Here is a 72089-nt window from a genome sequence, read left to right on the forward strand (position 1 = left end):
ACTAGAGACTGTATGACACAGGGGATGGGTGTGCTGGCGGAGCTCAGCACCTCTTGGCACATGTAGTTTGACCTGAAAAATACCAGCTCTTCTCTCTCTCTCCCTCTCAGTCAAAAGTGGGGGGAGGGAGCATTTGCTTTGGTTCTCTGGTTTCTTTTGTTGTGTTTAGTATTCAATTGCCCATTCAAATAACCAGCTAGCCAGCTGCAAACTGTTAAGATTTTATTTTTATTGTGCGAACAGTTTCATACAAAAACATTACAGTACTTCAAATAAAAACAAGCAAAGAGACAACAAAAATGGGCATTTCAAATAAGGCACATGTAAAAAAACCACACACCCAGTGAAATAGACAGCTTCTATATATATATTTGGAGGTAGAAATAATTACAAAAATATGGAACAATTTTAAGCATTAGCAGTTTGATTAAAACTAGGGTCCCCATTTTAAAACTGCCTTGATAATATAGCTTAAGTGGCATTTTATGCACTACGTTTTTTTTTGTGGCATCTCCATATTTTACTTCGAGTACCAGTGGTGAGGGGGGGGGGAGGGGGGATTCTATGCCATGAGCAATACAACAAGGAAATTACAAAAAGTTATAAATGTCCATACAAATGTATTGTCATAACATAAAAACTTCTTGAAGCACCACATTTGTATTTTTTCTCAAATTAAAAAAATATCTACAATGTTCAGCTTTACATTATTAGAGACCTAACGATGCTTTTAGTAATGTTGCTATATCTGCTGGGATGGCCCCTTCTTCTCCTGAAAATGAGGGGGAAAAAAGATTCCATCAGAGTTGAATGTGTGAAATTTTATGCAACATTTTGTAGTTTAAGCAATCATGAAAACATCACAGGCTGAAACTGCTCCCATAATTTTGAGTAGATACACATGCTGAATTAGAATAAGGGATTAAGGGTCACACAAATTGTTGCTATTATGGAAAAGTATTATGGAAGAGTGCTGTGCAGACCTGTATTTTACTTAGAGTTAAATGTGGATATTCTAAACTGTGGGCCACCTGGCTAAACCCTTCAAAGGCAAGACTGCATACATGGTAGGGACCTCAAATTCAAAACAGTAAGACACTATATTTTAGCTGCTTATACATTCAGATGCTCACCTGTAGAAAGAACAGCACACAAACTGAAACAAAGGGCTTCTACCATAACTGATATGACACATTTAAAGCCAACAAGTGTGGTGGTTTTGAGCAACTATGTATACTTCTAAGTATTAGTTGCAAGGAACAACTGTGTATATTTCTTCTCCACAAAATCCTTGTCTTTTATTATTCTTCCTTCAGAATTGAGTTTTGGACTCCCTGAGTACACTGAGTTGAGTACATGAAGATTTAGATCATTCCACAATGTGTTGACTAACACTAGGTGGATGAAGATCAACTTGAATTGTAGATTCTCATACATGATTTGACACCTTATAAAAACATCAGTAATTATCTGAACTGCTCTCCATCCCCAACATTAGCTTCCCGGCACAAAGTACACAGAGTTTTTCTTGCTCCATATACTTTTGAACCCATGCCTGCCTTCTACAATATAGTGTATTTAGAAGTATGCCTTATGAGAACTTACCTGTATCTGCTGCTGTCATATCTTGTTCTAGTTTTAACTTCTGCTGACTGATTCTGAGCATGGATTCCTCTATTGTCCCTTTGCTGATAAGTCTTATAACTTGCACTTCTCTTAAAAACAAAGAAATAAAAAAAATCCTTATTTGTATAATTCTGAAAGCCAACATGCATGGCTTAATCATAGGAACATATTATTTCTAATTAACCTCTCATTACAATCTAATAAGTAAAGAAGACTGTACATTAATTTCCATTGTGTGGCTAGTGCCTCAGCTAATACGCATTCTGAAAATGTCAGTGCTGAGTATCTTTTATTGTAGTTCTTGGTGCCGTGAACTATAAAACTTTGTATACCCTGGGAGACACCACTGGTAGAGATGCAAACAGAAACACTGAGTTTGTTCTGGAGTTTCTGAAGGCAACATCCATGCTGGTCACTGGAAGACTTGACATCAAGAAAAGATCTGCATGTGTGAATGAGTCATCACAAATCCAATGCTGTAAACAGAGCAACTATAAAACAAAGCAAGAGTCCAGTAGCACCTTTAAGACCAACCAAGTTTTATTCAGAATATAAACTTTTGTGTGCATGCAAACTTTTTCAGATGAGCTAATATCTACAGAGCTACTATAATTTATCCAAACAATACTTGTAAAACAGAGGTAGTTTGTCACTAACATAAAAAACTACTACTATTGGGAAATGGTTAATCTCTCCCAGCTTAAAGCGGTATGGTTACTACAATCATTGTAAGCAACGCAAGATCCGCATTATATGCAGCTGCTGACATCTGCCTACAACAAAAAAAACCTACCTGGTTTGCCCTACTCTGTGACATCTGTCTTCTGCCTGTTTGTCATTATAAGGGTTGCAGTCAATGTCATGAAGAATGACTACATTGGCTGAAGTCAGATTAATTCCTAGTCCTCCAGCTTTAGTTGAAAGCAAAAAGACAAAGATACCCATGTCTGAATTGAACTCATCAATCAGATGTATCCTATAAAAAAGGAAAACAATTTAGGTAATGACAATGTGATGATAGTAAATGCAAATTTTACTTTTGACTAATCTTTTCTTAACTAATTTTGACATACCGTATTTTTCGCACCATAAGACGCACTCCCCCCCCCCTCAAAAAAAAAGTGGGGGGAAAAGTTTGTGCGTCTTATGGAGCGAAGGTACTGGTACCTACCTTCCTGGGGGGGGAAGGGCAATCCACTGCCTCCGCCTCGGATCCCGGCGCTTCCCCCGCGCCTGCCTGCCTCCAGCTCTGATGCTTATAGCAAGCGCCAGGATCCCTCCCTCTGCCCTCCAATCCTGGCGCTTGCTGTAAGCATCAGAGCTGAAGCCAGGCAGGCAGGCACGGAGGAAGCACCCACCCCCTCCGCAAACCCAGTGCTTTGCGAGTGCCGGCTGTGGAGAGGGCAGCGTGCTTCCTCCGTGCCTTTCTGCCTGGCTTCAGCTCTGATACTTACAGCAAGCACCAGGATCGGAGGGCAGAGGGAGCGATCCTGGCGCTTTCTGTAAGCGTCAGAGCTGGAGCCAGGCAGGCAGGCACGGAGGAAGTGCCGGGATTGGAGGCAGTGGATCACCCCCCAGGAGGAAGGTGCGTCCTATCGTCCAGAGCGCCTTATGGTGCGAAAAATACGTACTTTAAATTAAACAAAGTTAAAAAGGAAAACCAGTGAGAACAAGTAATCGACACATAGGTTTCTTTTGTCCCTTTCACCATTTGGGCAGACTTTAAGGGCTTATGCATTCATAAGTGTCTACTAGCTGACTACAGCAGTGACTTGTGCATGAAAATGACGTATCAGAAAACAGACTTTACATAGATCAGGATAGTGGATCTAGGTCAGTATCCCATTTCACACGGTGGCCCACCAGCTGACCTGGAGTGTCAACACAAAGGACACAGAGACCAGGCCTCCTAGCACTGATATGCTGAGGTTTACTAGCAGACACAGAAGCTCCCTTTAGCCATCATGGCTACTAGCAATTTAGTCTTTCATCTCCTTATCTATACCAGTGATGATCACTATATCAACTGTAAGAAAATTCCTTTTATTACCTGTAATACATACATAATGAAGGTTTCTGTGTACTCTCCATTGTTTATAAATGCATTATATATGTAAACATTTCATTCTATGTATTACAGAAAAGTAAAAAACCCTGCATTTTGATATTGCTCAAGCTGCTTGAAAATACAGAGCTCCTTATAAACTGGAGAATTTTATTTAAATTCTTCCTCAGCTATACAGAGGTACCCTTTGAATTTAACTCATACATGGCAGCTAAAGGATGCAGAGTTTAAATCATTTAGACCAGTTCCACACTAGACCTTTAAGTCCTGATTCAGCCCTGTCCTCAAACTGACATTCTACACTAGTCTATAAGTCTATGATTCTAGTATAGAAAATCAGTTTAGGGACATGGCTGAACCAAGATTAAAGGTCTAGTGCAGAACTGGCTTCATGTTAAACCTAGACGGTTTAATATAAAAATGTAATGATTAAAATGAGCATTTCAGTTTGTTGAAACAGTGAATCTGAGCTTTTGTAAACTTCCTTCTCTTTAAAATCCAATAAATATCAACAGCCAGACTCAGAGACAGAAAGATCAATTGACTATACCTAGGCTTAATAAAGTTGTTTGAGTTCATTACACAGGTTTTACCTACCTGTCAGAAATCTGTGTCTTTCCATCCAGCCTAAGATATCGGAATTGCTGCTGTTTTAGAAAAACTTCTAGAATGTCAAGCATCATAGTAAACTGGCTAAACAGTACAACTCTATCACCCTAATGAAGGAAAGAACATAAAGAGTCACAAATGCATACATGATAGTGAAGATCTGGGTTTCTACACACGTGCCATCTGAATGCATGGTTCAGATATTTGGAAAAGAAAGTCAACCCAAACTTGATGTGTGTGTGGGAGGAGAGTGGGGAAGAATTCCCAAACCCATACTGAGCTCTGTACAAGTAAGCTACCCATCTGGCTCAAGTGCCAGGAAATACTATATTGCTTAGTTCAATGTAACATAGAAGAAAAATACTGCAGGATTAAACTCCACAAGGGCATTAACAGTACCATAGCAATGCAATATGAGAACAATTATCAGCACATAAGTTTGACAAATCTTTGGGGCTGGCTGTAAATCAAGATCTGACTAACGCTTATCTGTTTAAATATATTTAATAGTTCTGTACTCTTGTACTTAAACCTGAAATGATTATGGTGTTTTTAAAAGAAAATACCTTCAAGCTGTTACATTTCAGATTAAAGTATCTTACAGTAAACTATTAAGACATAGTTAATATTATGCCAATATTTCCTTTTTGTTAATACGCCGTTTATTCTATCCAGGGAACCTAGTATGGCAACCCTGAAGGATATAAAGTGAGCAATTCCCTGGAACAGACAATGGGAACTAACCTAGGTTAATGACAATGAGTAGAGGCAAGGGAATTTCCATGTGACAGAATGCAGGATCCTGCAGACCTATTTCCTTAAGTCTGAGTAGCATTACATCTATATTGGTCCATTACACTTCATCTTCACGGCTAAGCACAGCTTTCCATATCCAAGTTCAGCATACCAAGCTGGTTTTTCTATGGGTTTTTATAACAATGGACCACAATACAGAACAGCTGGTTTTACATGTAAGACGTGTTATTTGTGGGATGACAATGAATTTGTAGAACAAACCTTTTCTTTAAAGTCTGAAAGCATGCGTCCTAGTATTCTGAATTTTCCAGAATCCAAAATCAAATCAATGTCTAGTTTGAAGTCATTGATATTTGCATATTGTTTACAAAGCAAATGTAATTCATAATCTGTCATCACAGACATGTCTTCAAATATAAGGTCAGGATTTGCCTCACAGTGTGTAGGTTCCTAAAAAAACAACAAAACAAAAATATGCAAAAGCAAAACAATAAGGAACTACCAAGTACATTATATTGTGCAATATCTGGGCATATAGCTACAAGAAACACTGAGTGAAATTTGGTTTGTATTAGGACAATAAACTCTTTAATGTAGTGGTTAAGTGCGCGGACTTATCTAAGGAAACTGGGTTTGATTGCTCACTCCTCCACATGCACCTGCTGATGTGACCTTGAGTCAGTCACAAGTTCTTGCAGAGCTGTTCTTCTCAAGAGCAGTTTCTGTAAGAGCGCTCTCTAGCTTGCAGGGTGTCTGTTGTCAGGGGGAGGGAAAGGAGATTGTAAACTGCTCAGAGTTTCCTACAGTAAAAGGTGGGGTATAAATCCAATCTTCTCCTCCTCCACTTCTCCTGGAGTTGTTTGTAACTCTTGGTAGATTAAGACATTGCTGGACTTAAGACATTGCTAAAGACCAACACAAGTGTTTCAGAGTATAAGCTTCAGTGAATCAAATCTCATTTTTAACAAACTGAGCTTTGTGAAAACTTATACCCTGGAAAACTGTGTTGGTCTCTTTTTTAATTTTTTTGCATGTGTGTGCCCCCCCCCCCCCTCCATGCCTGGAAGTCATGGCAACCTCTGGTCACTCCTATTGAGGAATGGAGGACATTCTGAGAAGTGGCTTGATAGCCTCCTCCTCCTCCCAGCCTAGAATTCTCTGGAGGTCTCCCATCCAAATACTTGCCCAGGGTTGGCCTTGCTTAGCTTCTGAAATGGGGCTTGCCTGGACTATCCAGGTCAAGAAAACTATTTTGGTCTTTTAAGGTGCTACTGGACTTGAATTTTGTTTTGCTACTAATACAACACCTTTACATTAGCTTGGAGTGCTAACTTCAATAATCAACTGATCCAGGAAAAAAATCCTGTTTCTAACATACAGACCATTATTTTGCCTTTCCTGACTTGAAAATGCATTTAGAAGGAGAGAAAAGAGCCTGGGGAGGGACGGTGGCTCAGTGGTAGAGCATCTGCTTGGTAAGCAGAAGGTCCCAGGTTCAATTCCTGGCATCTCCAAAAAAGGGTCCAGGCAAAAAGGTGTGAAAAATCTCGGCTTGAGACCCTGGAGAGCCGCTGCCAGTCTGAGTTGACAATACTGATTTTGATGGACCAAGGGTCTGATTCAGTAGAAGGCAGCTTCATAAGAGCTTTCTAATAAAATTATCCACAGATTCAGTAAATCAGCAACAATGCACAAATATTCAGTAACTCCAATGAACAAACTCAATAATATTCTAAATCAGAAGACTGCTGTTGTGACTCCTTTACTCTTAAGAATCATTTTCTAAAGGCAGATTTTTATGTTCTACACCTAAAGCTTTTAGCGCACTTAATACGGGACTGATAGATGAACTCTATAACCACTGAGTAACAGAATTAAAATACATCAAGAATTACTACATTTAACTGAGCAGCTTACCTTGAGCATGAGTTTTGACATCACTTTAAGTTTCTCAGGTGTATAATATTGGCGGTGTAAAAGTGGATGATTGGCCATTTTTCTTAGCTGCATCATGACATTACCCATTTCTGAACTCTTTTCTATGACCAGAAGCAAAACAAGTGACACAAAACAACATGTAACTACTGAATGAATCAGTTCACTACGGCAGTTCAAGATTCTTAGAAGCGATATACTCATTAGAGCTTAGCTTTTCAGCTTGATACTGCATGAGATAAAAAGGGAAGACGGAAAAAAATAGTTCCATACCTTGACTGTCAATAGACTTTTTAAAGCAGTTGAAGAGGTCCTGATACAGCTGCTCCTGTTTCTCAGACATTTCACACAACTCAATAATATCCTTTTTGGGTGGTAGCTGTTTAAGGACCTGATGGGCCAAAGCAAAAATTTGAACTAAGTTTAAGCTTCCCCCTGGAGCCTAATGCAATCCTTCCTAAAGCAGGTTGAGGGCTCTAACAGGCTAAAAAATTGGGATACGAATGTATTCAGTAAATAAATCCTATTCAAAAGAACATGCGTCTGAACTGTTATGTGGTTAGCACTACAGTCTAGCACAGGTTAAAACACAGAGACATACCTCTTCTTTAACTCTTCGCAGGATGAATGGTTTCATTATCTGCTTGGCATGTGCAATTCTCTCCTTTTCATATACACTATGTTCCTCAGCTGCTTTCTAGGGAAAAGCATTTAAAAAGTATAAAGTGAACTTCCAGCAGAAGGTGTAAGCAAAGTCTGTTAACACCTGCTTCAGACTGAATGTTCAGAGCCATAATACTCTCAATATCATAATGATGAGTTATAATTAACAAAATGTTTAGATCTGCTAATCATAAATGGGTTAACTGGGTCTTATGTTTGAACACTGCATGGTGACTTCTCTGAAAAGTGTTTTTGTTTGAGGGTCTGGTATGGAACACTTTCCATCAAAAAGCCCATACATGAATTTAGATTTCTTAACAATAAAAATTAACTCAATATATACTTACTGGTTTAGAAGAGAACATCCTCCTAACTTCACTCGTGCTACTACTGAACATGTGTGGCATGACAAAATTCAGGAGTGACATAAGTTCTAGAAGATTGTTTTGGACTGGAGTTCCTGTCAGCAGCAAACGATATTGTGCCTATTTTTATAATAAAAAACAAAAAAATAAAAAACTGAACAAATGTTAATGTTTATATAATGAAATCACCCATTTAAACCCCTGCCAAACAACTCCTGAAATTGGCAGTGCAACACCAGTTTGGGTCCAGCCTCAATTTTCCACCGGCAGAACTCTTAAGTCTCTCCCTTCCCCTTGCAGCCCACTGATCTCCATGAAACTCTGCTCTAGGAGGAAAGGGGACCCTGAGGCATTGTGTGTGTGTGTGTGTGGGGTGGGGGGGTCCCACAGCAGAAAGAGGGTGGAAACTGCCAGTTTAGTTTGGATCCAATCCAAAAGCAGCATCTCACTATCCAGGAATTTAATCATCTTATCAGATAATATGGTGAGAAAATCATCAAGTTGTTTAGTAGAGACTGTTTGTCTACACTTGTGAATCAGGGAGATTATTTCATGGCTAGCCATGTGGATCTGCAGAAGAAGACCAAGATTTAAGTTCATGAGCACTTTAGAGACCAACAAGATTTTCCAGTTATAAGCTTTGGAGAAGAAATCTCCTGTCATCAGACCTAACAAAGGGAGTTCTGACTCTTGAACCCTTATACCTCAACAATCTTCTTGGTCTCTGAGGTGCTACTAGACTTGAGTCTAGGGAATGAAGAAGTCACTTCAGATAAGAAGATGATGGGATATCAGGAATACAGCACTCCTGAAATGGAACATAGATTTTTATCTGAAACAATTCTCTTTCAGATAAAATGGTGACAAGACCAGCATAAGAAAAGTATACTTGCTAAAATCCTCACATCACCACAAAGCCAGTCAAGTGTCAAAGATTCAAACCATCTGTGGTTAACTACTCAACTATTTAGACTACAGACTTGTACAGTATTCAGACCACAAGGTTAACTTTTCTTCCTCAGTTATTAATGTAACACCTACAACCAAACAGCTCTCCCAGTGACAAGCAACATTATAATACAATGTCATCGCTCATTCTTAGAAGAACTTTATTATTTTTTTTTAAAGCAAGAGTTTATAAACTCTAAAACCTATCATAACATTAGAGGCCAAAGTGCTGAGAATAAGAGGATCAAATTCTTACATTAATAGTCATCAGATGTTGATAGCGCACAGAACCCATGTTTTTTAACATATGACCTTCATCAAAGATTGCATAATGAAGTTTCATCCGTCGAAACAGACTACGATCTTCTGGACTGCTTATTGCACTGTTATACCTACCAAAAAAACAACTATAAGCATGTACCTTTTAAAACAGTATATTCTGACATTCACAAGGATAGCAAAAAAAAATGGACGTAACACAGGGACATGCTATCTATACAGGAGCCTTTCAGTTAATCCCTTTCTCGAGGCAACAGCTACTTAAATCGTGTTAGAGCCATAGAATGGTAAATAGAATGAAAATAGCTATGAACACAGGTCCCAGAGGTCCTCAAGGAATTCACACAGTGCTGGAATAGGAGGGAACTACAGCCATTCTTATGCTTCCATATCTGCAAGAGGTTGTGCAAGCACAGGAACCTCAAGATTTCATTTCACCTTCCTCAGACAGAACTCTAATGCAAGGAACAGATGGGCCCTCCTGCGAGCAGAAGATGCTTCCCAACCAATGGAAGACTACCTTTGAATTAACGCCCCCCCCCCCAGTAGAATATTTTATTTAGGTGGATTTCTATTCCGCCCTTTCCGATAAGGGCTCAGGGCAGATTACTGCATTCCTATAAACACTAGGGATTAGGTTTACCTTGTAGTTGTAAAACAACACTCTATACTTCAAGCAAATTTATTTACCAAATATGTTCACCCTGTCTTTCCTCTTGGTTCAAGGCAGCTTACAACAGCCAACTAAAACCAAAGATAAAATAACAAATCCCCCTCCCCTTAATAGATGTCTGCTATTCACACGCCCTCAAAAGCCCTAAACAGACATGCCTTGCAGTTCCTCCTGAAGATCTCCTTGGAGGGGGCCCCTCCCGCCTCTTCAGAAAGCCCATGCCACCAAGTCAGAGGCACAACAGAAAAGGCTTGAGCCATGGCCAATGCCAGATGGGCCACCCTAAGTGGTGAGACACCCAATAGATGGCTGCCAGATGACCATTCTGGGTGCAGAGAACCAAGATCATGGTTTTATTGCTTCGCCATTTTTTTTTTAAAAACAAAGTGGCTGAAATTGGAGCCTCGGCTTTACAGTTTGTGTTTTAATGGCATATGAATATGTGTTCAAATGAACACATTTAGTTCTAAGCAGGACTTCTTTGCGCCTTTATGTTACTCAGTGTGGCTTAAGGCGGCTAGTATAACTATGGAACTCCTTCCTTTTTTGTCCAATCCAGCAACAGTATTTTCTCCTCCTCCTAAATAACAGATCTTGTACAGGTAGGAGTGCTAGCAAAATACCCATTATTGTGATGGGTGGGTTGAGAGTGATGGTGAAAAGTGCTGACATGTCACAGCTGACTTATGGCGACCCTGTAGGGTTTTCAAAGCTAAAGAAGTTCAGAGGTGGTTTTGCCATTACCTGCTTCTGTGTCATGACCCTGGTATTCCTTTGTGACCTCTCATTCAAATGCTAGCAGGGCTGACCCAATTTAGCTTTCAAGATGCAATGAGGTTGAGAGTAGAGAAATGGTTTGTATACTGCAACCCTCTGGGCAAACAGTGCATGTACTCCAGTGGGGTCCCTCCCAAATGCTAAGGTGTAGAAAGCAGGCTTTCCTTTTACCACAACAATTTCACCCAGAACCGTACCAGTTCCCCAAACAAAGAATCATCACTATGCCCTCATATAGAAAAAAAAATTGGTGACCTTGGGATATTGCTACAGTGTGTTTGTGTGTGTGTGTGTGAGCACTAAACATGCTATTTGCCATTGATGATCTTAACTGTCGACAATCAAACTTATTTCTACCTGTTTTGTTTCTTGGTTACAACAGAATGAGATGAAGCGTTTGGAACAGGCTTTCATATAGAGAGAGATGTTCCTTTCCAGTGTTTCTACCTGTTAAAAAGAAAGTGGTCACACACCACAAAATACATGTACTTACGTTGTTACAATAACGTTAAAGTCAACAGCTTTGTTGTGGATATCCATTCGGAGGTGCTTTCTATCTTCTTGAGAACCTAGGAGAAAATGGAAAAGCCTTTAAAAAGACACAGGAAGGGAATGGAGACATAGGAAGAGATGCTGAAACTGCAACAGACCAACATGACTAGAGCAATGCCCTTTCCCCACCCATTTCCCATGGTGCAGAACCTAGTAGGGAATGAAGAAAGGTGGAAATGCAGCATCCACAAGGACCGCTAACAGCTGCACTCCTTTAATGTAACCTATTAATAGGTACTGGCAGCACCATAAACACACATTTTTAGGCATCACCACAAGGGTAATAGTAAAAGAGCAATGCCTTTTAGTGTGGTCCTTCAGCAGGGACTCACATGCAGGTGGTTGGTTTGTTCTCTCAATTTTCTTTTCTTTCTCTTTATCTCTTAACAGATAAGAGCCCATGTCCTGCTTGCTACCAACTACATTGTTAACTGACAGTATTAACTTTACAGCTTTTAACCTGAGCTTTCACTAATCTTGAATGTATTAACAAATTTGAGAAAAGGCAGATGGAACTTGGAGCATGTTTCAGTTCATGCTCTGAGGGACGCCATATGAATTTTACTACAGGTAAAATCTGAATTCTGGAAACATGCATATGGGCTTTCTCAGCTGCTACCCCTGCTGCATGGACTTCTCTCTCCTTCATTGCTTGTACTTCCTCTCCCCATATGTTCCCCAGAGAGCACTGAGATCCAGCTCTCAAAATCTTTTAACAATCCCTGGGCCAAGAGAGGCTAGATTGAAGACAACCAGGGAGCAAGCCTTCTCAGCAATGGCCCCTCTATGGTGGAATCAACTTCCAGAGATGGTGCGAGCCCTGCGGGACCTGAACCAATTCCGCAGGGCTCGCAAAACATTTCTTTTTCAGCTTGCTTTTAAGACAGAACCTGGCTAAACTGATTTGTAGCCATCTAGCCATCTTATGTATGATTATGACGTATAGTACTTTATAGCACCTATTTTATCTATTTTTAACTAATTTATTTATGTAATTGATTGTATTTAAAATTGTTGTTTATATTGTTTTATTTGAATCATGGAATTCCATGTCTGTGAGCCGCCCTGAGCCCGCCTTTGGCGGGGGAGGGCGGGATACAAAAATAAAGTTATCATCATTATTATTATTACTTCTGCTGTTACTTGACAAACTTCTTTTTCTTCCCCAATGCTTTTAAAATGTTTTTACATACTATTAATTTAATGTTAACAAATGCTATTGATCTAATATATACTAGTTTAACATTAGTTTCTTATTTATATTGTTGTTTCTAATTTTATATATACATACATCCTTAAATTTTATATACACATACATCCTTAAATATAGGTTTTGAAAATCAATTAGCAATCAATAAGAAAAAATAATTAACAAGTAATCGTAACAAACGATGCTGGCTTATAATATATATATATTTCTACTGAACTTTTGAACTGAATATTGTGTTAATCTAATCTTTAAAATGAGGGTAATCATTAGAATGCCAGAGACTGGGACCTGAGAGATCCAGGTTCAAACTCCCACTCTGCCATGGAAATTTGCAGGAATGACACTGAGCCTGTGACACACTCTTTGGACCTTACATCTGATCTTGTTAATGTTGCATCTTATTTCTTTTGTGGGGAAGCAAGGGAAGAAAAATATCATGAATGGCTGTGCAAGGATAACCTCTAAAAATGTGCAATTATATATTCAAGTTAAAATCTGTTTGATTACAATGCAGTTATAACAAGTATAAAATATTGTTTTCTTCAAGCCAGTACATATGGGATATGGGCAATAATAGATACAATTTTTTATTGCAATTACTGTTTGAGATGGGTCGGGTTTTTTTCTTTATACCAATACAGATCTGAGTTTGTGAAATAACAGAATAGGCTTGGATTATATGTTCTCTCTTGGTAATGTAAGATTTGGGTTGTTGCCATTTAAACTCTGCATAGAAGTGCAATTTCCCTGCCTCGCAAAGCAACCCAAAATGCTTCTTGAAACATTGCTCCGGTGTGTGTGTGTGTGTGGGGGGGGGGAACTGTTCCAAAAGCAATACAAAGAGGGAAATGGAGGAGGGGAATTGTGAATCTGTTCATTGGGATCCAGCCCCTCATGCTTCTTTCCTTTCCTTTCCTTTGTTTACTGCTTTGTCCAGTGCCCTGAGCAGTGTAACAATCTGAAATTTCATTTACACACTCTGTGTATTTCTCAAAAGACAAAAGGAGTAAAACCTTTTTGCAGCATCCAAAATTATATTAGGATTTTGTTCTGAGATTAAGAATGGGACAATCCTGCTTGGATTAGGGTCACAGAAATTCATCAACCATGGCAGAATAAATAATATGTCTTAAATTATAATATAGAATACATTCCAATAAAATATTAAAAATTGTATCTATTTTAGTAAGGGAGCAAGACCAAATTCTGTCAGAGTAGGGAAGATGCAAAAACTCTTATAACCCCCATTGAATGGGCATTCAATCTAGCAAGAATCAAAGCCTAACAAAACCAGGGGAGGTTAGATGGTAAGCATAGGTGGAAAGTGAATCAGGGGGAAGTATTCCAAAATACTGTGATGAACAAACTTGTTATAATCAATCTATCTGATCCATTTTTTAACTGTAAGTGCTGATTCAGTGAGCCCCAGTGTATGCTTTTTTGGAGATTAGATAAAGAGCTAATAGTGTGTTGTAACAAATGTCAAAAAGTCAAAGTGTACAGCTTATTTACACAGAAACACCAAATACTTTAAACAATATCTTCTGTATAATAAAACAGGTTGATTTGTTTTGGGAAAGGAAATATTTATTGGTAAGAAATGGACTCTCACTTCCATATACGTCCTTAATGCTGAGCAACTGAATTTTTATAACGAACACTCTTATATTTTAGTTTTGTTTGTAGGAGAGCCAGTTCTAGGCAGTGAATCGTGTAATTCACAGTGGTCTAGATTGTACAGGAAAAATGGGAAAGCCCACTTTGGGGACCCTTTTAATTGCAACCTGTTAATGGATTCAGTCTGCTGTAGTAAAACTGATCCTTTAGTTTATGCAGAACATGTTCCCATGATTTTTAAAGTTCAACCTGGAAAGAAAATAGCAACATTTTATCCAGAGTTAAAGCTCTGCCAGTTTTTTCAGATAATAACATAGAAAATGTTACAGAAATATCTGGGAAGCAAGGCCTAGGGGAAAGCTACTATTACACACATTTTTACTATTAAAAATAGAGAAATTTCGGAAGTCAATAATATTTTACTACAGCTAGAAAATCGTGATTAGCAACATAAAAATAACAGAAAACAGTCTAACCTGAGCATGGCTACAAAAAGAGGGGAGTTAATTATAAAACTGATGGCTTGTTTAACAGCCAGTTTGAAACTTATCCAATTAGTAGAAACTGGCCATCAGTATTACTTTATATTTCAAACTATTTTACAGTACTGGCACAAATGTTGATTGGCTATATCTGTCTAAAGGAAGGTTGGATTATATCACCTCAATGTTTCTTTTGTTGTTCATGCATATAATGCCTGTTTTTAAAAAATGTTTGTATTGCTATATTATGTACATTTTTAAAAATTCTCATGAGCTTTACTGCAATTTTGGTTTGTCATATCTGCAAGTGAACACATTGTTTGTATTTCTGGAAATATTTTATCCTGATTTTTTTTAACCCCCCCCCCCCCAAACTTACCATAATAAAACAAGATTTGGAGTTCAGGACACCACAGATTAATTTCTCGTACCCAGTTATCTATCAAAAACAGATATTTCAAATAGTTAAGAAAAGATCCTACATATGTACACACAGATAAGTATTAGACTAACTTGCTTTTTACTGAAATACAAATCTAGAATAACATTCTCTCACTCATATTGGGAATTCTCTTTGCAGGATATGCATGCAAAAATCATGATTTTGTTTTTTCAGAACTGATGATTATGCAATTCTTTACTCACCGATTGTTGATGCTGGCACTACAATCAAATGTGGGCCTACATCACCATCTTGGTAAAGGTATGCAAGGAATGCAATTGCTTGAATCGTTTTTCCTAAACCCTAGGTAAGAATAGGAATATTTTAAGAAAAACACACACAACTACTTTAACAGTAGTCATGCTGTGGATCAGTTCCTCATTCTTTAATGAGCTCCACATTCTGTTTTCTCTCAGTCCTTTCCTCCCCACCCCAAACACAAACTTTGTGGGATGTTCTGTTTCTATTTATTCCTGAGCTTGCTTTAAAAGATACCATTGCTAGTATCCCCACACCTATTCTGAAGGCCTTTCATAAATGCTCTCGTTTACAGGGTCTACAAAAAATGAGATCCTCTCCCCCCCACCTGGTAGGACTTAAACTGTCCAGCAATTGACAGAATTTGTAGTTGTCTCTGGGTTTTGTGATGTTAATTAATACTTTTTTCTGATGTGGTCATAATTGTAAGCCCCTTTAGGCTAATAGAAAGGTGGATTATGTATATTTTAAATAAATAAAATGTGAAGGCTAAATTTAGATTGAAAACCAGGGAGTATAAGGGAACCATATTAAAAATAGCATATTAAATTCTGCTCTATAATAGCAACTTGAAATTAAACATATTAAACTTGATTCTCTACCTCTCTGCCATTATAAGCCTCCTGAACACTAAATATTTCCTTATCTGCAACACCTTCCCAGCCAACTGACTTTTGGCTTGCCCTTGTCCCATCCTCTTTGGCTCTCATGGGTAGCTGTAGCTCACAGTCCTCTCTGTGCCCCATTGCTTCACTTGCAAACCTACTCTATAGTACTCTGGAAAGCAAACTAAAAAAGTAGCATCCAACCTGGATCTTAACCTTCTTCTCTAATTCATGAGATAGCTATGGGATATGAGCTATGTGACCTATGTATCCTCATCACCCACCCCCCTATTTTGCACATCCTCTTCTACAGTCTGACTCATCTCCCATACTCTATGGACAGCTGCTGCTCCCTTTACATACGCATACTTCCTTGTATACCAAAGGCCAAAAAACAATGAAAAAAATATCAAGTTCATTGCTGGGACAACCATCCCATAAGAAAGGTCAACATCTTTCTCCAATAAGAACGATTCAACTGTGTGTATGCACATCTGCTGATGCTGCCACTTCTCTACGAATTTTTGCTGCTTCAGCTGTCAAAACTATCAAAAAGCTAGACAGACCCCTTAGCCTCACTTAAGTGCTCCTCTTCCCAAGTTGTTAATGAGTAGCACTAAGACAAATCCTTATCTATACTTCCCCTTCTGTCTGTGACTGCCTTACATTGCTGTCTTTGGCAGCTAATGCCAACCTCAACAATAATGGTCAGGCAGTTATCTGTTACTCTGTCTAAAAGTAAACAAAGTCACAATATTAACCTTTAAAAAGATAGCATTTCAACTTACCATTTCATCAGCTAGAATACCGTTCAGTGAATGTTTATGTAACAGTGCAAGCCAATTCAAGCCAATCTTCTGATATGGCTTGAGCTCCATGCTGAAAAAATGGAAGAGCATATTAAACTGGCTGCTATAACCCTAAGAGCGCACCAACGTAAAACTAAAAGGCACCTCTACGCAACACAGCAGAGGCCACAATACGATTGTCTTAAATATTTAAATTACTTCTTTACTACAGTGAAAGCTGCGTTAACTGACATGACTGAGGAACCAGAGCTGTTGGAGGAAGGGTAAGCCACAATCCTGCTGGGCTTCTGGCTAAGGGTACTGCCCCTGAGCAGTGGAAGGGGTGGCACCCATGGCCAGAATGCTCAGCTGCCAATACCGCTGATGAGCTGTGTGACAGGCAGCAATTTAAACTGCAGGGACAGTATTCCAGTTATTTAAATCCTCACCCTCTGCAGAGGTGACCAGCAGGTGGTATCATAGCAGTGTGGGAGGTGCATTCTGACCATGGCCAGAACCTGTCTCCTGACCCCCGTACCCTGCTGACCAGCAGTTGTGGCAGGGTAATGATTTAAGGGACTGGAATACGAAACATCCCAGCCTTTTAAATCCATGTCGAGCAGCACGGGGGACAGGGAGTAAGGGATTCTGTCAGTGGGATCCTGGCCATGGTCACACCATACACAAACAGGCAGTACTCTGCCCACTCCACTGCTGTCTGCTTTCCCAGGGCAGCAGGCAGTGGAGGTTAGAATGCTCATTAACCCAACAACGCAGCCAGATAACAGGGTTTTTACTATTATTCAGAAAATGGTATACAATGCTATGTACCCAAACAGGTTTTCTCTGAGAATGAACAGTTATGATAGGTACTGACTTAGAAAGTGCTTCTTCTTTCCTGTGTTCTTTTCTGCTTTTGTATGCCACTTTTCTTTCATCTAACCTCCTTGCCCTCCTCCACGGTATCTCATAAAGTAAATCTCAACCAGAAAAAAGAGCTGGCAGTAGCTAGCAAAAAGACCAGGTAAAATGAAAGGTAAGTGCTAATTTTCTTTTATTGATATCATTAGAATACTGAATCCAATACAGATAAGTTTGTGAGCAAAAAACAGAAGCTACATGTACAGGTTACATGTAAGAGACATTTGTTGGACTTGTTTTGCTAAGGAGTTTAATCGTTTTTTGCTCCTTGCTTGGGATAGCCTGAAACCACCATAGTTTGAATCTGTTCTGCATCTAACACCCTATGCAGGTCTTCACAGAAAACAAGATGTCCTGAAAAATGTTCCTTTCCCAGAAACCTTTAAAACAATTTGACTGAAGAGGAGTTGTGCGAAACTCAAAAGTTTGCACTCTGTTGTGTGTCACTGGTATTATGGGGACTAGATCATGTTCTTGATTTTTTAGGACTTTACTTGTGAACCAACAAAACTATAAACAAATAGTAATTCTACCAACCTTTTATTCAAAATGGAAGGCTGATCTATGTTCCATCCACCTCCACTGTCTCCAGTGATCTTTGTCACTTGTTTGGTCAATTTGTTTGAGATCTCTTCACATTTGTTCATAAGTTTCATCACTACTACCCTCTCTCTGAGTAGTGTTTTGCAGTTCCATATAATATCTTCTGACAAGCCATTGGTCTTGCACATTTTTGTGAACTATAAAAAGAAGGAAAAGATAGGCAAAAGTTCCATCAGTACAAAATAAAACTGAGCCAGAAGAAATTCCAGTGTGTGGAATAGTATGGAAATCTACTTAATAATATGGAGACCTGCAGTGCGGAGTGATAAGCTGCAGTACTGCAGTCCAAGCTCGGCTCATGACCTGAGTTCAATCCTGGCAGAAGCTGGGTTCAGGTAGCCAGCTCAGCCTTCCATCCTTCTGAGGTTGGTAAAATGAGTACTCAGGTTGCTGCAGTAAAGTGTAGGTGACTGGGGAAGGCAATGGCAAACTGCCATGTAAAAAGTCTGCCAAGAAAATGTCACGATGTGATGTTACCCCATGGGTTGGTAACAACTCAGAGCTTGCACAGGTGACTACTTTTACCTTTTTTGCCTACTTAATAATTCCTCTAACTTGCTGCATAGTAGCCAAATAAGAACATAAGAGAAGCCATGCTGGATAAGGCCAATGGCCCATCCAGTCCAAAACTCTGTGTCACACAGTGGCCAATTTTATTTATATACACACACACACACACACACACACACACACACACAGAGTGGCTAATAGCCACCGATGAACCTCTGCTCCATATTTTTATCCAACCCCCTCTTGAAGCTGGCCATGCTTGTAGCCACCACCACCTCCTGTGGCAGTGAATTCCACATGTTAATCACCCTCCAAGCTAAAGAGCCTCAAGTGTTTTAATCTTTCTTCATAGAGAAAGTGTTCCAAACCTTTAATCATTCTAGTTGCCCTTTTCTGCACTTTTTCCAATGCTATAATATCCTTTTTGAGGTGCGGTGACCAGCATTGCACACAGTATTCCAAATGAGACCGCACCATCGATTTATACAGGGGCATTATGATACTGGCTGATTTGGTCAGAAGGAGAAGACAAAACCTGTGCAACCATAGGGGACTACACCCCATAGGATTCCCAACATCAGATCTTGGTCCAGCCAGCATAAAAGGAAGGACCTAGCATGGATTTATTTAATCCCCACTGGAAGGAATGGCAACAACTCATTTGTATCAGGAAACTGGTAATGGGGAATGCATGCCAACTGAGCTTTATTTTTATTCAAGTTAAATTATAACAGTATATAACCTCTGTTCTCCTGGCCAATTTATATAAACATGGATGGAGTTTCAGTCAAGGAAGCACATGTCTTCTTCTTCAAGGGAGCCCGGTCATACTACTCCAAGATTGTTAAATAGCAGCACAGCTTTCAGCTAACGCTAGAAAGCTTCCTGATTAATGAAAACTCATGTTTCGACAGCAGAGGGCACTCACTAGCCATACAAAGGCAAAAGCAGGTGCAGGTGCTTGTAGGTAAAGACAGAAAATGAGCTATTTGTACTGCATACTGACAACATGAGATAATTTTGATTTTTTTTTGTAATTGCACATAATTTTTTGCTTTATATTACCAGTGCATTAAAGCAAAACACATACCATTTAGTTTCCTACTACTAATACTCTCCTTGAATATCCCTGAACAGGTTAGCTATAGTGGTGAGAGTAGCAACAACTTTAAGGGAGGCTTATATTCGAATCTTCACTTTGAAATACTAATCCTGCATAGTAGCTAGGTAGCACAGACCATTCCCAATCCACTCAATGGAATTGCATTCCTTTCTTGATTTGAGTTCAACAACATCCAGAGAGCAATGAGATTTTATAAGCTTTAAAGTCCTGGCAATCTTGTTGCTCTCTTGGGTGCTACCAACCTAGAATCTAATTCTGCTACAGCAGACCAACAAGGCTATCCTGAAACTGTTCCCACCTTGCAACAGTGGGAAGTATGGCAGCCATCACTTCCAGTGACCTCCAGTGACTTTCATGTTACAATCTTCACATTCCTAAGCCTTCCACACTGAAAAGGAAGGAAATGCCCTTTCATAGGCAAGATGATCAACATGGACAATGGTTGTCAGCAACCTGGCTGCTGTTCTAAGAGCACTGCCTCCAGCATCTGAGAACCACCCTTCTCACTTGTTTAGACAGAGAAGTCGTACAATGAAATAAGAACCAGAATTCAAAACTTGCTAATGTTATTTTCTGATCCCAGGCTTTAAGACTCTTTTGTTGTCCCAACTATTGAGAAAGTCTATTACTTTTTATGCCCCACCTTTGTACAACTTAATTTCATACATAATGGATGAGATTAACAGGCTTTTTGTGTTTCACTTTGCTTTGCCAGGATCTAGCTTCACTAGGGGAAAACAGAAGGCAAAAGAAGAAGGGGACAGCAAAAGAGGAGATGGCTGGACAGCATTAACGATGTAACTAATACAAATTTGACCAGACTTCAGAGGATGGTGGAAGACAGGCGGGCCTGGTGTGACTTTGTTCATGGGGTCGCAAAGAGTCGGACTCGACTGTGTGACTGAACAACAACAGCTTCACTAGGCACTTGCTTGGCTTAATCCAGTAAATACATTTCCAAAATCTTTGCTAATCACAAGGAACACTTCTATTTTGTACCAAAATTGTACTAGCTAGTTACAGAACACAAAATTGACATGCTTCATAGAACAGTGAAGACAGGAGAGTGAAAAATTTACAGTCAAAAGAAAACGCATAAAAGATGAAGGAAAGGTGGAAAATGTCTGCAGAACTAGTGAGAGCTAACAATGAATCTGAAGTTAAGGAATATGGTAATTCTTCAATAAAAGGGGAAAAACAAACTAGACAGGGAGTAGAATGAGTATTTCAGTACTATTTAGGCTGTGTTTAAACATAGCAATACTTTTTGTGGCCCCTTCCCCCATTCATATACTTCTAATGTATGCTTTTTAATACAGTGGAATCCTTAATGTGCAAACTGTACATGGGAAGTGGACAGCACTGCTGATGAGTTTGGAGTGGGCCATGCAATGGCTCTCTGTGGGACCCTTCCCCAGCCTCCACTATGATGCCAGTAAAATTCTGAATGAACATTAAGCTATGATTCACTCATAATCAGGCCTGGAAGCAGGTTTTGAAAACAAACCCTGATAAGCATTAAACATAGTCAGCACACTGGTACCTAGAGCAATACTATGCACTGCCATTAACTTAACCAAGATTAAGGCTAGAGAACAATTTGTTAAAGAAAAGGACAGGGAACATCCCAGTTCCTAAGCCAAATGAACTCCTAAGCCATTTTCTGTATATAGTTTACAAAAACAGGACATTTTCTTAGACTGAGAGGACTTTTTACATTACTCAACCCCAATAGCTACCATAAACCACACACCATAAGTAGATTTATACAAAGTCTTCTTTCCAAATATTGACTAAATTTCCCTGTAATTGTAAAATCTATCCTTAAGCATGATAAATTATTTGAAAACAATCATTTCATACACTTATCTCAATATCTGGATATATTGCTTTGATCTGACAGTTCAGTGAATATAGTAGAAGCTAAGCTTCAACATTTACAAAACATTTGAGAATTTAAGCAACTATAAACCAAGATATGGAGTTTCTAAAAAAAGCTAAACCACAATGATTTTTAATAAGAGATTAGAAAATTTCAGTAATTATTCTAAATGCCTAAAGCTCAGGCTGGCATGAAGATAAATCTAGTAATCTTTAAACAATGCACCCCAAATGAGGCCATCTGTTACAAAAACCACCCCTTTTCATGTCAGATTGTTAACATCTGTTTCCAAGTTGCAACAAGAACACATTCAACTGTTTTCCAACACAAGTTATATGAATAATAGGCTATAGCTGGGTCATATACCAACAAGTTCAGGTTGATACAGTTCCATTTGAACAAAGTTTGAGTCTGAAGAACTGTGCAGGCACATGGACACTTATACCTTGAATAAAACTGTGTTGGTCTCAAAGGTGTCACTGGACTCAAACTTTGATCTGCTATTTCAGACCAACATGGCTACCCACCTGAACCTACAGTTCTATCTGTTCAGTATACTATAATCCAGCCAAAGTTAAATCTATGGGACTTAAAAAATACAACTATGGCTGACTTGTGGTCAAACTTTATTCCAATAAAACCACACAGACCAAAAAGTGCTTAGCAGTGGCTGGACTAAACCCTTTATTTTCAAAAGGTTGTGTGGGTGTCAGAAAACTAGGGATGAAATCCCCAACCTAACTAATTTCCATTTACTCCAAACAAGGTTATGCTACTGCAAATGTAATAGCTTTGAGCATCCTTTTTATTTTACCCAGTGTTTCACAGACTACCAGAAGCTGATTCCTGCAAGTAGCTTCCCCCTCCCCACAAAATTACTGCGTACTTCATCATATCTATGTGAAAACACCACCTATCATACAGTGAAAGTGTCATTTGACCTACTGTAGCATTTAATATTCAAGGTAAATTTGTTTCAGACCACACTTTTTCTAAACCTAAAAATCCCTAGGTCCCAGTATTAAAATTTATCATTCATGTGAGGTCCCACTGCCCATCCTTGGCAATCAATATTCTTTGAAAAAAGCTTCAAATTACAATTTCCTCTTCTCCCCAAGAACTGTAAAAGTGAATATACTTTTCAATGCTAATGATTTTTTCCATTCATTAAGAAAGTGCATATATTTTCTCTTAACTGTTTTAAAAACAATTGCTTTATGTAAAATTACAGACACAGGCACTTTAAATTGCTCCAAAGTGCAACTAATGAAAACTGAAGTTACTTCTGCTTGGGTGGGTCAGGGAGAATGCACAACTTCCTTCACACCACATTCTGTTCCCGTGGGTTCCCAACACTCAGAAGCAGCTGGGGTGTGGGTGTGTGTATTTACACAGTGGAAGCAGGGCAGATGGGGAACTGTGTTCTCCAAAGGGAATTATGCCTGGAATTCTTAGGATCCTACCCCTCAACTATGTGAATAGCTTACATAAAAATATTTAACGCTAAGCATACAACTTGAGATTTTACTTGAGTGTTTACTGTATAAGAGGCCTGATCTTACAGCTGAACTTTTGATCACAGAAGTACAACGCTGTATGGACAGAATTGTCAATCAGTTTTCATTCTGCTTTGTCAGATTCACTGCTATATATATTTCTACCGTATAAGGAACTATTTATAAAATTCTTTAAATACTGGTCACATTTTGCCAATTTCTTAGTAAATATGAGAAAGTCACAGTAAAATAAAAGGAAAATTTCCTGTAACACACCCCTATTAAAACCAGCCTAAACTCTCCTTTTCTCTTTGGAGATGTCACAAAATAAAACAGAACATTTTGCAAAATACCATCTTTAATTTTTATACTGAAAATCCCAATACTTGCGTTTCATTAATACAAGTTTAAACGTAAGTAAGAAGCTACTTAAAAAAAAAAAAGCCTGTTAAGGGCTGTAATTTGCTACATTATATTAAAACTGTGGGCATGTAGCTACAGTAACTATATACATCTTTGAATGCTGACAAAGGCACCTTTTATTAAAGAGATTTTGAATCCAAACAGGCTCACACAACTTAATTTTATAAAAACCATTTCAGAGGAAGGCAGCCCTGCAGCAAATACTTTAGCAAAGAATCAGTTTAGGCAAAGCTCAACATGTTTTAAAAAAGGAGCAGATGTTCAGTTCACAGTCAAAGGCTTCGGGCAAAACCGTCTCTACAGCACCATCCCTATAAAGCTATATTTCTGCGTTTTTCACGTACACACTTTAAAATACGCACAAACATTTATTTTTCTTTCAAAACTTGACCAAGCCACCTTATGTCTCATATGATGAAATGGCCAACAAGTAGTACAGCATAATGAGAATGCGTAAATATAAGCTTTTATCAATTAGAAACGGCTGCTTCCAAATCTTCTTCCCCTCACCCCAAGAAATCCTTTTTTAAAAGAGCAAAAGTAACAGATACCTGGATAAAAGGACATATTTTCTTCTACATCTCTAAAACTCCATGTCACAGCAAAAATAACAACACAAAAAAACTAGCATTCTGCAATATTTCCTTTGCATAATCATCCATTCCTTATAACAAAGTCACATTTGTTCAAGCAAGAGGCTGGTCTTTTTATTGTAGCACACACAGCTTAAAACACACAGTTGTGAAAAACATCTGAAAAATGCAATACAGAAATTTGGGATGGTGCACCAAATACTCACCAGTAGCTATATTTTCCCTTCTTATTCAACATTTTAAGGCTTCCCAATGCTTTACTTTTGAAAATTAAAAAATTGCAGCACAACTTAAAATGGCCACATTGCTTAGTTAACAAAACCAGGCTTAATAATAAATAATGAGGATAATGATCCAAAGAAGGAACAAAAGAAGAAGAAGCAGCTCTGCAAACGATAAAGCGTAAAATATCCATGCTGGCATCTTCAATCATGGAGCAGCCTGGAAGTTGGTTGCCGATTCTCTGAAGCAGAAGCAGCATGAAATTCTGCCACATTCTTGCCTTCTGAAAGGTTTCTCAGTTACAGCAGATTAGAACAGGCTAACAAGTAGCAGCTCCCCAAATGAAAGCTCTGAATTCTTCTTCTGCAGTGAAATGAACCAAGTTTCAGTGCTAAATAGTGAGTGACAGTATTGCCAGCCAATCAGCTTGGGTTTTGCAGGAAAATCACCCCTTAATTCATTCAAAATTAGGTCATCTGACACTATTTGAAATGCTATTGGCTTAGAATGAGCATAGTGTTTTAGCCTAATCAGGAAAAGGCCACCCATCTATTCCTCCTTGGATTTAAGATATCCTTGACTGCATTACATGCTGTGGATATTTAAGGGAGGAGAAGGAATACACACTTACCAGAGTTTCCCAACTGTTAAAGGGACGGAGCTCTATTATCCTTTGAGCCTTTTTTTGGGAACATTGTGGGATCAAAGTGAGTTCGCCCAGGGAAGCATCTTGCAAGAAGTTAAGTATTTTAGCTTTGTAACCATCTTCCATCACTTCTTCTGCACCACCATAGTCCTCATCGAGGGAGCTCCCAGCTTCTGAAGCTGATTCATATTCTGAATCTTGCGAGTCCTTTTTAGTAGTCCAAATTTTTTTCTTTTTATCTTTTTTTCTGAAACCATTTTGAGATTTTGGGGAAGGTTTCTGTTTGAGCTTTACATCAGCGTCATTTTCGTGATGGTTGGTGTTAACTGCTGAAACTTCCTTCCCATTTGAAACTTCACTTTTGGAAGGATACTGTGTATCTGTATACAATATTTAACAAAACAAAGATTCAGAGACATGACATGTAGATAACAAAAAAGGGGGGGGAACTACAAAGTATCCATCTTTATCTTCTGGAATACTTTTTGATTTATACACACTGCAACATTTTCCTATTCTTTGGCAGTTTTCCCAAAATCATACTGAATCACTTAATAAGCAAATCACAACAGAACATTGCACAATCCCATTTAAAAGTCTAAATATTCACTAATTTTGAACGGAATAGACATTTGCTCCTAAGATTGTTCTGTATCTCTTATCTGGGTAGATCAGTGTGTTATTAACTAATCATTGTTCAGGGAAAATAATTGTTACATGAATCTTTTCTCTTGTCTCTAAGACCATTTGTTGACAGACTAAATATAAAAAGTTACTTAGCATCTGAATGTCTTTTAACACAGGGGTCATAGAGCAGTATTCAATCAGATGGGGTACTCCTGAATTAGCAAATCAATCATCTGCTGAATTTTTATGTGAAGGCATCATAGTCTGCAATATTTTAGTAGCAACAACCTTTACATGCACACACCTCTTTAGCAGTTACTTAAAATACTTTTATATTCCATCGTTTCTCAATAGTAGTATTTTTCATAGGACATAATTATAGAATACAACTTTATAACAAGAATTTAATGCAAAGCTGTGAATGCCTCTTAGGGGCTCTGTCACTGCAAGTGGGCCTTGTATTTCAGGCAAGAGAAGGAAAATCAGATTAGCAATTTCACCAATTGCTGAATTGTATTCAAGGTACACTTTTACAAATGTAACTGAAATTCAGGCAGACAATTAGTAGACTTGTAACTGCACACTGCTCTAAGTGAAGCAGATTATTCTTACTACTGGTAACATGCATGGCATGCCCACCACAGGGTCAATCACACAATACACAAAATATGAGTTAAGGGAGTTCCTGTGTTTTTAGGAGAAACAATTACAGTAGTACATTTTATGGCAAACCACCAACACAGGATCTAAAAAAAACAAGCCCGAAAAAGCTTGTGAGTTGTATTTTGCAAACAGCAACTCCCCTGCTTTTACAACCTGCTTTGGGAATGGGAATTGGAGGGGAGAAAGAATGAGAAATCAGCTATTAATGAAAAATAATCAAAAACATACCTGTGTTTTGGAAGTTTTTTGTGACTCTGATCACTGCTTTGACCTCAAATTGACTTTGAATGCACAGTAATTCACAAAGCAATTTGCTGAGAGAACTCTACAGTTCGTCCCTTCTCTATAGCTGTTTTCTAGCTATGTATATTAAACATATTCAAACCTATTTCCCTTCCTCCAACACTTTTCAGTGTACCCATTTACTATTTCAGTCATGCTGCTATAAAATCACATGTTCACTTTGGCACGTACGCACTTAAGGGATGTATAAAAATATATTGTGGAAATGAATAAATGGCTTCGAGGAGAAAAATCATTCTGTTACCTACCGCAAGCCATTTCAGGTTCTTCTATATTGGTATGTGAAACAAATCACTGTGGAATCAAAGCACTTCACATTGAGTTCTGCAATCACAGAGGTCCTCAAAACCTGGGAGGGGTGGGGACTTCAGGAGTGTTCTCTAATATAGCACAGGAAGGGAAGGCACTGATATGCAGCACATGTGTAAATGCCTGCATATGGGCTAAAGATGCTCTTCAATGAACTAAGGCTATCATTGCAAAGACAGTCACCTGGAAGCACCACATTGTATTGCTGATAAAGGTAAAGGTAAGCCTCTGTGCAAGCACCAGTGGTTTCTGATTATGGGGTGATGCTGCTTTCACAACGTTTTTATGGCAGACCTTTTTACAGGGTGGTTTGCCATTGCCTTCATACATTTCGTATAAAGATATGCTAGTATTTTTCAATACTCTTAAAAAGCAGAACTTTTAATCATAACTGCCTAACTTTGAATACACGGTAATACTAAATTGACTGCTAACTAGTAAGCACAAGATTTTTGGAAAAGTTGAATTAAGTCTCCCCATGTTTTCCAACAACTGTTCTTACACTTCATTCAATTAAAAAAACCAAAACAAGAAATATTATGTGGAATGAAAGAGCTGTAAAGAAGCTGTTGGTGGTATCTACTAGCTCTAGTAGGGACAATATACGAAAGATTACATGAATTGAAGTAGACATGACACTCAACAATGAATTGAAAGTTAAAAGTGCATTTCAAACTTCAACAATATCACCCAAACAGTTCAGAAGGCATAAAAATTCCTGCATTATCTCGGCTGCATAGTATTTAGTACCTGAAGTGCTCTGTAAGGAAAGAGGTGGCACACTGTTCTGGCCTACACGTAGAAAAAAAAGGACTAAAGGTGGAGTCCATAAAGAATCTCAAGGGGGTGGATTTAATTGTTGTTTTATTCTGTTGGTCATGCTAATCTGATTGTGTGACCCGTAACCTGTGAGCCACCCTGAGCCTGCCTTTGATGGGGAGGGCAGGATATAAATTAAAATAAATAAAAATACTACCAGCTCACTGTCAGTCTTACAGTGCTGACTGAGATGAGTAGCCATGTTAGTCTACCTGCAGCAGTAGAAAAGGCGTCCAGTAGCACCTTAAAGACTAATAAAATGTGCGGTAGAGTATAAGCATTTGTGAACCACTGCTCACTTCTTCAGATCTGAAATGAACAGTGACTCACGAAAGCTCATACCCTACCACAAATGTTGCTAGTCTTTAAGGTGCTACTGGACTCCTACTCTTTTCTAGTCCTGACCGCTGAGATTGAAGACTAAACTAGAACATGAGTGATACCATACAAGGAGCATTTACAGCTCCCCACTCCAGACTGTAAGGGGATAGTTGGGGCTGTTTTATTCTTTTTGTCATGAACTGGCAGTCAATTGCCATCAACATGCTACAGCCTGTAGTCAGCCATTAGTACTAAACATGCCATTTTGAACATTTTAGCTTAAAATATATATCTTATGTTCACCTGTGATGTGAAAGTTTAGAAGAACCCAGTAAAATGGTAAGGGACCTTTACATTGTGGACCTTTACATTTTTCCAATTAGAAATTTGATGGACACCCCCCCCCCCAAATGTATTCTCTTTTGGAATGAGTGATTTTTTTAAAAAAGACCAGCTGGTACAAAGTATATAATTTGAAGATTCTTATGTAAGACAACTGACATTAGAAAATGGCAAGCCTGGGTTTAATGAAACCTCACTGGGGAGGGCATGTTAGAACCTCTCCATCCCCCACTGGTCCTCAAGATTCCTGCTATGAAGAGCAGTGACTGGGAACAGAAAGAATATTTGCTGTGCTTTTAAGTTCTCCTCCATGTTAATGGGTGATAGTGGGCTTTGAGAAGGTGGCATCAGAACCCCACTGGGTAGTCCACAGACTCACAACCATCAGAAACAAAGCCTGGGGAACCGGAAACATTGGCCAAGGAATGCCAGAGGAATCATGGAGACCTCTGCCCTATACTAGGCCTCAAAGACCCTGGCCACCAGCTCCAAGAGCTGGCCTTGAAAAGCCTGCTGTTGAGGCTCCACCAGCAGACCCTCCAGCTGCCCTCCCAGATCCTGGAACAGTTACTCATCACCATGAAAAACCACAGCCTGGACCACTGCCCACTCCCTGGATTCTCCTCCACCTGGCAGGAACAGTGAAGGCAGCAGGCTTGCATCAAGGCAAATGAGAGAAAATGCAGTACCAGGCTGGTAGCTCAACCTGTGAGCCAGACTGTTGTGCTTTAGGTGACAACCCTCCTGCAGGATTCTGGCCCAATTAGGATCTAGCCAGGTGAGTTCCAGAAGCTGCCCTCAGAAAAGCTGGGGCTGCTTCCCCCACCAACCTATTTAAGCTGAGAGCAGGTGTTTTGCTGGATCAACTGCTCTGGAGGGTCACTAACCTTGTGCTCCAGACCTTGCCTGTAATAGTGCTCCAGCCCATACCAAACCATAGTCAGGCAGATAGCACTCAAGGAGACCAGTGGGCTAGGAAGCCCAAACAGAAAATGTATTAATTATGTTTTATGCTGCAAAGCATAACCTGGTATCTAAATATGCTACTAGACCTACTAGGACTGTTTGATACAAATAATATATTTTTGTTTATTACAAAATCTGTCTCTTCCATTTCCCCCCTACCTTTCAGTTGGTAAAAACTAAGGTTTGCATGATATTGTAGGTATAGGTCGGAATGGTTTTCAGCACTCTCTCCAGTATCAAGAATATTCAGTTGTGCTCATAGAAAAGACGTCCAAACTTTTAAATTTCATGAATAGGACAAACAGTACATTTTATATTGTTAAAGCACTAAAATAAGTTTAGTTTTTATAGTGAAATATGCAATAGTTTCTCACAAATATTTCTGGATATTTTTTTTTACATGGCTACATGGAGAATCCTGAAAGTATGTAGGAAAGTCTATTTTCATTACCCTACTCATAGTCCCTAGGCCATCAAGTTTACCACAAAGAGAACCTATTACAGCAGTGATAGTAGCGATGAATGGAGAGAATACGTGATGTGCAGACAAAAATGGAGGTAACTGGTTCAGGCACACAGAAAATTTGCTCCAGTCTTGTGCAATGGGTGGGTGAAGAACTGAAAGATCGGGGGGTGGGGGTGGGGGGACGACAAACAAAAATGAATGGAATACAAACCATAATTGCAAACTTGATTCTGCTTTATGCAGTAATCATTGTTGGGCTCCCCAATCTCCTTCTCTCACTTTGGAAAGATATATGTGACAGTCAAGGAGAAAAGTTAACACTTTACCAAGTTTCCCAATCCATTCCTCCAACATTTGCAGATACCACAGATAATTTTTCTCCAAGCCAGTTTGGCAAGTATCCTACAGGTTTTTGCCATCTTCGGGGCATAGAGCAAGGGTCACTGGGGATGTGTGTGTGTGTGTGGGAAGGTACTGTGAAGTCCCTGCATTGTGCAGGGGATTGGACTAGATGACCCTGGAGGTCCCTTTCAACTCTATGATTCTATAGGAAGGGTGAGGTGTTGGTTTTTTTTACATACAATCCAATGGGTGTGCGTTTCTTCAATTCTGAAAATTAGAGATCCTAGGAAAAGTGCATCTATGACCTAGAGCACAGATATAATATGCGAGCAAATCAAGAATGACAGGAAACACTTAAAAAAACTAGTCCTTTGTGTGACAAAATTCCTTAAAAATTATGCGTCATGGCAATAAAAGGGCTAACTGTGAAGGGATTTCCAAATTTTGGTTTTTTAATGTGTATATTTTTTCACACAGGTAACGTGCACATTTTTGCACACTGCTAGGTTCAGTCCCCCACTTTTAACTTCTCGCTCCCCCATGAATGCATCCAAATTTCCCACAGAGTGCTGATCAGATCTTCCAGTTACATTCTGTTCTAAAGAGGAGGAAGAGCCAAGATTTGGTCATAAAATCCTCACTTACAGGTTTTAATGATCATCACCAGTTTGTTCCTTAACTTTTATTCCTCCTCCATAAAATCCTCAATGGTTACATATTCAGATCTAACATAATCTTTCCCCCTATCTAAAAATCTATCCATGAATTACTTAAAACTAAGTGTGAGAATCTCAGTGGACTGGGACAGATAAAGCATATTAGAGTAGTGAAAAAGGAAGATTTGTATTTAGGATAAAATGCAAATACAATAATATTGAGCCCATTTTACCCTCTTGATCTTCCATAAACACTTTTAAAGATTCCAGAGCTTCCCGAAATATCCAGTTGTGTTCCCGAAGCACATCTCTCAGCTCCTAGTTAAAGAAAACAACCACACAAGAAACTCTGCATAACTGTCACTGCATTTTTGAATACTCTATAATTGCACATAGATGCAGGTGGGTAGTCATGTTGGTTTGAAGTAGGAGAACACAGTTTGAGTCCAGTGGCACCTTTAAGAACCGTGATACATTTAAGTGTGCAAGCCCACTTCTTCAGATACAATGAAACAGAATTTCCTCAACCATTACACATAGGGGGGCAGGGTTGGTTTTGTTGCCAGGAAGGCCCAATTGTCCTTCTTGGCAACAAAATCAACCCACCCCTCACTTTCTCTATGTAATGGCTGAGAAAATTCTGTTTCACTGTATCTGAAGAAGTGGGGTTGCATTCAAAAGCTTATAAATAAAACTTTGTTGCTCTTATAGGTGCTACTGGACTCCAACTTTGTTCTGCTACAATTGCACAGTCATTTATGCATATTCAAAAACAGGGAAAGGTATTTAATGACTATAGTGTCATTACAACTACCTGGAACAAAGCCCCTCCTTCCCAAATGCTGTCTAATAATGACAGAACACACTAGCTCCAAATCCAGAATTCAGGAAGTGACCACATTCCACTGTGATAATAATTTTCTGTTCTAGTTCATAATGGGACCTAGGAGCTCACTGCTTTGTTAATAACTGAATTACATAAAAAATCAGGATGCCTTCTTACTCCTCCCACATCAGTTTGCCAAGTAACATACTATATTAGGCATTTTTTTTATTAACAGAGTTAACAGAAAAAGACTGAGGGAGGATGGAGTCTGTTCCCCTGGGCAAGATCATGTGTTACTCCATGGCACTGGTTTAAGGTTCATAAAGAAGAATACACACTATGACAGAAACACCTTATGTGCTTGGCGGTGGGGGGGGGGGGGAGAACTGACCCACTTTGGCTGCTTCTATACCATCAAAATTCTTTTCAAAGGGAAGAATTATAGTACAGAACACTAACTATGGTAATAGCTACAATTTGTACTTTGCACATCATGTATTAATAGCTTTTGCATAAAAGTCATACAAAGCATACATTTTGTGCCAAGCATGACACACATGAAGCTGCCTTATGCTGAATCAGACCATCAGTCCATCCAGGTCAGTACTGTCTACTTAGACTGGCAATGGTCTCAGGCAGAGGTCTTTGATATCACCTACTGCCTGGTCCTTCTTAACTGGAAATGCTGGGGACTGAACATGGGACCTGCATGCAAAGTAGAGACTCTTCCACTGAGTGACATCCCTTCCCCTCTTCACATACCTCTTTATCCAAGCTGGGAAATTCTTTGTGTAGTTTGCTAACCAAGTTTTCACGCCTTTCCCACTGGTTTTCAGGACTTTCCAACTATGGTTCAAAAGACAGGTTTTAGGTTTCAACTAACTTCTTGTCAGAACCAGAAGATGGTCCAATGAACCTCACAATGAACATTCATCCTTTGACAAAGTAATGTGAAGTTAATCATGTAACAAAAATGGCTTAACTGCTGTAGTCTGAATGTGTCAATCACATGGAATAGAATAACAAGTCTGTTAATAACTGGAAAGCAGCAGATCATTTGAATTGGGAAGAAATTTTACTGCTGTAGACAAACGCCACAGATTAAAAGGCATTAAGAAAATATAAGCATGAATCCATTTTAACATATTTAATAAAATAAGCAGCTGGTATCTGTTAGAGTCTTAATGACTTCCTCAGACATGGAAAACAGATATTCTGAAAATGAGATGCAATGGTCTTTATTAATAAAACATACAAAACAATTATTATTATCACTTCTTTATTCAAAGCTGTATGAAATGTAAGGATCAGCTTGCGAAAATTCAACTGGAACCCATAAATGGCTACCAATTCTAGATACTGAGTACTGCCTCATTTTATCATGGTGTATCCACAGCCTCCTTCCCATCTCATTTACACATATCTGGACTTCTTTACAAGCCTTGTACCATCTATTTGGACCATATCTTTATTTACTCAGGGATTCAGAGGAGAGTGCTATTTCAACTCTAAAAAAATACTGACAAAAAGGATATTGACAAAAGCCTTTAAAACTATCCTGTAAGATTTCCATTGAGGCAATTTTGGCTGTAGGCCAAATCTGTAACACATTTTGGCAATCACGTTCCTCATTTATATTTTAAACGTGAGCTCCATTAATTTGTCCCATTAGAGAAAAACAAAACCTGAAGATCTGCTGAATGGTTCATTAAAATCATAAGTTCTAGATATAATAGGCATTTCTTTAAAACAATGTAACACTTAAGCACTACTGATGTAAAATGAGCTCGATACAGCTGGTCATAGATATTGGTCTGCTATCTAGTAACTTTTATTCAGCCCTTCCATCTCAAGGAGTTAGGATAGCATGCATGGGTCTTTCCTATTTTATTAGGTAGGTTATGAGGTAGAATGACCAGCCAGAGGCCACCCACCAAGTTTTGAGGCAGTCTAGGAATTTGAACCTAGGCATCCAGATTCTAGCCTAACACTGCAACTACTACATCACACTGGCCCCACTGTGGAATGGCAAATAGGACCATGAACTAGAAGTGAGGGGAACAAAAGGGAGAGTATGGGCTCAAAGCACTTTTATGACAGCAAATATAGGGGTTAATCTTACAAAGCTATTTTTCCAAAAGGTCCAGTAATAACACAGATTTCAACAGTCAGCCAATATAAAAATGTTGTGACATACACACATACGTAGTTAACATATAAGTGTTTCCTTCTTAAATAGAGAGGATTATATCAACCGCCAACCAAGTCAAAAAGTTGATTAAATAGCTATAGCTACAATTTGTCTGTAGATACACAAGGTTTGCAGAAGGCTAGAAACAGCCCTGTTTTAGAACCCTTAGTTCTTCAGTGAAAGCGTATGTCTATATTTTACGTTCTCAGCACCCCTTCGTTTAGAAAGGTGCTCTTTTTCAACATCAAAAATATTCTAGTAAGTACATTCTGGCCAAACAAAAGTGTTTGGGGATTTTTACTGTGTTATTATTTAATGCTTCCCCACCCTGCCCCCATGATTGGCCACAGTAGAGTGACCAATAATACATGCCATAATACATGACGATGTGCATTTGGACATACCCAAGTCAAAATTAAACTGAAATCAGTTACTTTGGGTTGGACTCTGGGATTCATGAAACGCTCCCAAAACACTACAAAAATTCCAGGAATAATGATAAATTATCTCCTGGAATTTTGGGAGTGTTTCAGAAAGGGGCAGGAGGGAAAGGAAGCACCGCCACCAAATAACTGCTTTGCGGTGCTACAATGTAAAGGACCATTATTTTCTATGAGTATTTTCTACAGTGTAAAGGGCCATTATTTTCTCCTTTCTGAACTCTACTACTGCAAAGGGAAAACTCAGCAATCCATACATCTATATTTATTTAGACAATGTCTATGCTTCCTATTCATAGAACTGGCTTGAGACAGCAAGAACATCTCCATGTTACTTTGCATCATAACACACAACTCTCTTTGATAAGCTGGTCCTTCTGGCTTTGCTCAGTAATATCTCCATATCCACTCATGTGTATGTACATATATTTCTACCAGATTAACAATATTTAATGGAACAGATAAAGTCAGTTCTGAACTATCAATGCTTATGGTATAATACATCTGTAGGTTTGGAAAGCAAGATTAGTCATCACGTAACAAATGCATAATTATATTACAGGAGAGACTTGTCTTGGCAGTAGTATGTGCAAAAAAGGATCTAGGGGTCTTGGTGGACCATATACTGAGTGACATGAGTCAGCAGTGTGATGCAGTAGCTAAAAAGACCAATGCAATTTTGGACTGTATCAACAGAAATATAGTATCCAGATCATGCAAAGTGATGGTATCGATATACTCTACTCTGATTAGACCTCACCTAGAGTATTGTGTTCAGTTTTGGGTACCACAAGTTAAGAAGAATATAGACAAGCTGGAATGTGTCCAAAGGAGGGCAATGAAGATGGTAAGAGGACTCAAGACAAAGTCCTATGAGGAAAGGTTGAAGGAGCTGGGCAAGTTTAGCCTGGTGAGGATATGACTGAGAGGTGATACGATACTTCAAGTATTAGAAGGACTGTCATATAGAGGATGGTGTGGAGTTGTTTTCTGTTGGCCAGAAGTTCAGACCATAACCAATGGGTTGAAATTAAATCAAAAGAGTTTTTGACTAAACATTAGGAAAAACTTCCTGACAGAGCGGTTCCTCAGTGGAACAGGCTTCCTTGGGAGGTGGTGGGCTCTCCTTCTTTGGAGGTTTTCAAACGGAGGCTAGATGGCCATCTGACAGCAATGTTGATTCTGAGAGCATAGGCAGATCTTGAGAAGGAGGGCAGAAAGCACTGCATTAGTGCTTAGTTCTCAGGGACACGTCCATGGAAATGCTGTTCACCACTCTGGGGTCAGGCAGTAATTTTTCTCCAAGCCAGTTTGGCCAGGGACCCTTAGAGGGTTTGGGTGTTTGTTTGTTTTTTGCCATCTTCTGGGCGTGAAGCAGGTGTCAATGGGAGTGTGTGTGTGTGTGGGGGGAGATATCTCCCTGTCAAGGCAGGAAAAGAACTGGAGAGTTGGATGACTCCCACCAAGATGACAGGAAATGGAACACTTTGTTCCTGCTTCCATGTTTGGAGGGTGGGAATCACCCACCAAGATGTCCTCCATCTCAGAAGGAGAACTGTTTTATATTCATTGTTTATACAAAATTATATCACAAACACTTCATAACCAATTCAGAATGCTAAAAAAAAACCTGGAAACCACTGGCAAAGCATGAATTCAACAAAAGCAAGAAAATTGTTTTGGGATTCTACATGACTAGTTACTTACAGGATCCAATTTTTTCTTTTTTATACTTTGGTCAACAATTTCTGCAGCATCATCCCTGGCACTTTCTTCAAGTTTCCTCTTTCTAGACCCACCTTTTAAAATAAAGAGATTAAATTTGTAAGACTTATGTTGCCTTCATTTTCAAACCACTCCAAGATGATTTTAAACAGGGATTACACTTAAAACATGCTTAGGTGTAGTTATTCTAAGTCTCATCTTTCATCTGATATATTTAAACTTCCATGGCCAGATCATCTCCATATGTCTTTAAAACTCTAATGCTTTTTTATACAAAAATTGAAAGGTCAACTCATTTCCATATGTCTTTATAACTGAAACCCTTCTTTTTAATACATCCCACTTCTATATCTACAGGGGGAGGGGGTATGAGGACTTGCAAGTGGGGTGAAAAACTCATTTTCTGCACTTCCTCTCTCCTTTTGTCTTGGCTTCTCCCTGACAGTATCTGCAGCACCTCCACCTTCCTACCCTTCCACCTACTCATACATACATCTACCTTTTTCTAGTTTCCCCCTTGGCAGCCACTATCTTTTTTCTGTTCCCCCAGGGAGAGTTGTCTGTCTCCCTCTATCAGTGTCTTTTGCCAGCAAGCGAATACTTTTTTGTTTTGTTTTGTTTCATCCAGTGTACTTCTTATACAGCTATTGGGCCTCTTTCTACTGTTATGTGTTTTTAACTGAATTTTATATTTTTAGCTGTATTTTAATTGTTTAAATATTTTTATGTTTGCTGCCTTGTGGACCTTGATTGGATGGAAAGGCAGCGTAAAAATAATTTAAATAAATAAACTAATCAAATGTTATCATGAACAAAACTGTCTTCAGGTGCCTCCAAAAGATAGAGAGTGAGAGATCCACACTCACCTCCCTGGGAGGTTGTTCTATAATTATGGGGCTGCCACTGAAAAGGCACTCTCTAACATGCCCACCAGACAAACTTCTTTGGTTGATGGGACAAGCAACAGGGTCTCTCCCTCTGATCTTAGTTCTCTGAAATGTGTGGGAGAAGACACTCCTTCAGATATCAGAGTTCCAAGCCATGCGGGGCTTTAAAAGTTAAAACAAACACTTTGAATTGGCCTTGGGAGCGGGTTGTATGCTGGTGTTAATTGCTGTAAAATTGGGATGACATTATGTTTGTAACTGGTCCTGATTAGCAAGCCAACTGCAGTATTCTACACTAGCTACAGCCTCCAAACACTCTTTAAGGATAGCCCCAAGCAACATTCCCTCTCTAAGCTGTATAGTTTTGTGAGCAAAAATTCTATTTTGTGTGCTACGGCATTAAATTTGTGAACGACGGCATAAATTAGCTTGCTCTGGGGCCATTTTTCCTGAGCTAAGACAAAAATGTGTGAGCTGGAGGCTAAAAAACTATGAGCTAGTTCACACTAACTCAGCTTAGAGGGAACACTGGCCCCAAGATGACTGCATTGCAATGGATGTAATCCACCCTGAGCCCATCTGGGAAAGGGTGGAATATAAATTAACCAAATAAATAAATAAATGTGTAACTAAAGCTGAGCAAAAGCACTCTGAATCACAGCAGCCACTTGATTTTCTAAGGTGACTGCCGTATCAAACAGCACTCCCAGGCTGCAAACCTTTTCTAGAGGATTGTTACTCCATTCAAAACAAGGGAGATCTCAAGTCCCTGGGTCTGCTTTTCTACTAACCTAGAGCTCCTCTGTTAGACAGGGCTTTAAAAGTAAGAATTAGCACTATGAATGGTATCTCAGCACAAACTGACAAACAATTATGTTTTTCATACCAGCAAGATATGTTGCTAATTACTTGTTCCTGTCACCAGGTATTGCAGCTACAATCTAGATCAATTTAAATTTTCAGTCTCTTCAAAAAGCAGCCCCAAATAATCTACATTAGAATAATCTAACCTTGGTGTGATAAGAGAATAGATAACTAATGTTGGCTATCCAGCATGAAACTGAATAGGTGAACTATCTGAAACTGATTAAAAGTATCATGTTCACTGATCCACTAAAAAGTGCAGAACTATTAACCACAATACAGAAAAATAATCACTAGTCAATGTACAAGATTTCAAAAAACCTTGTGCACAAGTGATTTATGAGTTTTATTCATTTAGAGGGTAAATTAATGCAAAAGCCCATTTTGAAACAATTAACAGGAAATCACTGCATACCTTCTTCAAACAACTTGAGGCCAGCAGCTATTGCTCCATCCATGGTATCATTTGATGCTATAAGCTAAACAGAAAAAAGGAGACAGCCAACAAGCAATATTTAGAACATCTTAAGCTGACAAAATAAGAACCAACAAAAGCAACAATTAACAGTACTTCCATTGTGGAAGAGTTTCTGAGCATGCGCTGCCCTGATTGACTAAAAGCAAGCTTCTCAACAGTTGCCTGGCCTCCTCAGGCAGTGAGCCAAGGCCTCTGCTCAGTTCATCTGTGTGCACTATTGTTATTGTCCATCAAGGCTTTTTTTGAGCAGGAATGCACAGGAACACAGTTCTGGCTGGCTTGGTGTCAGGAGGTGTGGCCTAATATGCAAATGAGTTCCTGCTGGGCTTTTTCTACAAAAAAGGTCCTGTTGTCCATGCATTAATGTATGTGGGGTTTCTAATCCTGGTGGCTCACACCAAGACACTTTTGGGTTCTGCCATCTAAATCTGAAGAACAAGAGACTTGTGAAAAAAGATCTAGTACTGATACCACTGACCAAGTCATGATCCGGGATTAGTGCAATGCAAGAAAATCCTGCAGATTCTCCATGTACACATGAAAGTGCCTTATACTGAATCAGACCATCAAGGTCAGTATTATCTATTCCGATTGGCAGCAGCTCTCCAGGGTCTCAGGGTCAGGACTTTCACATTGTTTCAACTAATCCTTTTATAACTGGAGATATTGAACCTGGGACTACCACTGAGCCACAGCTCCTCCCAGTCTCAGCCATGGGATCACATTAAAACAGGAGATTATTAAACCTGTTAGATGCATTCAGCCTTTAGGTTTGAGTGGAACAGTGTTCTGTGAATTTGTGGGAAGACAGCAGAAATGACTGGAGTCTCTCTAGTGATCAGCTCACTATAAGTTTGTGGGTTTTGAAGATCACCCCCAGATGAACAAGCTGCTGGCTCCCCAGAAAAGAGCTTATTTTCTTTGTCTACAATTTCACAGGTCACAATTAATCTACCATCAACTGGACACACTTCAGGCTTCAGTCCAAATAGGGATCTTATTAGGAGTTCAAACTACCCTTTGTCTTAATACGAATAAATAGAACAATCAAGATCTTGAGGAAAATCTGAAGTTCCAAGACAAATCTCTGAGAAGCTTTGCCACTGTTGTGGAAAAGAAGATACCAGCATCATACAAAGAATGTAAATGTGCAACCTCTCCCCCCACCTTGCACTTCCCTGGGGGGGGGGGGGAAGCAAGCTTGTGTGTGTGTCTGGGAGGGTGCAGCTTAGCTTCCCCTCATCCTTAAGGAGACTACTGTGTCAGGAAGAAGATATCTGGCTTCAGGAATAGCATGCCCACTCCATCCCTCCCTATGCCCTATGTCAACCACTGGAGAAAGGGATTTGCTCTTCCTTGTGTTTGTTCCTGAAAGCATGTTCAACTAAAACAGTTAATCCCATACTCAAGTTAGTATTACCATCTGCATGCTGAGCTCAGATATGATGGCTGTATCTGGGCTGTAGAGTAAGGTTCATATATACCACCTACAGCTGGAATATTTTTGGGGAGGGAAAACCAATGCTTCCCTACAAGGCTAGGGAAAAAGTCTCTTGGCTTCCTGTAATTTCCATATTCAATGCTGCTGCACTACAAGATCCTCTTTTGCTATTGCCCTTCAAAACCAGTTAACAACCCAAAGTTATATTACTGTACTTTTAACAGCTCTTGGTCACTTGTCTGTGGGAAAAGTTCCTTTAGTGTCTGAAGTTTACAGTAATTCAGATCTTCCTCTTCATTTTCCTCCTCCAGTGCCTCTGAAGACTGAGATGGACCATTTATTTTTATACATTTTGATGACTCGTCTTCAGATTGTTCATTATCAGAAGGCTCAGAGCTGTTATGGGTGAAGATACAGAAATATTGTATCAATCAAAAGTGGTGAAACATTTTCAAAAAAACACAGAAGAAACAGTAACACATTGCAGTATTTAGAAAAGCACTCATTCTTTCAACAGTCAGGTTCTTAGGAAAGAAGGCATACAGTTCAAATAATATACAGTTTGTGATATTCTTGATAAGTGAGCTAGACGGACAAATGCTCCAATTTATATCTTATAAGACATAGGGCCTATTTATGTGCTATATTTCTGCCTGGAGAATTTCTTTGTATTACTCTTTAGAATCTTTTGCTAGACTTACATTCATGAACATAGCCTTTTTGGTGATTAAAGGAGACCCATACCCCTTCCTCCCTTTTTCATCAGTGAAAAAGCTGGCTGGATATAATCCAGAATCTTTGTATTCTGGGGAAAGTCAGGCTAACAAAGGGAAACATCAACGAATTTTTTCAGGTTCTAAACATTCTGCAACATTTTATCAATTGCCCCTCCCATTCTCCAACCCCGATGCAGCAGGAGTGGTGGTGGTGGGGAATGGAAGGAGAAGAAGCTGATTTCAGCATCTCTCCCTTTAAATTTAAAAGAGCCATTATTTTCTATGGGAAGACCTAGCTTCCCAAACTGGGGTGAGGTGTACTCCATAAAAAAAAAAAAAACCTCCCAGAACTTTAAAATTTAAAGGGACTGGAGATTCTGATTAACTTCTGGTCAGCTGAGACCTGGCCTCTGAGACAAGGTTTACTGCCCCTAGGAAATAATCTGCCCATTATTTCCTAAAGCCAGTAGAAAGCCAAGGTCTTCCCACATAAAATAAAGGCCCTTTAAAATTTAAAGGGAGGGAGATTTCCTTCTTCTCCTTCCACCTCAGCTCCTAAAACACCCCAGACATCCAAGGAGATAAAGCTTCATTACTTGCAGAATTTTGGAATGTTTTGGGTCATTTTGGATGTCCCTGAGCCTACTAACTACAATAACTCTTAGATAATAAACTAATATGGCACATTCTTTCAGTACAGATGGATCCTGAAAAATGGCCTTGAGTCATCTGGCTGAACTGGACAAATAACAACACAAGAAGCCCTGCTGGATCAGACCATTGGTCCATCTAGTCAAGCATCCTGTCTCACACAGTGGCCAGTCAGTTCCTCTGGAGAGCCAACAACAAGGCACAGAGGCTGAGGCCTCTCCCTAATGTTGCCTTCCAGCTCTGTGATTCAACTTAGTGCCTCGGAATGTGGAGGTTCCCCTCTGTCACCATGGCTAGTAGCCACTGATAAACTTATCCTCCATGAATCTATCCAATCCCCTTTTAAAGCGGTTTATTTCTGTGGTCATCACTACATCTTCTGGCAGCAAATTCCACATTTTAATTACTCTTAATGTAAATGCAAAGCTTTTAGCCAGCCCAGTGAACTTTATTTAAACAAAACTGAAATAGTGCTACATTTTAATAAATTCAGTTTTGAAAATTAAATTCACAAATGCTGCTAGCTTAACTGCCCATGACTATGAATCTAAGTAATTTGTAGGCATATTAACAGCTGGAGGGCAAAAATCTCCCATTGCCAAAAATCTACATGCCTCCAGTCACCATCCTAAACATACCAAACAATCCACTGTCTACAGCCAAGCTCTATGCTGCAGCCACATCTGTTCCAATCTTGCAGAGGGTCTCATCTGCAGGATCTACAACAAATCTTTTTGGAATTACAATATCCACCTGTCATAGTAAGGAAACAGATCAGCAAAGCCAGAGTGATACCAAGGGATAACCTCCTGTAAGATAGGCTCAAACAAAACAGCAGAATACTAGTGGTCACATAACAGCGCAAACCAGTTCAACACATCATTAATAACCTACAACTTATGCTGGATAATGATACCTCAAATGCCTCTCTAGCAGACATTGGGAAGCAAATCTTTACTTGCCCACAGACAGCCTCCTAACCATAACTTCTTACCCACAGCAATACCCTTCCAAACATGAACACGGACTCTGGGACCAAGGCCTGCAACAAACCAAGATGCCATCTCTGTCCCCATATCCACTCTAACACAATAAGCAAGTCTAGAAACGTCTGTCAGACCGTCTCAGATTCATTCACTTGTTCATTTTCCAACATTATATATGACATCAAATGTCAGCAATGCCCTTCCGCTCTCTACATTGGACAGTCAGGTCAATCCCTATGCAAAAGATTAAAACCGCAGTATGCAAAAAAACCCAGTGGGAGAACATTTTAACTTTCCAAGTCATTCCACTGCTGGCCTAAGCGTGCCAGTCCTCAAACAAAGACATTTCAAGGGGAAATTACAACCTGAGACATAGCATCCTTATGTCACTACGATGCTCATTTTCTGTCTCCTAGCATATGCATTTACCTTTGCATCCTTGATAAACATTCTTTATTACATCCCTTCCACCTTCTAATTAGGATAAAAGGATTCAAGAGATCTTCATTCCTATTCACGTCTGACAAAGGGAGCTCTGACTCTGAAAGCTTATATCTTGAAACCCTTGATGCTTTTTAAGGTGCCACTGGATATGAACCTAATTGCACAGCAAAATGGCTACCCTCTGAAATGATCCACAAAAAATTAAAACTCTTTGTTATCCAATTTACCCAAATATATCTAAAATAATGCCTGCTTAAAAATCTGGGATAATTATTCTTTTAAAAAGAAAAAAAATACTTCTGAATATAAGATAAATACAGACTCAATTCTCACATACTGATCACAAATCCTTAAAAGCAGAAGGCATCTGAATTCACTTAATATGTGCACATCTGTACATCCAGTTGCAACCAACTTATGGCAACCCAGTAAGGAACTTTCAGGACAACTAAGAAGCAGAGGTGGTTTGCCATCTGTAGAGTCTTACTTGGGGGTCTCCCATCCAAGTGATGATTCTGCTTAGCTTCTGAGATTGACAAAATCATCCTATACCATGTTGCCTTCCCTCCCTCACATAATACAGATATAAGAATATAGGAAATTTTTTTCAACAGCGGTTAGATTACATGCTTCAACAAGTGATGATTAAGCCTTGCAACACCTAAACAGTGAAATGTAGCAACATTTTTTTTCAAAGAGTGGATTAAATAGTTCTCAATTTGCCTTAGGAAAAAAGATGAAAAACTTGTATTAATTGCTAAGATAAAAATAATTTCAATATCCAATTCAATTCTCTAAAAAAAAACCTTATAAGATATTATCAGCTTAATTTTTATAAAACTGTATACTTGAGGGTATTTTAAAATGCACATCTAATTGTCAAATGGTTGGCATTTATAGACTGTTAAAATGCTGTGTAATTAAAAATACAGAAACATTAACATACATTAAATTATACACTAACGGTTAAATATGTTTAATATATAATATTTGGTTCCAAAATTAATATTTTAATAGATTTCTAATCAACAGAGCTTTTAAATTTTATGGCTAATGTTTGTTTTAATATTTTATACTCCACACATTTTGCTTTCAATGTTACAAGATTTATGAAGGATGTAGTACTTAGAAGTATTGCTGTAATTAAGAAAATTGTGGCATGATCTACTACTAGCTATAGTAGTCCTATTACAATATTGTGGCATGTGGAAAAATTGTGGCACACACTACTAGCTATTGTAGTCCTATTAATGTGTTGGCATGTGGATATATAGTACATATATGTATGTGAAAGTTCTTTGTAATTAAGTGTTAAATGATATACATACGTGCAATATCATTTACCAATTTGCAGAGATCCTTTCAGCTTATTCATAGTGATTTACTGATTTTATTTACATGTTTGTAATGCCAGTATGAATTTGGTCACATTCACCCTGTACCAAGATAGTTGAGGAAAGCTCAGACCCTAATTCCCACGCTCTACTTGTCACCTGGACCTGGATGGCCCAGGCTAGTCTGATCTTCTCAGACCTTGGACCCCAAGCAGGGTTGGCCTTGGTTAGCATTTGAATGTAAGGCCACCAAGGAAGTCCAGGGTTACTACTCAGAGGCAGGAAATGGCAAACCACCTCTGAACATCTCTTGCCTCGAAACCCCTAAGGATTTGCCATAAGTCAGTTGTGACTCGATGGCACTTTCCACCACCATTTGGGGGCTGCGGTAAAGCTACTCTACAACATTCAATTGGTTTTCAATATTAAAAGCCCACTGAGTCTGGAAAGAAAGGATTCAGAAAGATTAATCTAATATCACTTTATGAGCATCAGATACAACTCAAGAATCCAGTCTGAAGGTCAAACTTAAAAGCGTGCACATGCCGCAGAAGGAGTTAAATACTTACATTACAATCACATCCTTCTTGGGAGCAGGGAATTGCATTGCAAGGGATTGTTGGGGTGACACCTCCTCTTCACTATCTGATGACAATTCAATGACATCTTTACGATACTTAAAATCAGACAGCTGTTTTGGCCTCTTTGCTTCAGGGGTTTCAGGAACGCTGGAGTCATCTTCAAAAGCATCATGAAGGAAAAAAGGGTACATATTAATTACATATCCACGGCACACACTGAGTACAACCTAGAACAAAGTTTGTGTCCAGTGGTACCTTTAGGACCAATGAAGTTTAATTCTGGGTATCAGCTTTCGTGTGCATGCACACTTCTTGAGTACACAGCTTTTACAGCAGCTGAAGCCTTACCAGAAATGACCATGTTGAAAGATTCTTTCAAAATGTAGAACTGCACAATTCTAGATTGAATCCAACATTCTGTTTTCTGGATGCCTGGCAAGAATTATGGTATTCTAAAAACACAGCTGCTTTCTAAAATGCTGGATTCTCTCTAGGAGTTCTGCTATCAAAGGAAGTGGGCTTCAATGCTCCACTCAGTAATGACCTACTTTAAATGGCTAGCAGTGTTAGAGGTGTATTGTTTGCATTTCTATTATGTACAAACAAAACACAAACAAAGCAAACTAGGGATCCTTTCAGAGCTAGAAATTTTGTGATCCTGGAGGCATGCCTGCCCAAAAGCAAAAAGGCAGCAGCACACACAAGAGAACAGCAGCTGCAAAATGGGACTGATGCCTGACAGAAGTTTATGGGAAATAAATTTAAAATAATCCAAAAATGCTTAAGAGGAATTTGATGGAAAGTTCAATAAATCTTGAGCTTTTATAACCTCAGGCAACTTACTGATGTTGGAAACTACTACATAGCATGAAACTTCAATGTTGGGAGCTGTGACATGCCCCCTGAGTTGTAGCTAAAGTATACTGCCAAATGGTAAAAGCGGCACCAACTACAGATGTTTACTGGAGGATGGAGATGGAAGTCATGAAAGAACTTGCAAGTTGGATTGCAGCAGATCAGAAAAAAATGCTAACAGGTTCCTTTTCCTTTAAAAGCTTTTTTTTAAAAAAAAAAAACCCAAAACAAGTGATGTGGTAATATAACACTAAAGAGCATTGGTTCTCAAACTATGGGCCATTACTCAAAAGCGGAGTGCTTTACTCTCACAGGTGGGTTGTTAGGATCCGGCTCCTAAACTGGGAAAAGAAGCTGTGAGGCCCCTTCCTTCCAGTTACAAGGAAGAGAATAGAGGGCAGAACTACCGTATTTCCTTCTCTCCCCCCGCTTCCCTTACCCTGCATTGCCATCCATTTTCAGGGGCTCAGCTGGATCCCAGCCATCAGCAATGTAAGAAATAATGGGAACAGCTTACTTTGATCATCTTGACCCCACACACTGCTGGTGGCTGGGTGTGATCTACACCTATTGCCTCTGAGCTGGAACCAGCAGCACCATGTCCACACCAAGTCTTGGCCTGTAGTGCTGCAGTGGTGGGTCTCAAAAGATACAGTGAATTTTGAAGCTGCCCATACTGTGCAAAGTCAGAGAGTAGAGTAAAATCTAGAGTAAAATGAGGGAAAGGGCGGGGGGGGGGGGGGGACCAGAAATGAAAAAAAAAGTCTATGTGGCCAAATGTGCCCACTCTGACTTGCAAGCTCTGTTCTGTCCTGCCATCCTAGGGGGTTCTCAACTCCCTGGAGGGGCTTTTCCTTCACTACTGCCTGTGTAGTTCTGTGCACTCCTGGAGGGGCAGCCAGTTGCCAATGGCTTGCCTCCCCCTCCCCAAAGCTCCTTTTAAAAACAACATGTCTGAAACAGTGGAGCGTCTATGTGGTACAGAGAACCACTTCCAGAATCAAAAGTTTAAAGTATTTATTAAAAGAAAATGTTTACAAGCATTACTTTTAGTACAATGCCAGAATGAAGCGAGGAAGAGCAAAAGAAATCAGTAAAACCCAAATCCTCTATCCCTCTCAGCTATACATAGAAGAGATTGGATTTATACCCCGCTCTTCACTACCCAAAGGAGTCTCAGAGCAGCTTACAATCTCCTTTCCCTTCCCATAACAGACAGCCTGTGAGGTAGGTGGGGCTGAGAGAGCTCTCCCAGAACTGCTCTTGAGCAGAACAGCCTTGAGAGAATTCGTGGCTGACCCAAGGTCACATCAGCGGGTGCATGTGGAGGAGTGGAGAATCAAACCCGGTTCTCCCAGATAAGAGTCCACACACTTAACCACTACACCAAACATGCCCTAATAGATGTTAAACTAGGACAGGCTCTTTAGCTTTAGTAAGTTACAGCTCCCTATTGAGTCCTCATTACCTTGAGGGTTGGTCCAGCTCTCTAGGCAACTGCATAGTCCAAAATGGAGACCTGCTCCCAACCTCAGACAAGGGGTCTGTTCAGCTCAGCATTCCAAGGGAAAGAGAAACCGTCTTCCCCTTGCAAGGCAGTTTTAACGAACCTGTGTCTCTTCCCCCTTGACCCCAAACATCCCAAGTCAAGGCTTCTTTTTCTGTTGTCTCCAGGAAGCCCCTCCCTGTAACCCGTCGAGCAAAAAGTCCTCCAAGTCTCTATGTTCCCTGCTTGCCGAAAGGGGAAGATGGCCATTCCTTTGTCTAAACCCATTAGTATCTGCAAGTGAGCTAAACAGACTTCCTTTCTCTGACTAGAGAAAGAAAAAACTGGTAAACCACACAGAGAAGAAAACACATTTCTCCAGAGTCTCTATGCCTCTACCCCTTCGCCTTGGGAGTAGAAAAAAGTAAATAAATATTTGGCAGGTTTGGGGCTTCCCCACCCAAGACTTTGCTTTTCTCAATTTCTTGGTTTCACTGGAGGTCCTTGGACCAGTCTCTAGAAAGGTAGCTATGAACTTGCTTTGGAATGTAGATGGCTTAGCTTTTAATTAGTAGTGATTAGGGAGCCAAAATGCTCATAGGGACAGAGCTAAACTTTATTGCTATGTAACCCATTTGCTATTTGTCTATGATTGGGCCGAGCCATGTCGGGCCGGGCCATGTGTGTACCTATTTAAGATTAGGTAGCAGAGATATAAATTTAATCAAGAACGCAAACATATTTTTAAAAAGACTTAAAACATGCTTAAAATGTTAGCACTCATTGGTCTTAAAGATGCTTTCTTTGTATTTCTCCCATGGGATTCATGGAACTGAACAAAGCAGCTCTGGCTCTTTCCTTCCCCAGGGACTGGGTGGGGGGGAGCCTCAGTCAATAGAAGGAAGAGAGGCTTGGCTCAGTAAGTCTGCTGTGCAACTGAGAGCCTGGCAAAGCAAGCTCTGCCTCTCCAAGGGAGGAGCCTCAGCCAGTGGAGAAAATAGAGGTTTTGTTCTGCAGCTCCTGTGCAATTGAGCAAGCCTAGCAAAGCAAGCTGTTATGTTGAAGGAAGTAAGATATAGGGAGAAGGAAGCAGATTACAGCTAGTTGCTCAGGGGCCTGATAGCAGCCCTTTGAAGGCCTGATTCGGCCCCTGGGCCACATGTTTGACACCCCCGTCCTAAGAAATTCCACCAATTCCAGTTTGGTGTAGTGGTTAAGTGTGCAGACTCTTATCTGGGAGAACCGGGTTTGATTCCCCACTCCTCCACTTGCACCTGCTAGCATGGCCTTGGGTCAGCCACAGCTCTGGCAGAGGTTGTCCTTGAAAGGGCAGCTGCTGCGAGAGCCCTCTCCAGCCCCATCCACCTCACAGGGTGTCTGTTGTGGGGGAGGAAGGTAAAGGAGATTGTGAGCTGCTCTGAGACTCTTCGGAGTGGAGGGCGGGATATAAATCCAATATCATCATCTTCAAAACTGAGCCATTTCCTGGTTGCACTGTAGTATAAAATGAAAATTTATGAAATGTGATTCAAATGGAAGATCTGACAAGAAACACCCGTTACCTACCATGCCACAGTATTTCCCATTTCTATGTAGGGATGTGAAAGTTGGACAATGAAGGAAGCTGACAGGAATAAAGTTGATCCGTTTGCAATGTGGTGTTAAATAAGCATTTTATGGATACTGTGGACCACCAAAAAGACAAATCAGTGGGTTTTAGATCAAATCAAGCCTGAACTCTCACTGGAATCTAAAATAACTAAATTCTGCCCTTGTGGCAGAGCAGTAACTGAAACTTTAGCTCATTTTCTATTTGGGTGCCATCTGTACTCTTCTATAAGAGCCAATTTCATAGTGCCTTTATTGAGGAGGTTTCCTGCTTGCATAATTTCCATTTGCCATAACTTTTGGCTGACAATGATAGAAGTGTAGCTCTGGCCATGGTAAAGTTCATATTTCATGCCCTTAGAATCAGGCAGAAACACTAACTCTGTGCTTAAGTACTACTGGGACTATAGGCTCTCTTTGTTTTGCCAATGTGCCTTGGGGTATATAGGCATTCTAATTTTGGTACAGGAACAGGACTAAACTAAGGCTATCCTCCTTTGGTCACATTATGAGAAGAGAAGAGCCAGTGGACAATAATGCTAGGAAAAGTTAAAGGTAGCAGGAAAACCCAACATGAGATGGATTCTTTCAATCAAGAAAGCCCCTGCCCTCAGTTTGCAAAACCTAAGCAAGACTGCTAACTACAGGATGATATGGAAGTAATTAATCCATGGAGTTGTAATACATGGGAAGTAACTTGATGGCACTTAACATAAACAGGAAGTTCAGTGATCTAGCAAAGATAAAATTGTATTTTTGGTTTAATTTCTGAGGATCCAATGTAACAACTGTTGAGTTTTAAACTGGATCCCTACCAACTCAGTATGGCAAAAAACAGATATATAAAGCACAGAATAAAAAAAAACCATATTTTTGTCTTAGCTCAAGAAAAATGGCCCCAGAGCAAACTAATTTATGCAGTAGCTCACAACTTTAATGCCAGTAGCTCACAAAGTAGAATTTTTGCTCACATGACTTCACAGCTTAGAGGGAGCATTGACTGCAAGACACTTATTCTTCCCTTCCTACTGTATGTATTAAGTGAAAGCATATTACTGTTCACATGGCACCCAGGCCTAGACAGACCAGGCTCTTTAAACCACTATAAAAACAGATTAGCTTTCTGGCAAACGTACACACACAGACCCTCACTATCTTTTACACTCTACAGTTACTATGGAGATGCTTTAAAGCTGTTTCTAAGCTGCCTGTCAGAAAAGCCTACTGTATTTTTTTAAATCACCAGTCTATCCTTTTGTTTATAAAAAGGAAATCTGAACACCTAGATAATAGGAAATTGCTTGTCATCTCATGTTAACAGATTACCCTGTGGCTGAAGTAACCCTCACATTTTGAAGAGAGGTATTTATAAAATTAGTTTTCTTACATTGTGGCAGTACTGTATGGCATCTATACAACCAACATTGTTTTTATTTTGGAGGACTAAGTGAGGTCAGAGTAGGAGAAAGACAGGAGGAAGAAGCAACGCATTACCCATTGGCCTATGGTTCCTGAAGCTACACATTTGGTACAATTAAGTATAAGGACACAGTAGCAATTTGATAATTGGTATGTTACTATGCTTACAGGGAAGTAGCAACAAGTTGTCTGGCTTGTTTTTCTGTCAATGTTGCTTCAACAAATCATTTGTAGCCATGGTCGTTAAAATAACTGCAGTTTGCAGATAACTTAGCAAGTCAACTAATCTTCATTTTTCTTGCCAGTTCTTAGGCTTCCTAGCCAGCTTCAGCAAAACGAGCATTGAGAACAAACGGTTCACCAGACCTAACCGCAGGAACACTCTGCATTGAAATGGGAGAATTCAAACAATGCCTTCCAAAAGCTGTCAGATATGAGTCTGTGTTACATACAACTGTAGAAGACACTGTGGTGGGGAACAACCACACTGCTAACAATACTGCATCCAGTTATACAAGCATTTCCTTTGTTCCACCCCTCAATTCCTTCCAAGTTGTTCAAACAGAGGAAAATATACATAGAGGAATGAGCAGGATTGTGTACAGATAACCTCAACCAATATCAAATCTACACAAAAAACTGATTGAGGATGCAGTTTATCTACTTTTTCCTATTTATAGAGCTGAAGGGTCTATTCTACTATGTATTTGTTTTAAATTATTTAAATCATACTTTTCTGTAATGCCCAAGACAATTTAAAATAAAAACAATACACAGTTAAAATACAGTCAAAACATATACAATAATTCACAAGTTAAATAGAACTCTTGCAAAATATACCACCACCAGCTCCCAATCAGAGACATTCATTGATTACTTCCACACCAAAAGCATGTTGAAGAATTCTGCTTTGGACAGTGCTTTCTCTACCACATCTGTTCATTTATTCCAAAGCATAGGTACAACCAGTGAAAGCCTGGGATGTGGAGAAGTGGACCTCACAAAGAGATGAGACCATCAAAAATGAGTCATCTGTTGTGAAAGCACCTTCAATTGTAAAGGCAAAGTCCCCTATGCAAGCACCAGTCATTTCTGACTCTGGGGTGATATTGTATCACAACGTTAAACAGCAGACTTTTTACAGGGGTGGTTTGCCACTGCCTTCCCCAGTCATCTACACTTTACCCCCAGCAAACTGGGTACTCATTTTACCGACCTCAGAAAGATGGAAGGCTAAGTCAACCTTGAGTTAGCTACCTGAACCCAGCTTCTGCCAGGATCAAACTCAGGTCATGAGCAGAGCTTGGACTGCAGTACTGCAGCTTACCACTCTGTGCCATGGGGCTCCTAGACCTTCAATTGTGCCAGAAAACAAATAGTAACCAGTGAAGTTGCTGAAACACAGGTACAATATGATCACACCCACCATAAACCAGTCAATAATCTAGTGGCCAGTTCAGTACCAATTTTACAGTAGAAAACCCACAATTTTAATGCATTTTAATTGAGCTTACTCCCCACCCACCCCTCTATTAAGCAGTTTTTCATTTAACAACAGGCCTCTGGACTTAAATGATATACAAACATCTTAAACACTAAAACTAAATTACACCTTCATTGGCATTTGGCATCTAAAATCACTCCACGTTCCAATATATAGGACAGATGGTCTCACATTTTAGCTGTATCTGAAGAAGCGAGAAGTGACTCACAAAAGCTCATATCCTACCACAAATTTCGCTAGTCTTTAAGACTACTGGACTCTTACCCATTTCTACTATAACTAAAGATCTTGTGTTTTTAAAAAGCCAAAGGCCTAAATAAAGGCCACTGCAGATAACAAGTTAATAGCCACCGAGGACTAAAAGTTAAGAGCAGATGCATTCAGACTTTCTACTAATTTACAAAATAGGTAAAATAAAAACAGAGCTCACCAGTTTTCTCTGACGCATCAGATGCTGGAGTTGCTGGCCTGCTACTGTGATCAGTAACATCATCATCTTCCCTACCAACAGTAACATCATTGTTTTCTAAAGTAGAAGGAAGTGGAGTATCTTCATTAACATCTTCTAAAGAAGCAGAAGTAGCATCCACCTCCTCACTTGTAGGAAGGCTGGGAGGAGAATCTTCTTCCTCAGTTCTAGTCTTCTTTTCAAAACGAAAACGGTCAAGATTAAACAAACTCATGATCTTGGCCTTTCAGGTCTACCAGTTTAAGGAGTTCAACTTTAACAGTCCCTGTGGATGGTAACAGCAGCATACAAGCCAAGAAGATCTGTAGAAATAGCAAAGGGCAATAGAGGGAGAAGACATTTGACAAAGCCACAGAATATAAGGCTTTTAGGTCTGGATGCTCTAACAGCATACCGTTCTGTAGACTACCTAGCTCAGATCTATGTTTACCATTTATAACCTAATCAACTGCAGTATATTTGCAGCTTTTCTTGACAATTACTGCTTTCTCTAGCTTGATACTAGAGAGAACTAGAAGATGGATGCTGATGATGCCAATAGTTCTCCTTGAAAACCATGAGAGAATGGCACAAGTAAGTTTTCCCAGACAATATTGATGGCTACCAGTCACATCAGGTTCTTCCTTATCACATTTTCCACTTCACCCTTCTATATGAAACATATATAAAAAACTGGGCAAGACTATACAACAATGTTCATGCGCGATCAGGAGGCAGATGACTTAAGTGTCTATGTTTTTCACTATCCAAGTTCTGCTAACTCAGTGTCTGGCTATGAGGAAGCAAAGGAAGGCAAATCAACTGAAGAGGTATCCAAACAAATCTAAGCAGGCTACTGCTGTATAGGGAATAGAGATGCCATTACACCTTCTCAAACTTGCTATATCACGCAAGATCACAGTGGTTCTAGTAGCTGAACCTGGAAACCTAAGATACTGAAATGGTATCTTTTGGTTTGGAGTCAGATCTAGCAACATATTAATGTAATCAAAATGATGCACTCCATCCTACAAAAAGCTATTTAGATAACTATTTGTTGGCTTCAATTACTGCAGAATACACTGAGATGTTGTGTAAAGTGGGGGATGGGAGTCACTAGCAGCACAATTCAACAGTACTCAGACATCTTCATTAGCTAATACTAGTGCATAATCGGAAGTTGTTAGCTTAAATTGTAAACACCTTAGTTCCTTTTTTCACCAGCATATTACATACAAAAACAATAATATCTTCTTGACTGAACTATACTATACCACCTCTATGCTAATTATGTATTATAAGAAAATACAGAAACTCATCCTTGGTGGCAGCTCTACAACTACAGTATTTCACTCGATTTCAAACCTAAACATTCTCAAAGGGCAAAAAACCAGAGACTTTTAGTTTTGGCATCTGCTGTATTTCAAAAGCAGTAGTTTTATTGTATCTACATGCTCATAGGTGTTTTCCCATGTTCTACTGTGGGAGGGGGGGCAAGAAAAGTACAAGACACAAATAAACCAAAGAAAAGCCAGATGTGTCTGCACAGATCCATTATTTCCATAGCATTGTGTGGACAACCAAAACACAAGTCGCTTTTAAGCAGAGCCAGGGCAGAAAGCATGCAAAAGACAAACCGCAAAGAGAGCACAAGTCCCTTAATTTTTAAAAAATTCTTTTTCTGCATTGCCTTATTTTTCTCCCATAACTGAGCCTGCCATCATCATCAAAATATCCCCCACACCATGTACCACATCCACAAACTTCAGAATTGCATGTATTCACTTTATGTATAGGCCAGCTTTCTTACTGAGGCTTACAGATCACACAAACATAATGCAATAAGTGCAGCATAATCACACAAAAGTCCCCCCCCCCCCGCCACTTACTGAACCTTCATCAACTATCCCTTTTCAGGAAGAGACTGAGCCACTTGTGTAACCTCTTCCTGCTGTGAACATATCATCTTTCCTCCTCTTCCAACGACCCAGGCCCTACTCTCGGCTCCTCACTAGTTCTACACAAAAAGGCAGCTTCAAAAAAGGGGGAAAAAACCACAAAGAGATTTATTTATCGTTCAAACGTTGGCGGACCAGAGCCCCACTCGAATGATGAGAAGAACACTTGGAGGGACGCGTGGGACAGAAAACTGAGCTCTGTGTATGGGTTTCTGCCGCAATCATTCTGCGGCGGGGGGGGGGGGGGGGTTAGGCGATGACGGGCTGGATCCTTGTCTCTGCCGCCACAATTAGCAGGGCTCTTCTCCTCCCCCCCCCTCCCGCCCCGATTGCATCTGCTGCACCCTCCATAGGCTGCCATTCCCCATGGCTGCAGCAAGCCGTCTTGAGGAGAAAATGCAGACAAAGGAGAGCGGGGGATGGGACAGCGGCGCAAAGCGGAGCCTCTCCCTCGCCGCCTCGCCCCCCTACTTCCCCCAGCTCCTGAGTCTTTCTTACCCCGCCCCCACTCCTATGAAGCTCGAGACCCTCAAAAGCGCCGACACCGGCCAGCGGTGACTGGGGAGGCCAAACGAGGCGTGTTCCGCGGAGGGGGAGGGGAGGCCGGCAATGACGTCACCCAGCTGCGACGACGGCGACGGCTGTGGTGAGGACGGAGGCGAGTTTCTCGCCGGTTCCCTGCGGGCTGAAAGATGCAGCGATGGCGAACTCGAGACAATCGAATACAGCAGGAAAGGGAGGGAGAAAAAATCGTCCTGGCGCGATGTGTATCGAAAAGGGGACGCTGAATTATGACCTCATTGTTTCCCAGTATCCCTTTCTTCCCGGCGTAAAGTCGAGGGCGGAAAAAAAAAAAAGCGTTCTGTTGCTATGAGGGAACAAGGAGCTGGCCAAGAGCGAATGAAGAAGGGAGCTTGTGCGCATGCCCGCGCGAGCGAGGAGTCGTGCCCGCGCGAACGAGGAGTCGATTGGACTAGAGTAGAGAACGCCGATGGGTTTCGCGCGCCTGCGGTCCCTCAACGGACATGCGTGGACAGAGCTCGCTCTGTTGATTGCAATGGCTTTGAATCAATGCTGAATGAAATGTGCCCATTCAACGGGGTGGGGGGGGGCGGGGAGCATGGTTAGTTATTTATGTTAACGAGTAGGAAGCAAAAAGAGTTTCTCTGTCTTAGTGTGTATAAGTCTCTGTGTATGTACTCAGTCTGTTTTTTTTGTAAGCAAACACACAAAAGGGGGCTAATGCTTCTGGCCGGTAGTAACTGATATAGTTCATTCAGTATTGCGTCTCAATTTAGCAGAGTGCACCTTGGCTATATGCAAAACAGAAACACTTTGTTTTAAGTGTGCTAGCAGAGTTACACAGTTACATAGAGCTGCTTGTCAGTTTCAAGACTAATAATTGTCCCTTTATTTAAGATTGGCTTTACACCCCACCCTTCACTCGGATTTTCAGAGCAGTTTACAATTTCCTTTCTCTTCCCCACCACAAGAGATACTCTGTGAGGTAGGTTGGGCTGAGAGTGCTTTCGAGAACTACTCTGGAGCAGAACAGCTCTTTCAAGAACGGTTAACTGACCCACGTTCACTCAGCAGGTGCATATGGAGGAGTGGGGGATCAAACCCAGTTGTCCCAGATTAAAGTCCATGAACTTAACCACTACACCAAACTGGCTAACTGCCTTGGATGGGTCCAGATGCTGATGGAAATCCTGCTTCCGTCGTGGCAAAGAAGAGAGCAATGTGCTCCTTCTTTGTGTGTGTGTGTTAGGGTTGCCAGCCTCCAAATGGGGCATGGAGATCTGCTTTTGCAACTGATCTCCAGTTTGCAGAGATCAGCTACCCTGGAGAAAATGGTTGCTTTGAAAGGTGGCATTGTTCCATGCTGAGGCCCCTCCCCAAACCCCATCCTCACCCGGATCCACCCCCAAAGTCTCCAGGTATTTTCCAACACACTTAGTAACCCATGTGTGTGTGAGAGTGGGGGGCAATTTTCCTGTGTTATCAGTCTACACATCAAAACGAATAGACAGAAGGGTGAACAGGAAAGGAAACCCCACAATTTGCCTGTCTATCTAACTAACTCTTGTAAAAAAACCCCAAAATACCCCACCTCTGGAGTCTGAGGGTAAGAGACAGTGCCAAGTCCTTCTCTTCCAACAGTACTACTGTGGGATTACCAGATGCCCTCTTTTTAGAGCGCCTGTGCTTTTTTGTGTGCCCATTTTCCCTTTGGGCTCTTTTCAAAACACTGATGAAAATGTTCTCTTTTTGGGCTGGTGTGGAGGTTGAGTCTGTTTTGCCCTGTAAATGTAGTGCAAATTTATTGTAGAGTTGCTGAAAAGGTATTCCTGCATTAGAAGCAGTAGAGAAGATTTCGAACCTGAATGTGTAAACCGGGTACTTTTGCCTCTGTGGCAAATATAGGGGGGGCTAGACTTGCAAGCATGCACGAATTCTGAAAAACACAAGATAGCAGTATGAGAAGCTTCTTCAAGATAAATTACTTCTTCATAAAACCAGGTAGCAAACTAGATGATTGCAGCTGAAGTTCTATGCTGTTAAGCACCACAACAGTTACAGAGTGATGGGCTGCATGTCTGGCCTACTAAGGAGGACATTCCCAATTTCTGATGTTGCAAGAAAATTATAAAGCGCAAGAACTAAGACAGAGGCAGTTATAAATTCTGTCTTGGCACCCCATTCTGTTGAAAAAGTTTTGAAAAGTATTGAAGAAATAAGTTACTGTGGAGTTTCTACTGGTGGGAGCAATCATGGTTCAGTAAAGCTGTTTCCAATAATTGTTCAGTATTTTGATTGGAAAAGTGGTGGTTTGCTGTCCAATTAGCCCAACAGCAAAGCCAATCCAATGAGACTCAATTTCATCGTATCTGAAGGAGACCTTTGAAAGTAAAGGGCTGCTTCAGAAATGGATAGCATTCAGATGTGACCATTGCCACACAATGTCTGGATTATTGTGATGGGATTCTGAGGGGAAAAAATTTGTTCACAAATTTGAAGAAGCTGTTAGTTAACGAAACTTTAATTGGTGCGGGATGGTCAGAATACATTTTGAATAACTGTTAATCAAGCAGCAGACCCACTGGAGTTCTATGCTAAGAGCATCATTTTCAAGATATATCAGCATTTTCAAATATGTAAGTTCAAACAGAGCAGTTAAAGGAATATTGTGAATCTGTAGACATTGGCCTAATGGCTATTTCCCCTCACTTTCACTGTACATGTCTATTGGTCCCCCCCATCATCACCATTTTGCATTGATTTTCCTCCAGTTCTCAGTTTGCTTTCTGATCACTGTTTTCCTGGGTTTCCTGAGACTGCTTTTGTGCTAATTTCCCCTTGTTTTGCTTCCAAGCCAAAGGTAATTCAAAAGTATACAGATCCCCCCCACACCCTTTTGCCACCCCTAAAAGGTAACCCCCCCGCCCACATTGAGGCCATTCTGCCCACTCTGCACCTTCCGCCATCCTCCCCCTTCATTGGTGTACAAACTCCATTGATTACTTCCCCCCACATTTTATATTTTAATTTTTTTACAAGTGGCATGAGGCTAGCCATATGAGAGTACCGTTAGTCTCGTATTGCTGAATAAAAACAAAATTAAAATGATAGGAGGGAAAGTTTAAAAGGAGCTGTGTGAAATTTAGTTCCCTGCTGGTATTCACTTGAAAGACAGATTGAGAGAAGGCAAATGACAGCACCCCCAGTGCAGAAAAAAAAAAAGATTTCAGTGCTGCATGCAAACAAAATAAACGGGGTGATCAGCACGGAATGAAATTGACATGAGATGTAAAGAGAGAGAGAGAGACACTGGGATGGAAGCCTAAAGCTTTGAAAACATTCCCCCCCCCCTTTGTTTAGTGCAGGGGTGGGGAGCAGTGGCTCTCCAGATGTTTTTTGCCTACAACTCCCATTAGTCCCAGCCATTGGCTATGCTGGCTGGAGCTGATGGGAGTTGTAGGCAAAAAACATCTGGAGAGCCACTGTTCCCCACCCCTGATTTAGTGAAAAAGTTTTGGGAGGGGAACTATTTTGGCGGTCTCCAAAAACCTAACATTAAAATGGCAGCTAAGCCACCTGGACCTGCAAACTGCTGAACTTAAGAATTGCTTGGGATTGATCCATTTGAAAGAAAGAGTGCAGTCGGCACAGGGAGTCTTTAAAACACTGCTTTATTCATAAGAACAACATTGTACTGAAATTTAAAAAAATGATGGCAACAGATACCTTCATTTAGTAAATGTATGGCCGGAGTCTCTGAGCTAAGGCAGAATAGAAAACAGTTGCTGTGCATTCAAAGCAACTGTGCAATAAAACAGCTACTCTGAGGCCCCCATTGAATGTCCTGGAATGTTCAAATGTGACTGGCCATTATGGGGAAGCAGTTCCTGGATTAGATGGGACTGATCACAGCTCTTACATATCTGGATTTACTCTCCTGTTAGTGTAATGTATGCGGACTCAAGTGAGAACTGAAAGCGTGTTCCTGCCGGGTTCATTGGAGCCAGATGGCCAGAGCTTGGGGACTTGGGAACAATGGGCAGCAGGATCCAAAACCCTGCTGCCCAGCTCCAATCACAGGTCCCCTGCTTGTTTGAGTGGACCAATCAAACGCTTGTGCGGGAACACTGGAGTGTATATAGTTGGTCCTGGGGGCCCAGTTAGCCAGTCTTATGTGTATGCCTCAAGATGCTGTACTCAATAAAGACCTGATGATTTACTACTACCTCACCTCTGCCATGCATTGAACCCACTATATTATAGTTAGGGTTGCCAAGTCTGTGTTGGAAAATACCTGAAGACTTTGGGGGGTAGAACTGGGAGAGCATGGGGTTCGGGGAGGGGAGGGGCCTCAGCAGGGTGGAATGCCATAGACTCCACCCTTCAAAGCAGCCATTTTCTCCAGGGGAGCTGATCTTTGCCAATGGGAAATCAGTTGTAAAAGCAGGAGATCTCCAGCCCCCACCTGAAGGCTGACAGCCATATCTTCTGTACTTGTGCTTCAGCTGACAAATCACTGGTGAGCAGTTACAAGTGCAAGCGAAATCAGACAGTTTTGGGTACTGTGCAATAAAACTGTTAATTAAATTGCTTCAAACATAAATATCTCTCATCTATAAATATATTTAAACTATATTCAAAAGCATTTAATATACTCCCAAAATGGGCCACAGGAATAAGGTTCTTCCTGGAAACCAGTCAGTACAATATGTGTGTGGAGGGAGGGGAGGTCCATACTCAGTAGTAATCGTTTTCAATACTTGATAGTATGCATGGGTCTATCTGTCTGTGGCATTTTAATCTCGCTCTGCTGATCAAAAACCTATTTCAAAAGTTCCATTTTGCATCATTTCCTAAATCCAAGTGAGGAGGAGGAGATTGGATTTATACCCTGCCCTTCACTTGGAGTTTCAGAGCAGTTTACAATCTCCTTTCCCTTCCTCTCCCTACAACAGACACTCTGTGAGTTAGGTGGGGCTGAGACAACTCTTTTGAGAACTGCTGACAGAACAGCTCTGAGAGAACTGCATATCTGGAGATGTGCTGAGAGAACAGCTCTGAAAGAACTGCATATCTCCCCAAGGTCATTTAGCATGTGAAGGAGTGGGGAATCAAACCTGATTCTTCCAGATCAGAGTCAGCACTCTTAACCACTACACCAAACTGATGTTGCTTGTGAGGTCATGTATGTCAGAGAGGCTCTGTATGTCAGAGAGGATATACGGTCCAGTAAGACTGAGGTCAGAGAATTAGATTCACTTTTAGAAATGCTTTGGGTTGAAATAGAGGGCCCAAAAGGAAATTTAACTATGGGAGTTTGTTATCGCCCACCAAATCAAAAGAGAGAGGATGACTATAATATGATGGAAGGCTTAAAGATAGCGGCTAAACGTAAAAACTGTGTCGTAATAGGTGATTTTAACTACCCGCAGATTGATTGGGTCAATATGTGTTCTGGTCGAGAGAAAGAGATTGAGTTTCTAGATGCTCTCAATGACTGTGCTATGGAGCAGATGGTCTCAGAACCTACCAGGGGTGGGGCGATCCTGGATTTGGTCCTAAGTAATGCCCAAGACTTGGTGAGAAATGTAAAAGTGATTGCGCCGCTTGGGAGCAGTGACCATAATGTTATTGATTTCACCGTTTGTATAAATAGGGAGTTATCCAAAAAGACCGCCACAACCACGTTTAACTTTAAAAGGGGTAAATACACTGAGATGAGGAGGCATGTGAGGAGGAAACTGAAAGGAAAGGTACATGCGGTCAAAACCCTTGGGGAAGCTTGGACACTATTTAAAACTATAATCCTAGAAGCTCAGATAAAATACATACCACAAGTTAGGAAAGGCACAAACAGGCATAAGAAAAGGCCTGCATGGTTAACAAACAAAGTAATGGAAGCTGTAAAAGGTAAGAAGGACTCCTTTAAGCGGTGGAAAACCAGTCCAAGTGAGATTAGTAAAAGGGAACACAGGCTGTGGCAAATCAAATGCAAGACTGTGATCAGGCAGGCAAAAAGGGACTATGAGGAGCATATTGCGAAAAACATAAAGACCAACAATAAAACTTTCTTCAAATATATTAGAAGGAGGAAACCAGCCAGGGAGGCAGTGCAGCCCTTGGATGACCATGGGGTAAAAGGATTACTGAAGGAGGATAGGGAAATGGCTGAGAAGCTAAATGAATTTTTTGCCTCCGTCTTCACTGTGGAAGACGAGAACTTTTTGCCCGCCCCAGAACCACTAATTTTGGAAGGGGTGTTTAAAGACCTGAGTCAGATTGAGGTGACAAAAGAGGAGGTCCTACAACTGATAGACAAATTAAAAACTAATAAGTCACCGGGTCCGGATGGCATACATCCGAGAGTTCTGAAAGAACTCAAAGTTGAACTTGTGAATCTTCTAACAAAAATCTGTAATCTTTCATTGAAATCTGCCTCCGTTCCTGAGGACTGGAAGGTAGCAAATGTCACCCCCATCTTTAAAAAGGGTTCCAGAGGAGATCCGGGAAATTACAGGCCAGTCAGTCTGACTTCAATACCGGGAAAGTTGGTAGAAACCATTATCAAGGACAGAATGAGTAGGCACATTGATGAACACGGGTTATTGAGGAAGACTCAGCATGGGTTCTGCAAGGGAAGATCTTGCCTCACTAACCTGTTACATTTCTTTGAGGGGGTGAACAAACATGTGGACAAAGGAGACCCGATAGATGTTGTTTACCTTGACTTCCAGAAAGCTTTTGATAAAGTTCCTCATCAATGGCTCCTTAGAAAGCTTGAGAGTCATGGAGTAAAAGGACAGGTCCTCTTGTGGATCAAAAACTGGCTGAGTAATAGGAAGCAGAGAGTGAGTATAAATGGGCAGTCTTCGCAGTGGAGGACGGTAAGCAGTGGGGTGCCGCAGGGCTCGGTACTGGGTCCCATGCTCTTTAACTTGTTCATAAATGATTTAGAGTTGGGAGTAAGCAGTGAAGTGGCCAAGTTTGCGGATGACACTAAATTGTTCAGGGTGGTGAGAACCAGAGAGGATTGTGAGGAACTCCAAAGGGATCTGTTGAGGCTGGGTGAGTGGGCGTCAACGTGGCAGATGCGGTTCAATGTGGCCAAGTGCAAAGTAATGCACATTGGGGCCAAGAATCCCAGCCACAAATACAAGTTGATGGGGTGTGAACTGGCAGAGACTGACCAAGAGAGAGATCTTGGGGTCGTGGTAGATAACTCACTGAAAATGTCAAGACAGTGTGCGTTTGCAATAAAAAAGGCCAACGCCAGGCTGGGAATTGTTAGGAAGGGAATTGAAAACAAATCAGCCAGTATCATAATGCCCTTGTATAAATCGATGGTGCGGTCTCATTTGGAGACTGTGTGCAGTTCTGGTCACCGCACCTCAAAAAGGATATTATAGCACTGGAGAAAGTCCAGAGAAGGGCAACTAGAATGATTAAAGGGCTGGAGCACTTTCCCTATGAAGAAAGGTTGAAACGCTTGGGACTCTTTAGCTTGGAGAAACGTCGACTGCGGGGTGACATGATAGAGGTTTACAAGATAATGCATGGGATGGAGAAAGTAGAGAAAGAGGTACTTTTCTCCCTTTCTCACAATACAAGAACTTGTGGGCATTCGATGAAATTGCTGAGCAGACAGGTTAAAATGGATAAAAGGAAGTACTTCTTCACCCAAAGGGTGATTAACATGTGGAATTCACTGCCACAGGAGGTGGTGGCGGCCACAAGTATAGCCACCTTCAAGAGGGGTTTAGATAAAAATATGGAGCACAGGTCCATCAGTGGCTATTAGCCACAGTGTGTGTGTATATATAAAATTTTTAGCCACTGTGTGACACAGAGTGTTGGACTGGATGGGCCGTTGGCCTGATCCAACATGGCTTCTCTTATGTTCTTATGTCATTCTATCCCTGTGAAACAGCTGTTCTTAACAGCTGAAGGCACATTTAGAAGTTGCTGCTGAACACAGCCCAGTTGATGCACAGGTTGATATAGAGAGGTGACCCTGCAAGTATGTCGGTTCCAAACCACAAGCACCTTTAAAAAGTCAACAAAAGCACCTTGAATTGGATGGATATATTTCCTCCGTGAAGATCTTAAATACTGGCACCCCTCAGGGATGTGTCTTGAGTCCACTTCTTTTCACTATTTACACATCTGATTGTGTTTCCAGCAGTCTGAGTAACAAAATCATTAAGTATGCAGATGATACAACGTTGGTAGGGCTCATCTCTGAGGATGATGAGTCTGCGTACAGGAGGGAAGTTCAACAGCTGTCCCTTTGGTGTAAAGTAAATAATCTTATTTTAAATATAAATAAGACGAAGGAAATTATAGTGGATTACAGGAAGAGTAGTTTGGACACCCAGCCGTTGTTTATTGATGGTGTTATGGTAGAACAGGTGACAGAATGGAAGTTTCTGGGAATTACCATGAAACAGGATCTAACATGGGGGGGCAAATACTTTAGCTCTAGAGAAAAAGGCCCAGCAACGACTATACTACTTAAGACTCTTAAGATCACTACAACTGTCAGGGAGTCTGCTGGTTGCCTTTTATCGTAGTTCCATTGAGAGCATTTTATCTTATTGCCTCTGCGCGTGGTTTGGGAGCTGCACGGAAGCAGAGAGAAGGGTACTCCAAAGAGTGACGAGAAGAGCACAAAAGATTTGTGGATGTTCTCTCCCCTCATTGGTGGATCTGTATAATATGGCATGTAAAAGGAAGATACAAATGATCCTAAGGGACCATACACATCTGGGCCATTTGCTTTTTGAGATCTTACCGTCAGGTAGACGATATAGAGTGTTGAAGGCTAGGACAAACAGATTTAAGGACAGTTTCTATCCAAGTGCTGTGGTTAGGTTAAATGCAGGGTTATGAAGGATTATCTGTTTTAGATGTATTTAATGGTTTAAATGGTTTTAATGGTTTTATGAATGTTTAATGGTTTTATGAATGTTTATTTAATGGTTTAAATGGTTTTAATGGTTTTATGAATGTTTATCCGTTTTAGATGTATTTAAATGTTTTTAATGGTTTAAATGGTTTAATGGTTTCAGATGTATTTAAATGGTTTATGAATATGTGTGTTTGATGTGTTGGTATGTTTGTGGAAGAGCACCTCATTTCGTTGCTCTCTTTTTGTTGAGAACAATGACAATAAATTCATCTATCTATCTATCTATCTTGAATTAGGCTCAGAACAAAGACTAAGTGTTAAAACCGTCTAGCCCTTGTTGAAAGACATGCACTTGCTGAAGGTTGAGAGACATCTCAGGGCAGCCTCACATGAAGCCCATTGCACTAGTTTAACCTCAAGTTTACAGTGGCATGAAACTAGGGTTGCCAAGTCCTCCACGGCCTCTGGTGGGGGACTTTTTTCACGTGTGCTGGCTGCTCTAGGTGTTTCCGGGAAAACTCTATGGTTTTCCCCAGACACTCTAGCAATTTGGGAGGTAAAACTCTATGGTACCTATTGTATCATCAAGTTTTCCCTCCCAAATTGCTAGATCATCCGGGAAAACCATACAGTTTCCCCAAAAACACCTAGAGTGGCTGGCGTGGTGGTATGACATCACTTCTGGGTGATGTCATGGCACCGGCGACGTCGGGGGAGGTTTCCCTGCCCCACCCCCCGCTGGCCCAGTGGGCTGGGAACCTCCAGGGCGGGGGAAACCCTGCCTGGCCCCGGGGCTTGGCAGCCCTACCTGAAACAGCGTTAGCAGGTTGACTGAGAACAGGTGGGAAGATAGCCAACATGCCTGATATGTTGGGCACAAAGCACTTTTTGCTACCATACTAACTTGCTTCTCAAATAGAAAAGCTGGATCAAGGAACACCCCTAAGCTTTTTACCCTCTCAGTCAGTACAAAGCCAATTCTTTTCCAAAGTCAGCATCGCAGACCCTTACAGAATACTTGCCTTGCCCACTAGCCTCACAAGCCTCATCTTGTTTGGATTTCAGCCCCTTGACAAGAGGCTCAGCAAAAAAGGCCATGGATGGAAATGGCAACATCAAGCTTTTTAAAGAAATACAGAAGTACATAAAGCTGTGAGAGACTGAGTGATTGGCCTAATCTGACACCGTAACCCCTATGCCACACTGGCTTTCCTTTCCATGGGGTCAGAAGAAATTTTTGTTTAAGTTTTAAAATGGCTTCAAACCCAGTTAGAAAGCTGTAGTGCAGGGTTTTGTACAGAATCTCAAAGCACACGTCAGGGCCTGCTTCCAAACTTTGTATAGAATTGGTGGGAGGTATTTCTAGCAGTATAAATTGTGAGCAACAAGACAAGCTGTCAACGACAGATGGGCTTGTACGTGATTTGCCAATTAAAGAAAATAAAAAGATGTTTAAACTAGCTCACACATCTGTAGTTGGCGAAGTGGTGAGCAGCTCCATGTGTACTGCATGAAGTTGCTGTGGCAACCACACTATACTTTAATCATAGATTTCCATGCCATTTGGAAGAGATTACTTGATGAGTACAGACTAAGGCCTCAGGTCGAACTGTCCCAGTACTGGTTTCTTCCCTTTGATTTCAAGAATTTCCCTCCTAGCTTTCTTATTAACAGTTCCCATTTGTAAGGCAATAATAAGGAGCAACCTTTGGAGGGAAAAAAAGAAATTTTGGAAACTTCATGGGCAACATTTTACAATTTGATTAATATACTGCATGCAGGATTAACTGTCTTTTTAAGGCAGGGGTCCCCAATCCCTGGGCTGTGGACTGGCACCAGTCCATGGCCTGTTAGCGACCGGGCCATGAGTTTTATAATTATTTCATTATATATTACGCTGTAGTAGTAGTAGAAGTAATACACTGGATTTATATCCTGCCCTCCACTCTGAATCTCAGAGTGGTTCACAATTTCCTTTATCTTCTTCCCCACAACAGACGCTGTGTGAGGTGAGTGGGGCTGAGAGAGCTCTCCCTAGAAGCTGCCCTTTCAAGGACAACTCTGCGAGAACTATAGCTGACCCAAGGCCACTCTAGCAGCTGCAAGCAGAGGAGTGGGAAATCAAACGTGGTTCCCTCAGATAAGAGTCCTCTCACTTAACCATCATTCCAAAATAAAGTGCAGAATTGTATCATCCCAAAACCATCCCTCCTCCTAGTCTGTGGAATAATTGTCTTCCACAAAACCAGATCCTGGTGCCAAAAAGGTTGGGGACCGCTGTTCTAAGGATACATTTATACTGCCACCCTCAGCAGACTTATACCCAGAGAGCCAGTTTGGTGTAGTGGTTAAGTGTGTGGACTCTTATCTGGGAGAACCGGGTTTGATTCCCCACTCCTCCACTTGCACCTGCTGGGATGGCCTTGGGTCAGCCATAACTCTGGCAGAGGTTGTCCTTGAAAGGGCAGCTGCTGTGAGAGCCCTCTCCAGCCCCACCCACCTCACAGGGTGTCTGTTGTGGGAGAGGAAGGTAAAGGAGATTGTGAGCCGCTCTGAGACTCTTCGGAGTGGAGGGTGGAATATAAATCCAATATCTTCTTCTTCTTCTAAGATCACTGACTTCGGGCTTAGGAGGCTATACCTTTGTTTAGGATGCCACTGATAGATTAATGTAATTTCACCCTGTATATTGCAACCAATCCAGTTTGCCAGCAATTTCTACACTCACTAGGGAGGCATAGCCATTCTAAGCCAATCTAGTATGACTATTGTCAGATTTTATGCTTTACATTTCCGTATGTGTACACACAAAAATCTTGAGGTATGCATCTAAAAAGGCAGTGCATGAATAAGCTTTTGGTGGTAAATGCTGTCAAATTGAAGCCATAGCATTACCAAGACAAGACTCAAAGAGAGGTGTTTTGCAATTGCCCAGCCTTGCAAAGTGACTGTGGACTTCCTTGGTGGTATTCCAGCCAAGTACTAACCAGGACTTACTCTGCTTGGCATCCCAAGCCTGATGAGAATGGGCTAGCCTGGCCATCCAGATCAGGGTGAATTACAGATCTAATTTAGGGATTGGCATATTTGGTCCCTGCAGGATGTGTCTTTCAGAGCTGGTCATCCACCAATCTCCAAGACTGATAGAGAAATCCTAGACAGAGTTATACCCTTCCAAGTCCCTGGAAGTTAGTAGGCTTAAAAGGTTTAGAAAGATGTAAGACTTAGGGTTGTACTGTGAGAGTGACTGTGTCAGGACCCATACGTACTGCACGGTCCTCCTAACTAGTTTCCTGATTTGGTTTTACAGCCAAGATTGTACCCATGCTTACCTGGATACTTTTTTTTGTTCCTCTCTGGTATTTTAGTGCAGGAAATTACTACACGAGTATGTTCCAAAGTACTGCCTGTAGCTGCCTTTAAATTATTTTGCAATTTGTAACAAGAATAGTAAAAGATTTAGCTAATGGAATCAGTCCAGTAAAAAAATAATAAGGTATTGCTGCTTTCCATAATGCTAAGCTAAATGCTTATGTAGTTTGCAGTACCAGCAAAGATCACTGCCACTTTCTTTCCATCCACCAAGGGAACCACACCTAGAGATAATAACATCCTGTTTCTTTCTTAATGTACTATAGCATGAGCGTTTACCAGCCTGAACTAGCCCAATGTGATTGATGAAACGCTTATCTTACTATAATGCACTTTTAGTCAGAGGTACGTGCCAAAAGACTTTATAATGATATCTCTAGCTCCGTTCCTCTAAGAGTATATTTTTAGCAGGTAAAACATCTGCTGAAATTTCAGCTTGTATCATGTCTGTACCGGAAAGTGCAGTCCACAGGACCCATAAGAGAACCTCTTCTGCTCAAGTTCCCCCAAAGATTGATGCAAGAACAGTACTGTACTCTGTGCAGTTGACAACAGTGAAGCCATAAAAGTGGGCCTGGAGATGTTTTGCTGTACAGCAGTCATTTGCAACTGTTTTTGTCATAGAGGAAAAGTCAGATGTGGATGAATGCTATAGCATCATAGCCAGTGATGTGAGGGTGCAGCCACTGCTATACTAGGAAAATACTGTTCCCGGGTATACATGAAAGGAAGGCGTTTATACTTTAAGAACTTTGTGGCACAAACAGGCAGGATGCAATTTCTGTGCCACCTAGGTTTTGCCCTTGCTGCTACATTACCTGAAAATGTAGAGCTATTTGCTTTACTTTCCCCCCAATAGGATTAAATTTTGTTTGGGAGGGGTACACTGGAAAACACCCCACTCCAGGTGGTTCTAGCAATCAAGAACCAAGCCTTCTCCCATCCAGGTAGTAAACTCAATCTGAGTTTAATTCCTCAGTCGTCGTGAACTGCAACAGCATGTTGAGTACTAGAATCTCACTGCTATATCTAATAAGAAACTGGGTGGTTTGTGGCAATCACAGAAGAAGCAAAAAGCCAGGCCACCCACAGACAAGGGGACTCCCCCAGTATGCAGAAACATATGACTTTGTAAATTAATAAAAATAAAAGTCTGATTCAAAGTAAATCTGCTCCAGGAAGAATAGATGATAAGAGTAGATGAGGGTTGGTTAAAGCCCCTGAGAGTTTATAGAATCTACGAGAGGCAGATGACATGCATGTGCATACAGACCTCCAAATGGTTTATTCTTCTGGGCCCTCACAGTCCTTTATGGGCCCCCTACTTGTTCCCTCAAATAGCAATTTTCAGGGCTTTTTTTTGGTAGAACAAGCCCAGCAGGAACTCATTTGCATATTAGGCCACATACCCTGACATCACCATTGTTTCAGACAAGGATTTTTGTAGAAAAAGCTCAGCAGGAACTCATTGCATATTAGGCCACACCCCCTGACACCAAGCCAGCTGAAACCGCGTTCCTGTGCATTCCTGCTCAAAAAAAGCCCTGGCAATTTTGATGGCCTAGTTCCTGTCATTATTGTAGCAAATGGGGCCCACCCACAAAGCACGTAGGGAGTGATGCATGTTCCAGATATGCAGAGAAATGTCAGTTTGTTAGGTTAAAAAAGAAGACCTTCACACCACAAAAATGGCTCCGTGAATAGTGAGCATGCTCCAGGAGCTAGGGAATAGACAGTTTATGAGTGTCAATTGAAGAAGAAAAAAGAGGGGGAAGAAAATTGGCTCAAGCGCCAAACAAAAGGAGAGCTCCCCAAGAGGGGTCAAGGGATACAAGCTGTGCAACCCTGACCTCCCCCCAACCCATATGTTACACATTTCCAAGGACTGTGATCACTTTGAAGTTAAAAGACTATTGGAGGATGAAGAACTGGGATCAAAAGAAAAGTGTACTCTTTAATCCTAATTAATCATACAGAGGACCCCTTAAACTGCAAATGGGGCAAAGTCCTTAGCAGTTTATAATATCATAGAATGGGGACTAGAATTAGGATCCGGGAGGCATGCTTTCTCCAGCTCCCATTGCCAATCTCCAGGGCTTTTTTTTTTGTATTAGGAACTCCTTTGCATATTAAGCCACACCTCCCTGATGTAGCCAGTCCTCCAAGATCTTACAGAGTTCTTAGTACAGGGCCCACTGTAAGCTCTTGGAGGATTGACTACATCAGGGTGTGTGGCCTAATAGGCAAAGTAGTTCCTGCTACAAAAAAATCCCTATCCATCTCCATCTTTTCCATAGAACAAGGGAAGGGAGAGGTACCTAGACCAACCCATGTCACATGCTGTAGTCTTGGAGCTCTCCTGCTGTGTTCCTGCCCCAGTGCTTCAGGAGATAACATTGTATATTTAAATTAACGTATTATCAAAATATATTATTACATAGTTTAGTACATACAATTTAATGATGATAAATTCATTAATAAACTTAATCTGACAAAACAGAGGTGCAACTGGTGGGGTGCAGGTCTGACCCACGGAAAGGGATATCTCCTGTTCACTCATTTAAAGGACCAGGTTTGTAACTTAGGGGTGCTGTTGGATGCAGGCCTGCTGCTGGACAAACAGGTGGCAGTGGTGAGCAGGGGTGCCTTTTACCAGCTTCCACTAAGCCCTTCCTTGTGCTGGTGGGTGGGAGCTTTCCAGGAGTGGAAAGCTGGAGCAACATCACTGTGCATGACATCTTCAACATGATGACATCATGTAGAAGTGATGTCATCATGCCAGGGACGTCATGCTCTGACGCTTTGATTTTTGGGTACTCTCTATGGTAAAATTGGGCTCAAATCACAAGCGTTTTGCCCAAAAACCAGAGTGTTGCTGTGCAACATCACTGGAGTGATGATGTCACTTCCATCATCGCATTAGGGATGTCACACGGGGTTGTGGCTGTTGGGGGTGGGGCTTACTTCTACCCCCGACTGGCAGGAGCCCATGAAACTGGGGGATCCTCCGCTCTCACCTGGGGACTGGCAACCTCAGTCAGGAAAGATCTTTCCACTGTGATGCATGGCTTGGTAATGTTTAGATTAGATTACTGTGCAGAACTATGTGAGGCTGCCCTTGAAGATTGTCTTGAAGTTACAGTTGGCACTAGGTTGCCATGTCCAATTCAAGAAATATCTGGGGGCTTTGGGGGTGGAACCAGGAGAAAGAATGTGACAAGCATAACTGAACTCCAAAGGGAGTGCTTGGAGAAACGTCGACTGAGGGGTGACATGATAGAGGTTTACAAGATAATGCATGGGATGGAGAAAGTAGAGAAAGAAGTACTTTTCTCCCTTTCTCACAATACGAGAACTCGTGGGCATTCGATGAAATTGCTGAGCAGACAGGTTAAAACGGATAAAAGGAAGTACTTCTTCACCCAAAGGGTGATTAACATGTGGAATTCACTGCCACAGGAGGTGGTGGCGGCCACAAGCATGGCCACCTTCAAGAGGGGATTAGATAAAAATATGGAGCAGAGGTCCATCAGTGGCTATTAGCCACAGTGTGTATGTGTGTGTGTGTATATATATATATATATATATATATATATATATATATATATATATATATTGGCCGCTGTGTGACACAGAATGTTGGACTGGATGGGCCATTGGCCTGATCTAACATGGCTTCTCTTATGTTCTTATTTAAAGGGACCGCACACTTTTTAAAATGCCTTCCTTCCATAGGAAATAATGATGGCTGGGGCACCTTCTTTGGGGGCTCATAGAATTGGTCCCCTGGGTCCAATCTTTTTGAAACTTGTGAGGTATTTTGGGAAGAGGCACTGGATGCTGTACCCAAAATTTGGTGCCTCTGCCTCCAAAAACAGCCTCCCCTGAGCCCCAGACACCAGTGGATCAATTCTCCATTATTTCCTATGGGAATAAGTCTCCATAGGGAATAATAGAGTTCCCAGCAGACATTTCCCTTCCCTTCCCCCTGCTTTCTGATGACCCTCAAAAGCAGGAAATTCCCTGCCCCCAATTTGGGATTGGCAACCCTAGTTGGCACAGAACACTGCAGCCAAAATGCTGACTGGAGTGGATAGAGACCATATCATTTCTGTATTGTTTCATGTATACTAGCTACCAATTTGCTTCCAGGCCCAATTCAAGGTGCTGGTATTGAACTTTAGAGCTCTGTATGGCTTGGGAACAGCATGGGTGGACTGCCCTCTCCCATATGAACTTACATATCCACCCTGACCCTGGTCATCTTTGGAGGCTCTGCTTTGGGCCTTCTGCTATTTGTGGCCGGACAGGTAGCAACCCAAGAAGTGGCTTTCTGAATTGTGGCACTAAAATTTTGGAACTCTCTTCCCAGAGAGATCCGTCTGTCTTCCTTTGTCATGGTCTTTTACCAGCAGGTTAAGACTTTTTGTTTTGTTTGGTATTTCCTCACTGGCCTTATCTTCCCTGTTGTGTGTTTTTATGCATTTATATGTTCATATCACATTTCATTTAACTGTTTATATATTTTTTATGCTTTTCAGTGCTTTGCATGTTTTGGTGTTTCTGTAGGGTTGCCAAGTCCAATTTAAGAAATATCTGGGGACTTTGGGGGTGGAGCCAGGAGATATCAGGGCGGAGCCAGGAACAAGGGTGTGACAAGCATAATTGAACTCCAAGGAAGTTCTAGCCATCACATTTAAAGGGACCGCACACCTTTTTAAATGTCTTCCTTCCATAGAAAATAATGAAGGATAGGGGCACCTTCTTTTGGGGCTCATAGAATTGGACCCCATCGTCCAATTGTTTTGAAACTTTGGGGGGATACTTTGGGGAGAGTCACTAGATACTATACTGAAAATTTGGTGCTTCTACTTCAAAAAACAGCACCCCCAGAGCCCCCGAAACCTCCAGATTAATTCCCCATTGTACCCTATGAGAATTGATCTCCACATAGGGAATAATGAAGTGCTCAGCAGACTCCCCCCCCCCCATTTCTGGCGACTCTGAAGGGGGATTGGCTCCTCTACTCACGAGTTGCTGCCAACTTCTTCAAAGTAACACAGATACCCCATCCCAAGAGGAAGCCTTTCAATCAGCGACTGAAGCCTCCAGAGGTAGAAACGCACATGGTCCTCTGGGGGCGGAGCTCCCCCCCCCCTCCGCCAGCCAGACTCCCCGAGAGACGCCACCTGGCCGGAGAGGACGCAAGGACTACGAGTCCCAGCATGCACCTCGCGAAGGGAGACCAGACTGGAGCGAATAGCAGGCCGGCGGTGGGCGGGTCTTGTGACCTGGAGGAAAGGAAAAGCCTGAAGCCTGCGAAGGAGGCAGGCAGGGAAAGAGACACGGCGCCATTTCCCCCTCCCCCACCCCCCGCTTCCGGATTTTTGGAGAGCGGGGGAGGAGGCTGCTAATTCAGGGATCCCCCGGCAGGGCAGGGGGGGGGGGTTTGGGAAGCCTATGTTTCAGAGTTCACCACCTTGGTGACCCTCAGTTGGGTGGAATGTAATTAATTAAGTAAATACATAAATAAATATTAATACTGATTTACTAGATAGGATA

The 72089-nt window shown here is 40.9% G+C and overlaps 1 protein-coding gene across 1 annotated transcript; it reads right to left on the reverse strand.

The window, feature by feature from the left end:
* Positions 1-209: 209 nt before the first annotated feature.
* SMARCAD1 (SWI/SNF-related, matrix-associated actin-dependent regulator of chromatin, subfamily a, containing DEAD/H box 1) lies at positions 210-54640 on the reverse strand. The gene is made up of 24 exons (XM_060247051.1): positions 54224-54640; positions 51750-52090; positions 44436-44604; positions 39951-40131; positions 38232-38295; positions 36048-36139; positions 32472-32555; positions 31117-31201; positions 25055-25449; positions 18109-18311; positions 16651-16741; positions 15203-15302; positions 14937-14996; positions 11190-11265; positions 9224-9359; positions 8002-8139; positions 7593-7688; positions 7265-7382; positions 6974-7095; positions 5318-5506; positions 4289-4407; positions 2420-2602; positions 1606-1715; positions 210-772 (listed from the first exon to the last, which is right to left on the reverse strand). The coding sequence occupies exons 2-24, from the start codon at positions 52000-52002 to the stop codon at positions 711-713; spliced, it is 3126 nt and encodes a 1041-aa protein (XP_060103034.1). The 5' UTR covers positions 52003-52090; positions 54224-54640; the 3' UTR covers positions 210-710.
* Positions 54641-72089: the final 17449 nt, after the last annotated feature.

Source organism: Heteronotia binoei, chromosome 9, assembly GCF_032191835.1.
Source record: "Heteronotia binoei isolate CCM8104 ecotype False Entrance Well chromosome 9, APGP_CSIRO_Hbin_v1, whole genome shotgun sequence".
Taxonomy (NCBI): domain Eukaryota; kingdom Metazoa; phylum Chordata; class Lepidosauria; order Squamata; family Gekkonidae; genus Heteronotia; species Heteronotia binoei.

Bases quoted from the DNA above. Each gene is read 5' to 3' on its own strand.
- SMARCAD1 (XM_060247051.1), bottom strand. From the start codon at position 52,002: ATGAGTTTGTTTAATCTTGACCGTTTTCGTTTTGAAAAGAAGACTAGA. The intron at 32,556-36,047 runs GTAAGTAACTAG...TTTGAACCATAG, and splicing joins AAAAGAAAAAATTGGATCCT to TTGGAAAGTCCTGAAAACCA. The intron at 2,603-4,288 runs GTAGGTAAAACC...CCTTTTTTATAG, and splicing joins AAGACACAGATTTCTGACAG to GATACATCTGATTGATGAGT.